The 72089-nt window shown below is 39.2% G+C and overlaps 4 protein-coding genes across 4 annotated transcripts in view; 2 read left to right on the plus strand and 2 right to left on the minus strand.

The window, feature by feature from the left end:
• LOC108664978 (histidine ammonia-lyase) overlaps positions 1-6101 on the plus strand; it is a gene marked incomplete at its 5' end in the record, with an annotated part of 9431 nt that extends 3330 nt beyond the window's left edge. The window contains 5 exons of the mRNA XM_018151689.2: positions 423-509; positions 942-1054; positions 1617-1747; positions 2786-2903; positions 3590-6101. Of these exons, the coding sequence (XP_018007178.2) occupies positions 423-509; positions 942-1054; positions 1617-1747; positions 2786-2903; positions 3590-3724 (584 nt within the window). The remainder of the gene's footprint in view (positions 1-422; positions 510-941; positions 1055-1616; positions 1748-2785; positions 2904-3589) is intronic.
• A 4153-nt stretch (positions 6102-10254) lies between these two features.
• LOC108664979 (gamma-aminobutyric acid receptor alpha-like) lies at positions 10255-26495 on the minus strand. The gene is made up of 11 exons (XM_047883281.1): positions 26408-26495; positions 25687-25754; positions 25107-25327; positions 21332-21388; positions 19588-19596; positions 18703-18863; positions 18076-18228; positions 15923-16056; positions 14899-15150; positions 12967-13362; positions 10255-12744 (listed from the first exon to the last, which is right to left on the minus strand). The coding sequence occupies exons 1-11, from the start codon at positions 26460-26462 to the stop codon at positions 12523-12525; spliced, it is 1728 nt and encodes a 575-aa protein (XP_047739237.1). The 5' UTR covers positions 26463-26495; the 3' UTR covers positions 10255-12522.
• A 15487-nt stretch (positions 26496-41982) lies between these two features.
• LOC108664983 lies at positions 41983-54658 on the minus strand. The gene is made up of 8 exons (XM_018151693.2): positions 54095-54658; positions 50940-51085; positions 47586-47680; positions 47364-47415; positions 46700-47032; positions 45504-45598; positions 43019-43133; positions 41983-42046 (listed from the first exon to the last, which is right to left on the minus strand). The coding sequence occupies exons 1-8, from the start codon at positions 54612-54614 to the stop codon at positions 41984-41986; spliced, it is 1419 nt and encodes a 472-aa protein (XP_018007182.1). The 5' UTR covers positions 54615-54658; the 3' UTR covers position 41983.
• A 5617-nt stretch (positions 54659-60275) lies between these two features.
• LOC108664981 (histidine-rich glycoprotein) lies at positions 60276-70130 on the plus strand. The gene is made up of 8 exons (XM_018151692.2): positions 60276-60554; positions 61223-61344; positions 63931-64049; positions 65131-65182; positions 66135-66881; positions 68961-69085; positions 69286-69403; positions 69661-70130. Exons 1-8 carry the CDS (start codon positions 60485-60487, stop codon positions 69787-69789), a joined length of 1482 nt encoding a protein of 493 aa, XP_018007181.1. The 5' UTR covers positions 60276-60484; the 3' UTR covers positions 69790-70130.
• The last annotated feature ends 1959 nt before the right edge of the window (positions 70131-72089 follow it).

The raw sequence follows: 72089 nt of genomic DNA on the forward strand, positions 1-72089 counted from the left end.
TTTCACACAGGAGTTTACAATTATACCAGTAAAACATTTAAAGGACTTTTTAATCCTTTTATGTTCTTGGACGCGGACTTTGCCGTTTTTCAGGCCATCTGGCAACCCTGAATTATGTACCACTACGTCCTGGAGAAATACATTTCGTGGTACGCATATGCACCACTTCGGAGTCAACGTGTTAATAAGACATAATGAACGGTTTCAACCATGAATGAGTTATAATCTACTCAAACATCTTTATTGGTAGTTAGTCTTTAGAAATATCTGCGATTGAGCGAGATCCGTTTAACGTTGATTATTAACAACTGCAGTGTTGTGTCCATTCATTTACCTTTCAATCTCTATAGCACTTTTATTGCAATTGTGAAGATTATCACTAATCTTGCGAAAAATAAACTTACAATCCACCTTTTTGGCAGCTTTAAGCGAACTGCCGGCCTTCCTGGTGAAGGAGGGCGGCCTCAACTCCGGCTTCATGATAGCGCACTGCACCGCCGCCTCGCTTGGTCAGTGCCATGGCTGTCGTACGCCTTCTTCAGCAACCAAATACTCAATGAATAATGGAATGCATTAACATAATCAAGACTAGACTCAATTTATAAATAACAATCCATTCAAATCATAACTGAATTTGTTTTCGTCCTTCATCTGATGGTAAAACTATACTTTTTTGTTCATATTTTTTGACATATTTGAAGGTTTGTGTCTCCAGAAAAAAATTATCAGTAGGAAATGGAGACTCCTACTTATCTCAATTTTACTCATATAATTTTTATTTACAGTTGGTGTAATAGGCGACTCCAAATTGAAGAAAGATTTTCATTATCCTGAGAGTTCTTATGCTGCATAAGAACCGCATATAAAAAGAATCTCTGCATATTCCACTTCTATTAAAAGCTACCTATATTTATAATTAAGCATCCCCATGAATTTTACAGTTTCGGAAAACAAAGTGCTGTGTCATCCCGCGAGTGTTGACTCTCTCACCACTTCAGCTGGCACAGAAGATCACGTCTCGATGGGAGGCTTCGCTGCCAGGAAGGCCCTCACGGTAATCCATGCAAAGCTTTAGCAGTTAGCTTGGTTGAGGTGATGTGCTTGAAGAATAATATATGTACGTAGTTTGACTAATTAAGCTACAGTGTTATCCTAGTTACTAAAACTACTTTATTGCGTGCTTGCAGGGGCGAGAGGCCCGATAACGAAGACACAAGTTGTAGTTTACAACATTCAACTGCATAAAAGCTGCTCAATTGATCATGTCTTCCTGAGCTGCGATTTATGTCTTATGATATGATCAAAGTTTATAATCAGGTAGCGCTATTAAACTCAGGTAACGCAATGGGACTGGAAACAGAAACAATTCTCTTGGACTGAAAACAGAAACCTGCCGCAGCATCAGTTAATTCTTTCTTGATATATGCAAATAGCTATCAGAATTTGTTAGCTGTTGATAATACTAGCGAACATTGGTCGCAGTCAAGTTCAGGCCAAATTGTTAAGACGTTATTGATATATTCGCCTACGCTGATCGGTGAAAACAATCCTATTGAACTAGTGCACGGGTGAAGTTAGTAGCGATTTTGTTTAACGCTACTCATCTCATTACGCAGGTGGTAGAAAACGTCGAGTATGTGATTGCCATCGAGCTGCTGGCTGCGTGTCAGGCCATTGAGTTCCTGAGGCCTTTGAAGACGTCGGCGCCTCTGGAAGAAGTCATCAAGACCGTGCGAGCGGTCGTAGGGTGGGCCACTAGCTCTCTGTTGTTCATCAGTGCATGACATAATAATAAGCTGCCTCAATCGGAACAACTTCACGAAGTTTCAAATGTCTGATATGCGAGCGACTTGCACGCCGTGATTTCACCACCGTCTCACGCTGTATAAAAACCAGACATACCTGTATTTAATGTGTCCGCAAAAACTAAAGCATACGGTTGTCTCGTTCGAGACTTGATGATCTGCAAACTGAGTTTATTTTTCCACGCCAATAACTTCTGGACGTGAAACTATTGTGCATGGTGAGCGTCCTGGAAACATGGGGATCACCATAATTTGCGGTAACAGGGACCTTATTCTTATTACTGGTTACATTCATTACAAGCTACAGCTAATAGACCGAAGAAAAAAAGTACAAATAGGGCATTGTATTATTACAATGCTGGAAAATAAGAAAATCTGGAATAAATAAAATGTTTATTTATACTTTGTTTTCAGACTGGGATTCGGCTCCTAGAATTCTAATCGTGAGTCACATGACACAAAGGTTCACGTTTTCTGTTTTTTTTAATAATCATCATCAGGACAGTGATTTTAAATGCTCCAGTAGCCAGTCACTATATGCACATCCCATCTACACTCATAACATTCTACCATAACCTCCAAGTTCCATCTACCCTGATAACGACCTAGCATAACTTACAAGTCCCATCTACCTTCGTAACTTCCAATCATAGCCTTCAACTCACATCTACCCTCACATAATGTACTACCATAACTTCCCAGTCCCATCTACTCTGATAACGTTCTACCATAACCTCAAAGTCCCATCTACTCTGATAACATTCTTCAATAACCTCAAAGTCCCATCTACTTTGACAACGTTCTACCATATCCTGCAAATACAAGCGTTCACGTAGCTCGTCACACAAAAATTTTCCAGAAACCTGACATAATGGCAATGCACAAAAAATAACTTCAATTCCACGGTAGCAAATAAGAGCTTGGTGGCGCCGCAGTGATTCTGAACAATTCCCATAAAGCTGCATGGCATATTTGCACAGATCGTGGGACGAGGATCGCTACATGGCGCCTGCTATTGATGCCGTCAGAGAGCTACTAAAAGAGGGGAAAATTTGGCACGCTGTTCGCCACCACATCGACCACTACACCCACAGCCAGGTGAGTCTCCACCCCAACCAGGGGATCCTCTCTATAGAGTTGTGTCTTCACCGCGATCAGCTGAGTTTCTAACCAAGCGAGGTGAATTCCCAACCAAACCAGTGATTTTTCACCACAATCATTTTATTTCACACCCAACCAGTTGATTCCCCACCAAACTGTTCACATTTAAGACCTGCAGTAGTCTTGTTGAGATAACAATTATGTCAGTAAAATCAACAGGGAGACCCCGTTTTTGAGCTGTCTACATTCGTGAACCAAATTTTTAAGATAAAGGCCAACTGTCAGGATGTGACTTAGCGATTGTGAGGACCGCTCATAGAATTATAGGTAGTAGTGTATTCTATCTAGTATTTTTTCGCAGCCGTGAGATGATATTATTTCCTGTAACGCCTCCTTGTATGTATGTATGTTTGTGATGCGTCTTTTATGAAGGAAATGCTCACTCCGCACCCCTGCAATTCACATGAGGGTGCAATTTAATTGCTAATTTTGAGCAACACTGACTTTACACCATTCCGTTACGAATATGAGAGTATTTACAATTTTCTCCATAATTTTCATGATATATGGGTTTCACAATGACAGTCTTTTACTCATCGCAAAATAGTGTTGTTATGTCAGCATTCCAATTACCTGGTCTACACCATGACTGCTATGGACAAAGTTTGTACCTGACATTGCAGAGCATCGAGACCCGAGTGTTCTCACCCACAATGAGCTTCGTGGGTAGCGGTCCCCCCAAGCTGCAGAGGAAGAGGAAGAACTCTCTCAACCAAACGACGCCGGCCAAACAAATTCGCTCCGCAAAGAAAAATTGATACATGACGGCAGTCGCCTTGGCGTTTTTGAAGTGGAATTGATAATAACTTCATTTATTTGTTAGAAGTTTTCTACACCATTGGAACTAAGAATAAAAAGAGAAGTCCGAGTGGTTCTAATGAGTCGCAAATGTTTGGATGTTGTCCTACAAATTTTTCTACAATGTCAATGGTAAAAATTTCGCGCTCTGATATGTTAGAGCATAATTAGCTAGCACTTTCAGTTCTTCCAACACACCTTTTAGCGTAAACATGAGCTCGGTTTTTCTTCAACTTGAATTTTTTGATGCATCCTAAAAACTTAATTTTTTTGCTGTGACTAATGAGAACCGATCCTGCGTTGAAAATTATAACGCATTATCTGGCGTACCACCAGGACACGCGCCCAAATTAGAATCGCACGGACATTTCGTGGACATCACGAAATGCCCGCACCCATTGGCTATAGTTTTTCAGGGAGCAAGTAAGAACTGAATTAAATGTCAATAAACTTCTCCTATTGCGTACAGTTGAAAGTTTTGGAGCCGCACTTGATTTCAGGTTTCAGTTCCAACATAATTCACTAATGATAGTTTTTGTTATTCACTGCTGTTCTTCCAACTTCATCCATGCTACCCGACATTCCATCTCGCATTCGATTCGATTACATCGCTTTCTTTCTGCTCTCGCCACATTCTAATAAATGTTCATTAATCTTCATAAATGAACATCATTCTGTGTTCTCATGTTCAGCCTGTACTACCTTGCCTCCATTGTCATCTGACATGCTTATATCGTTAATTGTTTTCTCCGATTTTTAATGGTTGCATTCACAATATTCACGGCAAATATGTCCTCACTCATTTCACTAGTATTTATTTCCGTCATTTCAAACCCTCTTGTATCTGAGCAATGATGCTGAATCCTCCACCGTTAATTTGCTGCTTCCTTCTAACATTGCCAGTCATCTCATACTTACCACTTCTAAAAGCCGTCCACCATCTCGCAGATGTGCTTCAGTAACAGCCACCACATCCATCTGTTATTCGTTAAACTCTTTTCATAAATCATAAAATTTTTCAGACCTTACCCTCTCGCTTCATTTAACCACTTTAATAAAAAATATTAAGTCAGATTTCATCCCTTCCAAGATTATTTCACTTCCTAAGAGCCACACAACTGGCCTGCACCCACCGTTTCGCCTTTTGTTCGGTCAGTCGGGAGTTACTCTCCCGGTTACGCTATCATCCGCGCTGCACGCCCATCTGGCCTTCTCGCGTCGCTTGATGTCACCAGCCTCTTCACCAACGTCCCAACTGGAGATACATTAGAAATCAATGCGAAGCACGCATATTTTTTATCCACTTTGCCGACTCAACCAATACCCAAGTAATTCTCGTAGATCTTCTTCGATTCTGTACTTCCGAATCATCTTTCCGGACTCCCAACAATAAAATTTAACGCCAAACCAACGGCGTAGCCTTGGGCAGTCCTTTTGGTCTTACTTTTGCTGAGTAATATGTGTGCGAAATTAAAAATCTAATACTTTCAGATGAACAAATCAAGACAGAATCGCACTGAAGTATATCGATGATATCTTCGCTGTCATTCGAGATGAAGAACAAATGAGGAATCTACGAATGGCCTCTGAAATGAATTCTGACTTAAAGATTACTTACGAACTCGGACAAAATTGTACTGTAATCGGAATTTCACATACTTGCATGTTCTTACATGTCTTAGGTGCGAAATATTTTGGTGAATTGACTTAGTGCTGAAACTTATTAGTCGTTCATTATTAATTTGATGTGAAGTTTTTACGGTTTACCTGGAGTTAATTTTGTTTATATTGTTATATTTTATTTTTCTTATGTCAAAATGTATAGAAGATAGCTAAATTTCCCAAATTTCCCATCGCATACCTGCAAAAACTGTGGTTCAACAAGACTCGTCAATAAAACTCATGGAAATTTATGTGTCAAAAAAATTAGCTTAAAGCCTATGGCTTAAAACGTGCTTTGCTTCCTTTAGATACATACGTCCAAGCTAAAAACAATTCGTTCGTCGCAAAAGTATACCAGAAGCCAAAAAGCAGATGAATGGATCTTATAAAGCATGGGTAAATGGGTATAAAGCAGATTAATGGATCCTTCAATCCATCGTTCACAGAATTGTAAGCGTAACTATAATAATAAATTGAATTAATGATCTATTATTAAAAAGGAAATAGACATTCTTGTAATGAACAATAGCCCCTGCAATAAAACGGGAGTTTTCCAAGAGATCAATGTAGTCTATAAATTTTCCTGCAATAGAGAAGACTGTAGACTTCTCCCTAATATGGAATACATCGGGCTCACAACTACGACATTAAAAGTCGACGTCTCACGTGCCACCTTCAGTCTGGTGATGGAGTTTTCAGTCTGGTCTCACGTGCCACCTGATGGAGGCCCACAACGAGACCATCACTCGTATGGTGCTGGAAGAATGCACCAGCGTCGTCATGCGATGCCCCGACGCCAACCGACTCGCGATAGCTGGTACCCTCATCATTAAGTCTGGGACTCCAGCCATCAACCTGCAAACTACTGGATTTGTCAGAACCTGGAGACTGTTTTCGGAGTAATTTTTAGTGCTTTTTTATGACAATCTTCATATTTCTGTGATTTTGCAATTATTTCTAATCAAATTCAGATTTTTGAGTAGTATCCTAGTTACATGATTTCGTATTTACGGCGAACCAAATTACATTACTCAATGCGTCTCGTAACCTTATAATGAATGATTGATGCATTCGAAACGTCGTTAACGAAATAAAAATGTCTTTCGGTACTCTGATTTTCGATTTACCAACGCAAACGAAAAATATTGTTCGATTTATCGAAAAAAACTAATCAGTTATTTGTCAATATAACAAATTCTCAGGTCTTCCATGAAACCTGCTTAAGGGAACAAAGGGCATAACAGATACGATTCGAAATCAAAACTGAAAGTTACTCAGTAAACAATTTCAAAGTCTTGACAAATCCAAGGGTTTGTAAATTGATAGCGGAGGACTCGCCGATGATGATAAGAGCATTTGTTATCGCCAGTCTTGTAGAGTCGAGGCACCGCAAGAAGATACTGGTGCAATTTTCCAGCATCGCGATAGTGATGGTCACTCAATTTTAGATGACATGTGAAGTGGCGGCTCAAGGTCGCACTGGTTAAAGCGGTGGGTGTTGGGCATGGCGGTGCCATGCCCAACTAGTGTGAATGCTTTTATATAAATGCATTAAAGAATATATTGGACTGGACCGTGACTGATATATTCCTAGCACGTGTCCGGCAGTACGTGTGGTGTGAACCCAGCTTTTCGTCCACTGACTGCGTGGAGGCGAGATAAATCAGTACTTGACTGACTAGTTAGGCCCCGTGGCAATTATGCCTTCGCTGAAGCGCCATGACCACGGAGAGGACTATTTGGACTTGTAGTCGCAACACCGCTTGTAAACGGAAGTCTAACATCCGTTTCAGTGGCTGGCTTTACGACGGAAAATTATGTAGTACACTGCACTTGCATTTCACTGCAGGCGGGATGAACTAACTTAAATCGTGAGAGAATTGTTAGCCGCACAAGCTCTAAGGCGACAAAGACCTTGAATCTTTCCGCCAATACTCAGGCTCAGTCTAACCAAATGACTGCGTTCGTCGTCGATAGGCTCTTGTAACCATCTTCACGACTATCCAGTGTCGGCGACTAAGCGTTCCTGGAAATTTTTAAGCTCGGTTCACAACATACTAGACTCCTGCGTCTCGAAATAATTTTCTCGAAATGAACCGGGACAGACGTAACGAGACGAGAAAATTCCGGGAAAAAAATAACGGGACAGAGGGTAAAATTTGTCCCGGAATAAACGTATGAACCGAGACAAGACTTTTGTCCCGGACTTTAAAACTTGTGTCCCGGTTATTTATGAACCGGGACGAGACAGACAGATTTGAAACGAGACATAACGAGACGAGACGAGATTTGTCTTAATTATTAAGGACAAATCAAGTTTTACGATTACGATACGAATTGTTTCGAAAACATGGGTTGAAGAATGACAAGTTAGCTATTTATTGCTAATAGGGCCATAGACTACCAGTTAAATTGAGTTAATTACAGATTTAGCAAAATTTGTCTGACTAACTGACATGGCAGTTAGTTAGTGGTCCGACAAACACCGCAAAAGTGTCGATGTATGGCTGAGTATTGAGTAAAAACTGCTACCATTACGTCTTAACTAAGGCTTCCATGGCACTTTATGGGAACCGTACGAGTCGAGTTAATTGCGTGTTCGGAACGAGTTCAGGCGCCACGGAGCGCATTGGGACGCAGGGTCTAGATTAGTCAGCCAATTAGTGGAGTCCTGGTAAGATATTCCTAATAATACTAAAGCTAGTTTTAGATTATCTCTGACTTAAATAAAATTTTGTGCTACGCCTCCAGGAAATCATCACAATTGCGCAGTTTCCTGAATTGTTATTAAACGCTTGTTTAATGGGGGGGGGGTATCGCCTAAAATTTTTGATTTTGCCTTTTCCGGTTAGAAGTCTCATCTTAAAGCTGACATTCTGACCTATCCAACGGTACCATAACCACCACTGTACATTGATTTATGCGTTCACGACATATCGCTAAAGGGTTAGGGGTGGTGGAGTTCTTTAACATTTAAGATAGGGGGAAATTAGCTGGCAAGCTCTTAAATAGTGTCTGCTTGAGCTGCACTTCAGTTACCCACCTGGCGTCGTATGGGGTGGTGTGCGTGCGGTACTTCCCACCATCCTTGACTGGAATCGAGCTCCAGTAACGTTTAGTCTTGTATCCTTGCTACATTGAGTGACTATTCCGATGCGCGCGGGACTTTGTCGGGCTCTATTGAAAAGTTAACTTATTATCACTGCAAACCTATCTCCTCCTACAGTTTTCAAGCTACAGCATTGAAAGATATACCATTCGATTTGTAAAGACCATACCTATCGAGCAACGAAGCCCCTTTTTTAGATTTGTGCATAGTTTGGATTGAAAATGGGAGGAGGGGGGGAAATCAGAAGAAAATGAGAAGAAAATGGGAAAATGCGTACAAAAAAGTTCCGACAAAAATCAAAAATCGGGCTGTGTTACTCGATTGGTATGGTCTTTACGAATCGAATGGCATTCATTCGATGCTCTAGCTTGAAAACTGTATGAGTAGATAGATTTTTTAAAGTACCCCCTTTTTCCGTTTTCTATGAATTTCACGTTTTCCTTGAATTCATACGAAAAAATCATACCAACAAAATGTGCTTGTATTTCGGTTTTACACACAAGTGTGATTCGTTAGTGAATGTGGAAGTTTTTCCGGAGGGAATACCCCCCCCCTTAACGTTATTTAGAAAGAATACACATGGATATTTCGAGTTCTTTTTTGAAGATTAAACTATTATATTTTTTCCGGAGAATAAATAAGGAGAATGATCAAGGCAAGATCGATGAATCTGATTCTGTGATTGAGCTGGAGGCAAATCAAAGTCCAGTCAACCGATGTCACCAGCTACAGGCTACAGCTAGTATGGCCTCCTCCAGACCATCATAGAACACAATTTTTGGAAAATAAATAACGTGCTTTTCCATTTTATTTGCCTGTCAAGATTAAGTACCATATTAAACCACAACATGTATTCGTAGCAAAAATCATTTCAATTACCGAGCTCCAGTCAGAATAGTAAAAGGATAAGTCTCAAGTTATTATATAAATGTATGACGGTAAGCCAAAGTTTACACCACATCAATAATTGATTCGTCTCCTTATTTCTCGTTATGTCTCGTTAAAATGGCTATAAATTCCGGGAAATTTTAATATACCTATTTTAACCGGGATGTCTCGTCTCGTCTCGGTATCGTCCCGGAATTCCTACGGACGGCTGAAAATTGTCCCGGTTTTTACTGCGAACCGGGACAGAGCCTGTTGTCTCGTCTCGTCTCGGATACAAAAAAATACCAAACGCAGGAGTCTACTGAACATACTGCCAGGTATTAGCCAGTCACGGTCCGTTCACTGCCAGGTGCATTCACATGTTCAGTTCTATAATGTGCCGCCCACACTTCAGGCCTTACGTATCACCCGGCATGTCAGCCGAGCAGGGTGCCAAATGGTACATTTCCATACCAGATTTCAGGAAATTGGTTGAGATGGTATGTGATATACGTATTTTTTTTCTGTCATATATGCAAAAATCTCTCATGCTGAGCAGGCAATATATAATACTCAAAATAAAAAAGAAAGCCGGAAATGCTGTTGTCACGTCCCAGTTAAAATATCTTCTGCCTTCATCATGGCTGGACCGCGCCTAGCATAGCAGGTGCCTCTTACGGCTGATGTAAATTCTTCGATAGAAATGTAGAATATTCGACCATTTATGGTCCAATCTTTTCCTCCCTGTATTGAAATGATTCCTATACTCACATTCATAATAAATTTGCAGGTTCAGATGTTCAGATGTTTGCGACTCGAGTAGTATCTTCGATAGGAGCAGCAACAACAAAGTCATCATATTATATTTATTTTTTACTTATTTAATAAATCTCTTACCACATACACAGAAAAAACATATACAAACTCATATAGTGGATCTCTTACATCCCATATACAAACTTTAATAAAAAACTCATATTATATTTATTCTATTATATACTTATTTAATGGATCTCTTTCATTAGCATCTACAGAAGAAGCGATTCACCATTTCACTCCATTGAGCAGCCAGCTTCCCATAGAAACATTTTATTTAGAAATATAATTGAACCCGAACGTTCTAGGAAGATATGACTAATTTCGCAATTTCGATTGGGTAATTGAAAACTGCAAATAGAACGTGGTTCTGACGAGCATGAGACGATTTATATTAGCGAGCGGCGAGTCAGAGACAGGATTTGAGCGACTCACGTGTGAACAGAAGGAACTGCAAGTAGTAAAACAACTGCATTGCGATTGGTCGCAATTTCTACCATTCATCATTAAACCTATAAGTCATGAAACATTTGATTGATATTTATTTCCTTTCTTCATTTTTGATGCAGCTATAGTTTGATGGAAAAGTTTGTTGTTTGATGGAAAAGTTTCACTCGAGTTAGAAGTTGTAAAGTCGACCTTTCAAGGGCAAGCCACAAGCCGCACTTACCCGCACACAGAGAAACTGCCCACCTGATGATATGACAAAGATGGAATATTGACTACTGTGTTGTTACTCTGCTCTCAATGTTTGACAGAAGTGTTATGTGGAAAACTTATTCCTTCAGTTTAGTGTAACCCAATATTATCCCAGATCACGCAGCCCGAAAATCTTCATACACATTAGCAAAACATATCTATCACCTCATGCCTATTTGGGAAATTATAGATGCTATGATATATTATAAACTACGGATTGTGGTCTTTCAAAATAAGTACTCATATGGTCATTTTAATGTAAAGAAAGATTCGCAATTAATATTGTGTCAAAGGATCTTATTTTTTTTCGATGAAATCACGAATAATTTTGTGTAAATAGACATCCTGCTTTGATGCAAACATCGAATCCGAACAAATGTAATTAAATTCCATATGACGGCAATGACTGCTTTATAGGAGCTCGCTATGTTTAAAAATGAGAATGCTGGCTGAATATTATCTGAATGATGAAATATTCATTATAATAGTAAAAATTTTATGAAGACTGGTCCTTGAATACAAAAATCTATGTACAAATCTACATTCGTTTTCAATGTTTTGCTCCAGGATGGTCTGGGCTAGCATTGCATTGAACCATCTCCTTCCCAAGGTCAGTGTAGGTCTGGAGTCTGCATACTTATCTACCCATCGACCACCGAGCCCTTCATAGATTAACTGCATTTACATCAACCCTCTTCTTACACACACATACAAATTAGAGACAAATTAATCGGATAGATGTGCTCACATACATGCGCTAGAGGTAAGGTTCGAGTATCACAGAATACTTCATGCCGGGCGTTGCGTAACCTAACCTAATTAGAGGCCAGCGTTGCCAATACCGTTATCACTTTCATGTTCTCCCCCATGCATGCTATTGAGTAGATTGGCCATTGAACTCAAGTGCTTGGAACCATAGCCCATAGGCGCCGAAAGCCAGCAGCCACTTCTCCAGCCAGTATATTCTTCACGGAGACAACAATCATGTATGTGTCTTCCTCCAAACTTGACCCGATTCTCTACCCAAACAAACCTTTCATTAACTAACAAAACCTCATTGGGTGTAGCAAGGTGGAGAAGCGGGGCAAATATTAGGGGACTGGAGAAGTTCATTGACTGCAGCGAGGTGGGGAGGCGGAGTAAGTATGGAGATATACGAGTGCTTGGGTGTCGATTCCGTGAAGACTTTACTGGCTGGAGACTAGGCTGCAAGCACACAGCGCCTTAGGCCTCAAGCCGTCGCGAAACTGGTATGGCTTGCGGTGCTTTCTGGCGTGGTCTGCGACTTAGTAGCTCTGAGTCTAGCTAAGCATGTTTGTATGGAGCGTTTACTTCAAAGCTTGTTTAACAGTTAAATTTGTGGCCGACGGCTGCGCACCATCCATTTTGATTGGAAACAGTCAGAATGAGTAATAGAAAATAAATAAAACGAATAAATTCACGATACATTCAGCGAGGCATGCTATTATTTAATTCGAACGATGTTTTCGCGTATTTAATACCGACCGTTCATTTGCTGTACAACAGGTACATAAAATTAAATCCTTATTTTATATGGCCTATACTTTTGAGCTTTGACACGCCACGGCCAAGAGTAATGCAATGTTAGGACGTTGCAGACGCATATCTTGGTGGTGGCAGATGATAAATCAGTCTCTGAGAATGTGTAATGTAGCTGTACCAGTATATCAAGTTCATAATGACGAAACAAATAGGAAAAACAATCCTTGAAACTTGATCGATCTGAGACACTGAGTTCATTTGGCGCATGCATGACCGGCGCTTGCGTCGCTGATCCTCTTTCTTCTTCATGTTCACTGCAGGGACCTGGAACAACACAAGTGATAATATTCGGGACTAGAACATGTAGCATACTAATTAAAAAAAATTATAAGGAGCAAATTGAACACCGAACTGGTCTTATCATTGTATTTATACTCAGAATCAGATGCATCTGACTGATGTAGCTGAACTCAGAAAGAAATGGTGATGAAGTGCTTGAATTGACACATAATAACTAATTTTTTTTACTCGTTATGCAGCACTCACGAGAGACGTGACGAATTGTCTGCGTGGACAACATCTGGGCCGCAGTCTCTTATACCAACGCCCTCTCATGTGACGCTCTGATACGGTAGTTTGTTTCAGTTTGGGCTGTTGCCTGTTGTTGAGCGCCTGATGACTCGGTGTGTTGGTATGCTGATGGTAGTGAATGTATTGCAGCTCATGATTATTTTGATGCCGTTTGCAGTAATGTAGTCCGACTGGCAACCCTTTGCTGCACCCGCTAGCATTGTATGTTGTTATGTCTATGACGTCAGCCGCCCGCGTGCTGCATCGACTGGGCGAGCAGTTGGAGTGAGGGGTGGAGTGCGACGAGCGAACTGAGGCCGGGGAAGACTGGTGGTTGGGCGTGTTCTGGGGGGTGTCCTGGTCGGACGTCACCTGCTCGGATACAAATGCGTACAAGTAGATTTATTGATGAACTGGAGCCAAAGAATGATATTATCCAACCTAATAAGTATGATGCATGGTTTGTGATTACACTTACAGTGGGTGCGAAAACTATCCGACACAAAGAAAAAACTAAATTAAAGCCTTTTCAACAAAACAACATCCATAAACATACACTATTCTAATGTAAATTTACTTTGGAAATATAAATGTCATATCAAAACAACAATATCAATAAATGATGGCTTGATAATATTATTGTAATTTTGTAGATGTTAAGGTTTAAAAAGTATCCAACACATCACATAAAAGAATATAATTCGCCGATACTTTCTCGTCCATTATGTTTGGGGGTATATTCTAGAATCAAGAAACATTGAAATATTCTAGAATGCAAAAGAACATCATAGACATCTCTCTAACTGCAGTCATACATATCCTAACGTCGTCATTTGAAAGTGACCTAAATTTTACGTTCTTGAAAGATGTCTAAAACTGCAGAATTTTCTGGATCAATTAGAAAATCAATTATTTGCAAATGCAAATTGCTCAATTTCGAGAGATGGTTTGGCATATGGAAAAATTTCATTTGCGTTATATATCCCAATTTCGAAAGTTGGTGATAGGTACTGTTCGGATGTGTAAATCATTCCATCTTTCGACTGGTTTGCCTCGTTCAGGGCGTCCTACAAAAATTTATGACCGCACAGCATAGAGTTTAGTTCGAAAAGTACAGAATAATCCTCCACTGACTCGTTCTGAACTGCCAAAAGACTTGCAATCAAGTGAGACAAATGTCTGCAAGAATACAATTAGGACAGTGCTTTTGAGAGAGGATTCCACTCTCGGTCGCCAAGAAGGACCCTCTCTTGAAGGAAATTCGCGCATAGAACCGCTGAAACTTTGCTAATCAACCGGACCTCAATCCCATTGAAAATCTGAGGCGGGTATTGAAAGTGAGGGTACAGGAGAGAGATTCAAAAAATCTTATCCAATTGAAAGAAATATGCAACGAAGAGTGGGCTTCAATTCCTACTGGCATATGTGTTAATCTTGCGAACAAGTATTCCAATCGGTTAGAAGCAGTTTGGCTCCTAAAAGTCACATAATGAAGTATTGAATAAATTTTTTACTCTGTATTGGATACTTGTTGAACCTTGATTTATCCAAAATTGCAATTAATATACATATACATTATTATTTGTATATATACATTAATTTGGAATATACATTAATATTTGTATATTCCATGTAAATTTACATTAAAATATTGATATTTGTTTATATTATTTTATTGAATAGGCTTTAATTAAATAAAGTTTTACCTTCGTGTCGGATATTTTTTGCACCTACTGTAATTATGCAGTCATATAGTTAAACAACGGTAAAGAGTCTGCGGTTCATTATTTCTCACGTCATAAGGGGGGCATAAACACTGTGGAAGCTCATTCGCTTACTTCTCGCAGATTCAACTTGTGTCAAGCTTGAGAAGTCCTCAGCCCGCGAAAAATCGAAAAAGATGCTCACCAGTTGCTCATCGAGGGACACGTCGGACGTTGAGCGGCTTGCTGCTGCTGTGTTGTGCTTACACGCGATCGCTTCTTCCACAGAAGACTGGCGCGGCATCAGAGGCTGCTGCCTTGGCTGCCATTGTTCAGATTGCTGACGGTGGTTCTGTTGTTGGGGTTGCTGGGGCTGGTGATTCTCGCATTTGTCGCTATTGACAGGCCAATATTGTTCTCCGGACCCAAACTTGGTGAAGTAATGTACGAATGCAAACTGCTCAATTTCAAGCGAACATTCAGGTAACCATGGATAGACCGGACAGGTACGGAGGAGTAAGTAAATCACATTCAGACCCCCAGGCCTTAACTTTCTACAGAAAATACTAATAGCCACAATCATCGTCACATAAGTTGAGTCTACGAAATAGAGCTATACACAGTCTTAGGCGCGACAAAATTAGGTATCAGCTTATATTAGGATTGTATCTGTAGAGTAGTAGAACGTGTTTACCCCATCAATAGTCGACTTCAGCAATAACTAAGAGGGTCAATGGTTTAGCGTGGGAGGTTGTCATTTCTTCTTTTTTGTCACTTTCATAGTTAAAAAATCCACAATGATTATAAAATCCATTCGCCGCAAATAAAATTCAGTAAATATCTGCGAATGGAATAATCAACAAAGATAATAAAACTCGAACGCAAAAGTGTAGGTGAAAATTAATATCATGTATATAGTAGTAAATTAATATCATGCATATATATAGTAAAACCATAATAATATTAAGCATGGGGACTATAACAACATAGAATTTATTTTCAATCGATCTTAATATTACTTAAGCATTAGCCGGACCAATTTATTGAGCTGTCCACCTAGAACTGGCAGACGGAATCTCGAGCTGATGGCGTCACCGTTTCCTCATAAGCTGAAGCTCCTCAACCTGACCAGTGGCTGAATGACCACGTTATAGTTACTAATGCAATTAATATTGGTATTATGGTAATTTTTGAGATTGTTTATTAACTTAGTATTGATAAGCTCTTACCTCAACGATAGTGGCAAAGATGAAGCCGAAAGAAATCCAGACGAAAATGTCGAGCGCCGTGGAGTAGCTCACTCTGGGCAAGTCAGCTCGAGCCTCCAGCCCCAGGAATGTCATCGTCAGGACGGTCATGACTCCTGTTACAAGCAACCGGCCACAAGAAATAGTATTGGTCAGGACGGTCATGACATGATGAATGATAAATTTGGTTGGGATAAATGCTGAGTTCCCAGTGGCTATTTTATGTTTATTTCTTTCTTTATGAACGACCAGAACTTTCTTTTTGGATTAGCAGCCTTCCAACCGTAAGGGCATGTTCTAGGAAAGTACGATTCTTCTATCTGCCTTCTGACTCAACCATTTTTTTGTATATAAAACGCACTCCTACCATATACTTGTGCATTCGCTCCTTATCATTTCCATCCCCATGCCCCCTCCAGATACTCCGAAACACGGCGGGCTTGTCCAGGGGGCCCAGCTACCACCAACCAACCACTACGGCTCCAACTCTCATCAGCACGTGCTCATCATCATCATCGATGTCACCTTACCAGTCATTAAGCCCCCTGAACACTCGAGACCCCAAATTTACAAAATTCAACATGAAAAAATCGACCCGGAGACTACCAACCGACCGACTAAAAAATTTTCAAACTATGCCCAGAGTACTCGACATCCCACTCATTAGACTTACCGAAACTTCCATCGATTTCAAGCAATGACAGGCAATGCATCCGCAATAGACAAATTAACTTTCAGAAAAGCGACTAAACTCCCTAACAAAATTATTCTGACGCCAATCATGCGGCGCAACTACCATGCAGAAATTGAAACTTTCGTTGGACCACTTGACGAAGATGTTGGTAGCTACAGCCCTGCCGAAATTCAAAACAAAATCTCTACTCATCAAAATTATTTGTACATTACAGTCATCTTTAAAATAGAATACTACACACTCGCCATAAAAATTGCAACCACAGATACCACGAATGCACAACGAATACTCATCGACTGAATCTACGTGTACTACGACACAAAAATCATACCATCGCAATGGCTGGACCTACACATCTCATACAAATGTTATATGTGTGTAACTCACCAAAGCACTACGACCGCTCTGAGTGAGCCATTATCATTACTATGCTCCAAGTCGACAACCCCACGGGTTGTTAACCTTCTCCCCTCCGGCAACCACGACCGAGACCTTAGCAAACGGGAAACCATGGAGGAACAATATAAGCAGTCTTATATTTCTCGACCCGGACCCGACGTATCAATCCAAATCAAACTATTTAGAAACTCTAACCACCCCACTCAAATCATTCACGCCCCCCACAATATTTGGTACACCAACTGAGAAAGAAAGAATACGGACTGAAGCTTTCGGTGGAAGATACAGACAATTCCAAAATATATATTCGACCACTTAAGACGGGAAAATTTGAAAATACATCAGCCGGCAAAAAAACCTAATCCCTCACGAAACCTTCATAAACATGGACGAACACTTCACAGCGAACACTTTCGTAGACGAACACTCCCCGGAAATTTGGCGATAATTTTTCTACTGATTGGTAACTGCGAGCGTCCGGCGCTCGTCGTCATCGAGCTTGGCGCCGTCTTGGATCAGGACAGATCTTTAAAATCACTCGTATTTTACCTCAAGAATTGGTTACGCACTCAGATAATACCCAGAGACTGAATTTTTATTTCAGCAAAAGCACACTTGCAGAACATGGAGAGGACGATGCTTATCATCTCAAGCATACAATCTCTGGCCGACATCGACCAAAAATCAAAACAATTTAATACCATAGATCTAACCTGTGGTGAGTAAATTATCGACTTTTTTCAGAAATATTCTCTTATAATGAGAAAATAGAGAGAAAGAAATTTTCAATCACTGAGAGATTATTTCGAAAATTAAAATATTAAGAACATCTCAATTTTTCTAACATTCTATTCTATCAATATCTATCGTAATTTAGTTAGAAATGATCGAGGGAAGTAGAAAATCTTAGGTGGCCACAGGTATTACTGACCTGTAATTAGTTTATTAACAAATATAGTCAATTAACCAAGAATATACAGAGAGTGATAAAACAATGAATTAATTTTATCCTTATTTTGAGTAATAATGAAAAGGGACGAACCGAGCGAGATTCTGTCAGCCGTGGCCTCTCTGTTGAGCAGGAAAGACACCCAGGAGAGCACGACGAGCAGCATGCACGGCCCGTACACCTGGATGAGGAAGTTGCCCATGCGGCGCTGCAGGTAGAAGCTCGCCTTCAGCACCGAGAACTGCCCTGCAACAATTCCTCTCTCTACCTCTCAATCAAAGTACGAATCCTAACGGGAAAATGTCATTGAATTATGATCAAACTTATTTCTGTATTAGAACAAAAGTTTATAACTAAATAGTTTAGGTCGTGGTAATCGTGATCGAAATTAGTAATGAAGGCAGGCTTCGCTCGTACCAACCGTCGCTCGTACAAGAAAAGTAAGTCAAGGAGTGAGTGACAGCTAGAGAATTTTGGATCAGTATTGAAGGCATCGGATAGATTTAAAATTTATAAGCATTGTAGTTTGACCAAGTGATAATTTTGTAACAGACAATATGAGACAGAAGTTTTCGCTGTAGGCATTTGAATGTACGATGAATTCCTGGCCATTTGCGTAAAATTTGAAGATAAAACTAATTTTTCTCTCAAATTTACGACTTGAGATGCGGAGCAATGTCAAAAGTTGTAACTCGAACTGATGTTACGTATGGCGCAGACCTGTGGTGCGCGTGATGTTCTGGAAGCTCGATGGCGCAGCTATTAGGTCGAACTGGGACAGCCTCATGTCGGATGCTATAACAATCTGGCGGTTGTCGTTCCAGCGGTAAATGACATCACGTGTCGTGTATGCATCTGGTAAATAACTGTATATTAATAACCTGGTAATAAAATTAGATTATTTCTAGCTAGAAATTGAGGAAACTAATTCATAACATCCAATGAAGCTAACGAGAATAGCTTTTAAGGCGCACTGCCAGGTTTGATACCAACAGAAATTAATATACTAAAATCACTTGTTTGCTTAAATCGCAAGAAACCAGGAATGTAGGAGCAATGATTGATGATTCTGAAGCTTCCAAGCCTGTCTTCAAGAACAGACTAGACGAAGCTATGCAGGAGCACATGTTCAGTCTTGAAATGCTTGGCAACTTACGGACCAGGCAATAAGTCCAGCAGCTATCTCAATCAATCGTCAGCTATGGAAAGATCGGGTTCCAAAGGCCGGATCCCTTGTGAATCAAGTCACGAATAGTACAAGAATCGGCAACAGGCCATGGGCCTATTTCTTCAATGCCAACACTTCTATTCTATTCTATTCTATTCTATTCTATTCTATTCTATTCTATTCTATTCTATTCTATTCTATTCTATTCTATTCTATTCTATTCTATTCTATTCTAAAAAAAAAAGAATTGATTTTATTAATTAAAAACAGGGAATGGTTTCATGTCAATGATCAGGGCCCCGACCTTAACGCCTCTGATGGTGGCCTACACCGACTCCGAGGGTCACTGAGCTGTGACGCGAGCGAATTCTATTCTAAAGAAAATACGTTGAGCATTGAAAAGAAAAAGCAGCGTTGAAATGACTTTGAAATTGCACAAACAATGGCTATATGAAAAGCTGATCGACGTTGTACAAAGTGTTGAAATTCAAGCATATCTCGTTGTAACCGGCTTACTTATTGGTTTTTCTCGCAAAATAAATCCGCTCATTCCCAATTTATTCATAATTACATTGTATCAATATTTTTTTTTATTTTAGGGAATAGCTATCTTGTATCATTTTAGGGTAAAGGAAACCGACTACCTAGGATCCTTAGTAAACATTCGATCTTGTAATGTACGGCGTCACTGGCTAAATATTTTCTGACCATGCTCCTTAATTCGCTTGTTTTATTAAACTGTAATCTGATCACCAATACATCTGCAAGCTTCACTTGTTATTTATTCATGGTCTCTGCGCTAATAATTTACTAAAAATTTAGTTGCCCGAGAGACATAAGTATAGGTAACAAAAGCTTGACCACATTCGCAAATGCTTCGGAAATATCGCACTGCCAATGAATATTCAATTTTTGCTGGCAAAAATTTTATAGTAATTTATCAAACTGAGATTCATGTAGGGTACAGGCTAACCCGTCCGGTATGGCAGCGCTTGTAATGTATTGAAATATGCAATAATAGTTTCATCTGATGTTCTTTTGCCGCCAAGCACAACCTGCACCTCCGAGTGCGCGGGGGACGGGCGCGGCCGTCTGCTGGTGGTTTCGAGTAGTAAAGGCCCGAAAAACTCCAAGTTACTAATGTACTGAATAAACAACGACTCTGGTATATAATCACTAACGAACTACATACGAAGACCGCGTTTGCGATATTTATGCATTGCCAATATATACACTACGGCAACCAAACCGTTAACAAACAAGAAACAACAATTAAGATATAATGGACGCGACGACACCATCGAAAGAACGGACACAGTGCAACAATTATTGTCGTGTTAGGAGTGTGGTCAGAGCAGATAGCAGCAGCGGTCCGGCCTGCATGAGAGCATGAGCAACATTGTACGAGTGGCACTCAACTCAATCATTTCAGCGTATGGCTGTTGTCCACGGTCGGCAACGCCGACCATAAGAAATCTTTAGAAAGGTTGAGACGAGATTACAGCAACGAAAATGACCGAGCTACCAAGAGTGGCTGTAGTGATACGGGATGTTGCCGCTGTGGGGTTGCTATGAACAATGCGGCCGAGGTACCACTCGATGGCCACTTTCACCACTTAGCGACTTACATTAAAATATGAAAGGTAAAATTCTGGGTTAGAGACTTAGTTGAGATTTAGCTGTGAAGCTTTAACTTTATAGTTGAGAATTAATTTCGTAGTTCTCAAGAGATGAGACAAATTCGACACTTATTCACGTCACGGGCGGTGGTCTTTTGGGTCAAAAATTTTATTCGAGTAAGGGTGCGTCGTGATTTACCACCGAATAATTATACACGTATAAGCATTACATTTTGATCATCGTGAACACATATTGCCGTGATAAACTCCTAAGGAACCGTCCTTTGAAGTGCCATAGAACCGTTCCTTGAACATTCTAGGCCAGGCAAACTCCACTTAATTCAATGATGGAGGTCAGTTGATCGGGAGGTCAGTTGATCGGGAGGTCAGTTGATCGGGAGGTCAGTTGATCGGGAGGTCAGTTGATCGGGAGGTCAGTTGATCGGGAGGTCAGTTGATAGGGAGGTCAGTTGATCGGAAGGTCAGTTAATCCAGAGGTCAGTTGATCGGGAGGTCAGTTGATCGGGAGGTCAGTTGATCGGGAGGTCAGTTGATCGGGAACTGGGTGTCCATGGGGAAGTCCCTCAAGTCCATGGGGCATGTAGCATGGATCGTAAGCCTGGAAGAACAGATGAGACGCCATTAAACAAATCTTCGTCCAGATTATATTCGTTACCAAACGAATAGGTGACTCGTAAACTTCCAATAAATAGAATTATAAGCGAACCATCAATCCATAATTGGTTGAACATATTTTCCGGAAACATTTGAAAAGTATTTCGTTGACCGCATTTTACGTACTGAGTCCTTGGAATTTAATCGTGAAAATTTCTGCTCCTAAGTCATGAATTATAATCAAGCTACTAAATGAATTATGATCAAGTCATCATAATTCATTTAGTTATACTCAATAATGATAGGCCTAGATGATCAGATTGAGCCTGAGGATTGACAGCCTTAGATTTGCAGCAGAAACCTGCAGGAGTGAATGACTACCGAGAGATGGCCACCCCCACCACCAGCTCGATCGTCGGTCTCAGGAGCGTATAGAGGCTACATGTCAACGTTTTACTTGTCGGGAGCCTACTGCGCATTCGTCATCGATGCTCTAAATCCACGATTGAATAAGTTTTTGTTGTTGTAGCGCGACATTACTGCATTGAAAAGTTGCCACTCGAAAAAATCAAACGAAACTCTGCTTCATTAAATAAAACCTTATTATATAAAAAATCTCGAACTTGATAATGAGGATGATAGAATAATTCAGAAGTTAATGGAATAATAAATAAATAAAGTAACTTTTTAATTTAGCATTAAGTTACTAAAATAAATTTATTTGTAGCTTGATGAAAGGACCAACGGATGTTTAGTGACATTTTCCCAGGACAATATCATGTTACTAAATTATAATATGAACACAGATGCTGATGAGTGTGCAACCGCTTTCGACTATTTTATGATCATCTATAAAAATAAAAAGAACCATTTAAACAGAAGCTGCTGAGAACAACAAAGAATTAACCAACTACTTCACATGCAGTATTGATTTTCTAAAGGATCTTTTAATTCAACGATTTATTCAATAATTGCTTTCTTTTGTCGCACACTACATATTTTCATCGAAACTCAGCTTAAAAATGTTCACAGGTTGTAATTAAAGCTGGCCTTTCATATGAAACAAAAAAGAATAAAAAGGTCAACAAAGCAAATATAACTCCCAAAAGAAAAAGTCGTAGACACTCGGATGTAAATCACTTCAAAAAAGATTCAGGGAGACGGAACTGGAGCGCGGACGAAAGAAAACGATACTAACTGGAAAAATAGCCCCATTACGTACATCATTGTGACGAAAATGAGCTAAACTGCGACTTGAGACTTTCTAACATCCACGACTGAAAGGAATAAGGAGGAATCTCGCCTAGTTCCGTGAGTGTTCTGACCTCTGAAATAAGATCACTTGAAGCCGAGGAGAGCTCTTAAAATAAAGCTGCGTCTTCCGAACGGTAAGACAAGGATATACCAGGATACGTGCTTATTTGGGTACTTAAAAAATGTTCGGCTAGAGGTGAGATAAGTACGGCTTGAACATAGACCAGTAATACCGAGCATGGAAACATAAACTTGCCCTCTATGTACAAGTCTGCATACCATTTATGCTCATATATCAAATTTCTGCTAATTCGGCGAGTACACAGCCGGTACGGCCAGTGCAAGAGTACGACCAGTGTAATGCGAACTATTCCAGCGGTTAAGGTTACCGAGTTTGTCACAACCATTAAAGGACCATGCCATTGTTGAGGTGACATCTGTTACTTTTTTAATCTTGCAATCTCTTGACTTGCATTTATTACAGTTTAAACGCATATTAATTTAAACGTATATTAGCTCAACATAACCCTAAACAAGATTGAGTATCAAGTTTGCATTTGATTAAATTGTTACTCCTCTGCATTAATGCATAAAGAGTGAATTTATCAAATAATTTTCTTGAAAAACGTGAAGTGCTTAAGTAGGTTTCATATAAATTTCTAATTCGATTTTTCAAGTTGAATACTCTGAAAAAAAATACACATAATGTTGCTTCATCTTGAAAACAGATAGGTAATAGAATGAAGAGACCTCGACTGTCTGAGCAAGAAGCAAGCACAGCCGATTTAGAATCTAGGAAGCTTTCGAGCATTTTGATCTTTCCGGGCAAATTTCTTACACTCGAATCAGATGTGTTAGACCGTGAAAACTGTGTATGGCAATGCAGAGTACGAGTTTTTGTTTAGAAAACTAGAACAACGAAATTTTGTGAATATGCAATGAATTGTGAGTCTATGACCGTCGCAATGATGAACAATCAGAATTCAATATCATTACGCTAAATTTCAAGAAGTACTTATACGATTGGTTGCGTGCTTAAAATGGACGGGATACTATTATATTATTGACAGAATTCGTTCATATCCTCCCAGTCTCCGTATCATATATACTCACTCAATTGTCTCTTCCTTCGACCGTCATTCAACATTTTGCCAGTCATCGCATCCTTCTCATCCATTCTTATAGCTCCTTCTCATCCATTCTTATAGCTCCTCTATCACCGTCTTTATCATGCACCCAGCGGGCAGTCTATCTATTACAAGTTCCGCCAGTTCGCCAGTCCAGCAATTGCTCAATGCAGTCCCTGACAAGGTCCGGCGGCCACCGCCCGCCCTGCGTGGGCTGGTGTCCAGAGGACCTCGGTGTCCTGGAAGACAGCCAACGACCGGCACTGAAGGAAGGGAGGGCGGCCGCGCCACTTCAAGCGCTTCAATAATGTACCGACAGACCATTGCAAGCCTCGATTGTTTAGGGAATCGTTGTCCCATGGCATATATGGCGAATGGTAAAGATCGATAAGAAGAGAATGCCACCTGTGAGTTTAGGTAAGCTATCATTTTCGGGGTTGCAAGTACGATTATAACATAAATATCTTTGTCGCACTGTAATTTTTTTGTGAGCTCGAAAATTTCGGGTCCGATGCGTTTTCGTACCTAGTATACCGCCAGGAGTTCTTCTTGCGAATCAGAATAGCTTTTTGCGATATAAAGAAGATGGCAAAATAGGCTAATCTGCGGACAATAATATAAATTTGAAGGTCATCTTTTGGGGTGCTTCAGAAAGTGAATAAAGGAAATAATTAGTGTAAATCAGTTTTGTATATCCTTTACGACTGACTAATTATTACCACACTTCTCTTTAACTTCACTTGTTGTCTGTATGTCTGTCTGTTTGTCTGCTACAAATCTTATAATCGATTTTTAACACACTTCTTTCTCTCCAATCTATCTGAAATTTTGCAGACTTGCGTAAAGTCGGAGACAATGCATGAATCAATTGACAGAATAAATAATTTTGAAAATTTAATTTCTTTTATGTATTAAAATAATTAAAAAATTAATTCTTTTGACATTCGAAATTCAAATTAGAAATTCATTGTACATGTTTTACATTGGAGATACTGGATTTTTTAGAAGTGTTGTCTTTCAAAAGTAATTTTCAACGTATATTACTATATTAAGATGTATTGTTGTCAGAGTTAGCAAAAAATTGAATTCGTTGCGAACACTGGGATTGCGAAGTGAGATCGGGAAGATCAATTGTTTGTGAACAGTTATTCAACAGTTTTTTTAACGGATGCTTCATATCGATAAATAGATTAGGCGAGCTGTTTCGTGATTATTTTAACTTGTATAAAGTATGTGGCCTGTTTAACGACTGTTTCAAATAAACAAATCAACATTTAGCCTGATTCAAAGATATTTTACGTCGACGAATAAGATATGAAACCATTTCCAAGATTGCTTTACCTCGACGAGTAGAGTATTCGTCCTGAGGGATAGAGTCTGATGAGCTTGTTTGGTGTCGTGATGACGTGCAAGTGACTTCTTCGTCCATTGTGTATGTAAGTGTCAGGCTTCCAGAGGCGTTCCAGCATAGCCACGGAGAGTGTGAAGGCTCGCTCGTGGTCTGAGAACGCGAGTCGCTGGTCCAGCCACGTCTGGCGGAAGTAGCAGTCCATCGAGAACTCCTGACGTCATAAGTAAAATTGAAATTTTTAATCACGAATGAACGACTACGATAAATAATAATACTTGATAGACACTGTTATTATTGTTATTGTTATTATTACTATTCTCGTTGTAATATTTCGAGGGACATTCTCTTTCTGGAATGCAAAATATGCGCTGAGATATCTGCCACCTGCTTGCCCGGGACTAAAAATATGCAATAAAGGATTTATCACCGAAAGATTCACAATTAAGATGTCACTTTATGTAAATACTTACGTTGAATACCACAAAGCTTTAAGTCACTTCCACCAGTGTTCAACTATTTCAACTTTTTACGTTAAATTAATAATAATTAGCAAATAAATATTATACTCACCATGTCCATTTCGGAGATTTGTCCCATGCTCCGAACTTCCACATCGATTTCAACAACAGTCGGTGAGCCTGTTCAAAACATTTCAATTTTATCAATCTTTAGCATTACCTTTGCCAACTATACATCGAATTTATTGTAAAAAATATCCGGAAATTTTTAAGCCCACAGGTTTTAAAAATACGGACACGTACATACAATCACGCTTTAATGACTCAACCAAAAATAAATTGCTCTGCAAAAAGGCCAGTATGCAGGATACGACTGTTGGTCTTTCGAAATTATCACAGTTTGTAACATTCCGGCTTTATTTCAGCTATAATATTCTTTTAAAGTTCGTTTTCCGAGTTCATTGTCGTTTATAAGGTGAGGTGGTGCCTGAGTCTGTTTATGGAGGGTCTGAGTCTGTTGTCGTAGTAACTCAGCAGGCTGTCCAGCAGAAGGTGTTAATAGTGTAATTAGTGCCTCACCTCCCATGGAGGGTATGAGTCTGTTGTCGTAGTCACTCAGCAGGCTGTCCAGCAGAAGGTGTTTATAGGGTAATTAGTGCCTCACCTCCCATGGAGGGTATGAGTCTGTTATCGTAGTCACTCAGCAGGCTGTCCAGCAGAAGGGGTTCTTAGGGTGACTGGTGCCTCACCTCCCATGCAGGACCTGAGTCTGTTGTCATAGTCACTCAGCAGGCTGTCCAGCTGAAGGGGTGTATATGGTGACTGGTCCTCACCTCCCATGGAAGGCCTGAGTCTGTTGTCGTAGCCGCGGAGGAGGCTGTCCAGCATGAAGGAGATGTTGCTCGTCGGCGTCACAGCTCGCACGCCGTCTCTACGTCCACATCACAGAACAATATTAATAAATGATATTGATAATTATTTTGAATATTAGTCGTTAATATGAATATTAATGAATAAATATGTCTTATACATACATATATTGATTTCTCCAAAAATTGGGCTATAGGAATTGATCCAGACGAAAGGAAAAAAGCATAATTTTAATCCCATAAAATCTTCATTGTCTGCACCGGCGAACTCTTGCATAGAAAGTATGAATGAATTATAGATATTTTCTTATCAAAAGCACTAAATGCTACGCAGGCATGAAGGAAATTTATATGTGCTGCGCTCGGCAACACCACTGAAATAACCTCCTTGAACTCTTCCCGTATTTGAACGCTTCACCGGCTCCGTAAGCCGAGACTGATTTCTTTGCTTCCTATCGCCTCATCGTCTCAATTACCTCGGCAAATAAAATATTCGGTTTCTCGTAATGCGCTAATCACTTAATTTGCTGTAATATACTTATGCTTGAAATATTTGTAACATAGTATTTATTTAAAAGTCTATTTGGAGTTCTCTGCCATAACGTTAAAATCTTTGCCGGGATATCGTTGGCCATTGAGTGGCCGGCGGTCGCCCGCCGAACAATCTTTTGTAATGTTCGGCCTGGCCTGACCTTGGCAAGGCATCTTCATTGGACGTTCTTTAATCGGAGATCTCAGAAGGATTCTTTTGGAGCTCGCCGACTTCAGACGAATCAGCCGACAAGTTATTGGATTATCCTGACCTCACTGAACAACATTACTGGATCTCGGCATTATAGTTGACATCCTTTTCAATCATATATAGTTTGGCATCTGAGAATATTAAAAAAATATAAATTTTCGCTGAAGGCAAGGCGTTGATAATAAATAATAAATTATACAATGGCAACAGTGTCAAAAATTTTAATAAAGTAAATTATAGCAAATTATATAATAGTTTTATAATTCAGTTAAAAATAACATAATTATGTAACAAATTATATAAATTAAACTGTGTCGAAAAGGTTAGTGTTTGGTCAGAAGTTAACACATTGTTACTGAATTTGTAAGTAACGAACAATATGAACGCATTCCTGAAAACAAAACTCAAAGCAGACAATATTCCACTTCATACAGCATAAAAATTTGTTCCCTTGGGACAAGGCATTCAATTCGCGACCCAGCACCGTCTGCTATAGTGTTCGATCCGTTCTTCAGGCTTACAAAAACGCATATAAGATACGGTAAAATAGCTTAAAATGTAACGAATAAAGCTGCACATTTTACTCATATGCTGAAATTTTCCCGTATACAAATTCTGTCGTTTGTTCTCCAATATTCCTTCCTTAAATGATTATCGAGTCACTTCATTCAAAGGCCCTGAGATCATTTTAGTCTGCCGATGGTCCCATACAATTTGTGTATCTCACAAATTGTATGGGACCATCGGCAGACATTTAAGTAAAACATTTTTCTTAATAAATGGACTTTTTCACAAAGAATTACGAATTTCCATCTTGTTCATCGTTATTGATAAAATAAATCAATCTTTATCCATTGTTTATCATAAGAAAATAGAAATAAATGCTGGTTCAATTTTTGCTCTCAATTGACGTCTTTTGAAATATCTATGATTTTTTATAATAAGTAAAAATGTCGCACACGAGTTCATCATAATTTAAGTCTCACCTGAATGAGTATTTCTGAATAGTGTTCTTCTTGGCGGCTGCAGGACGCGCCCTGGGCTCTGCGTGGTAGTTGTGGCCGACGGCCGCGCTGGCGGGAACACATCCCCCATAAGGAGCAGGAAACAGTGTTTGTTATTCGCATAGTTGGACATGAGGTGGAATGATGTGCAATAAATCAAATACTGGGCCCGTTTCCCGTAGATTTTCGTTGAACACAGTCGAGAGAATGTGAAAAATGGAAGTTATTGATTCCAATCGCATTAATTAGCTTTTTGATTTAAACAGGGCTATATTGAAAAAAAATCAACTTTGAAGAGAAAGCTGAGGCATATATAGTATATATCAGAAGTATAAATTACAATTATTTGGAAGTGCATTCAACGTACGGATACATAAAAACTATGAGGTCCTACCCTATATGTCTCACAATATTGATTATTTATAAGTCTTTCCAGCCCGCCTAACATAGAGGCTAAGTCACCGCCGCTGAATTAATAAAGTAGGCACGAGTCGCCGCCAGCACAGTTTTGATGCAAGTGCAAGTCACCGCCTCCATAGTCGCATCCAGCATAGTCATAACGTAGACAAAGTCGCCGCTAGCCGCACGCAAACAAACTTTGACAACTTTTACCGCTCGTAAAGTCTCGCAGCTCTCACTTCAATAACACTTTATATGACGCTATACTGTACTTGTTAAAAAATGGCAATTATGCAGACGAGAGTCGCGATCTGTGATATTTTTCCCACGTTTCGAACTAATTTCTAACATACAAACTGAATAAAAAATTTAAAACTGTCAATGACAAAAACCTCCCGATCCGTTATGTGTATTAAGCCCTAAATTAAACAGTATTACAAACAATAAAATGGTTTCCTATTCTAAGAAAATTGTATGCTTATAGATTGTGGATCACGAGTCCACCAGAAGAAACGATCTTGATGTATTGGAAATTTATTTAAATTATTAGTTAGGGAATTTTGCGCCTTCTGGAAATAGTAGTAATAATTTTCATACTTTTCCTCTATACACCTTCTTAACCACCATCAAGTTCGCGGTTATGAATATGGAAATATTCTTTATGTGCTTGGAGCTGATGACGGTGAAGAGCTCAAGCTTCATTTGCACGGCAGTGATCGTTAAAAAACCTCTAAAATTCCCGTAAGCGCGGCCAGCATGAAAAGCTTTACACTTCGCTGCCTGTTGACGATATGAAGCGCGCCGACCTTATCATGACCAGGCGCCATGCCGATGGTCCTAATTTTTTGCCTTTGATTTTTTTTAATTAATGTAAAGTGCCAAATTTGTATTCATTTATGGCCGTGTCACCGTCCAGTAATATTTGTTTATTTGAACTAGCATAAGCCAGCCAATGGTATCAGTTTTAAAGAACCTTCGTATTGGAAACGCGCATTGATGTAAAGAAATTTTCGGTCGATCAGTACTATGTTGACCGTGGAAATGTTATCAATTCAACGCGGAAAAGTTTTCTGCGATGCAAATGAACTCTTTCTAAAATTCTATTAGGGTTTAATAAGTGCGACTGTCATTATAAATTGCGAAACCGTTTATAAAAAGGCTCACTTGCCTTGAACAATCAGCAGCTACTTTTGTTTGGCAACTAAAGCAAAATAAGCATGCACAGGCTAGGTTCCATTCAGAGCATCAGAGCCGCCGTTATTCAATTGAAATATAAAATAGAGCGATGCACATTTTGAATTGGGCCAGAATTATATAGATTACGACCAGATTTGTATTCGTTGAAGTGCCGCTAGAAACATTGACACTGGCTTTTGCAGTGTCAAAGCGCCAATATGGAAAAGATTTGTAATAATTGCTGAGAAGCAAGCGTACATGGACCCATATATTGCGCCGGTTTGGAATCCGAGATTAACTAGAAATGTCCGTGTTACGTCTAATTGGGATACAATCAATCGTGATAGCATCTCCAAAACAAAATTAAAATCATTGGAAAAAACTTCAATAAACAGAATTTTTTGCAAAATTAACAGTAAAAAATGATTCCGTAGTGCACGTCGTATTCGTAAACGAAGGATTTGAAGACGCCACTTTTCGTGAAAGTTTATCAAAATTGGTTTCGGTAAACGAACATACAGTGGTACAAATAATTGTTCATATATTAATATTGCACATGGTGTTAATAAGCTACGTGAAACGATTCGAATATGAATACAGTAGGTAGTCAGAGGATAAATTCTCTGAACATGACTCCTATCTAAAACACGTAGAAGTATTCCCATCATAAAGGCAAGTCCAGCCAGAGCCATGCAGCACCGAACTAAAATCAAACACGCAAATTAAAATGGACTACAACTACATAAATTGCTCATGACACACGCGCACCAACCGTACAATTTATTCGAAAAATGTACTTTTAAGAATTGCAAATTCAACCCATTCATCATAAAATTATTAATATAATAACGATCAAACATACTAATGGTATCATTGAGAGATGAATTGATGTTTTTGAAAAGTAAGATTAGTAATGGCGTGTGTGATTATACAGTGATTAATCCTGACGCATTTTTGTTATCAATTATTTTGGATTGGAACCGAGAAGTAGAACAAGCTTTTCTATTAGTAGATCTGATTCAAATTATCCGAAATTGATATCATTGACAATAATTGTTGAACTTTCACTAAGAATTGAGCCGGCCATCCCCTCCTCTAAAATTTCCATACGTGCCGCGACCGGCATAGGCCTTGGCTGGGCTGTGAAACAATAACGGGCTATAGCTATCTCTAAAAAATCGCGACATCATTATTGATAGAGAATAAAATTCCAACAGCTCGGCAAGTTCAGCAAACGTTACTGTTGTGGCGCTGCCAGAAGGGTAACTCGACCAATTAAGAGTTGCGGCCAAGCACATATTCATGCCGTACATTTAATTTTTTTTTTGAGATGGGAAGGTGGGTAAAAGATGGACGCAGGGGAAGATAGGAAACTCTATCCTTTATAATAATGATAGCTATGTCAGCGTTGCAGATTAGGGCATCAGATCTGTCGTGGATTCTGAACATCGCTGAATTCTCACAGCTTGTTGCATATCTCGAACCCGCAACTCAATTAATGATCCAATTTTTTGCTCTGAACTGTAACCACAGGGACCATCCTTCTCAAAATGCGCATCAAGCTCAAATGGCGTAATTTTGGGTCAATTTATAGGGCCAGTTGCAATTTTGACGCCGCTTCATCATTATAATTTTTTTTTAATTACGTACGTATAAGTTTTATTTCCTATTCCCATTTGAACAATTCAGCAAACAGAAACGTTTAAGCTCACCTGTGGTTGTACGATAAAAGAACAAATCGATCAGTTTGCCACTGAAAAATTTCTGAATGTACGCAAAACTTAGTTAATTTTCCTGTCAACCGATTATATGAGATAAATCTTATGCTTTCGACTAAAAGTTTAATAGCTCAGAAACTCACGCAAAAATTATTAATAACTTATTAAAAACGATCCTATCACAAACTTCATCATAGAGCTGATATTCAAAACGTTTTCATACTGCTGCGTTACTGTGTTGTATAGATGACAGACTTGCCAGAATTTTAAAAGAGGCTCATCCAGTGAATTAAAATAATAATAACTAAATTTAATTATAATTTGAGCTCTATATTGTATGATTACATCAACTGGTGGTATCATATGAAGTCAATTAAGGAATCAATGAAATTTCTTCACATGATTCATAAAGTGAATCATGTGAAGAATTTGATCTATGAAACAAACGAAAATGGCATTTCCCTTGCCTAAAAATTGCTTGTTCAACCCCGAGAAATTGCTGGTAAGGCGCTGTTTGTGTGTTTCCTTTATTTAATGATATTGATCACCAAATTTTCAGCCAGTAATATATTATTTCTTTTGATTGAATATGAACTGTGTTGATATTCATGGAAATGTTATGGCCAAGTCTTTTCCATTTCTTTCTTCTCCATTTCTTTCTAAAATTAAAATAATAAATAATATCTACCCAATACAACTATAAATGTTGTTCATTGATTTGCTAGAAGATGGCAAGTCATTTGTAATGTAGCTAGGTAGTTTATAGCGGCCAATCTAATTGGTCAAGTGGTGGACAATCTCTATGGGTGGTCAAGAAGGTTTTGTATGCGGATTTTGGACGCGGGCTTGCGTAAATCGAAGTTGACGTTTCTTTCAGTGAGAGTTCTAAGCTGTAAGTTGCCTGAAGCTTCATTATCCTTGATAAATTAATCTATTAGATTCGAATGGATTTTACTATTGATAGTACGGTGTGAATGTCGACAAGCAATGACTATATAACCAATAACCTCTCATAGAAAGTATTTACAATTTTAAGGATTTTACAATGGGGAAACGATAAACAATTGTTGGTTCCTATCTCCATAGAAATTTTTTCGATAAAGGTTTCGGTTTGAGATAAAAAAAATTTCCCGCAAGAAATGGATGCTTTAACACGTTTACTACGAAGTGGTACATATGCGTACCACGAAGTGCATTTCTCCAGGACGTAGTGGTATATAATTCAGGGTTTTCAGATGGCCTGAAAAACGGCCAAGTCCGTGATTAAAAATATAACTCAGTACTCACTGCAGTGAGTGACAGAGAGCACATATTCTCGTCGACGAAAATGTGAAGTCACGGACGGACAGACGGACAGACAGACGGACGGACATGCCGAGCACAAAAGGGCATTTTTTCATAAATGAGAAAATGCGCTAAAAAGGCCAAAAAAGGCCTATAACTCAATTTATCCAGGGATATTTGTAGGTTCCGGTATAAAAAATTCATTTATAATTTTTTCAATTTAATTAGGAATTACCCCTATCATAAGTTTTAGCAGGCCAACGTAATTGAAAGAACTAGATTGCGAAATTTGTCCGAAAAAGACCGTCTGGCAACCCTGTTTCATAATACAGTACAAAAAATGGAATAATAGTTCAGGAAGAAGTAATCGGAGCCAACGTGTTGAGATTATAGAGGTGTCATCAATGTACAGTGGGGGGAACTAAATATTCGTACACTTGAAAAATCGTATTTTAATGTATTTAAGTACACAAACTTAACAGGAAAAGTGATTTAAATTATGTATAGAGACGCATAGTATTCAAAAATACTATCAAAAGAAATTAAATTTCAATGCAACAAAAAACAATGCAACATGTTCACTTTTCGGGCGGAAAAAGTATTCGTACAAAACAATAAATCCGCATTATTTTAATTTAATACTTGGTTGAATACCCTTTATTCAGCTCAACAGATACCAGTCTATTTCTATACGTCTCGACCAATGATTTGCAGATGCTGACTGGTATTTTATACCATTCTTCTTGGCACACCACCTTAAGATTCTCAATGTTTGTTGGGGACCTTTTCTTAATTTGAATCTTCAAATACCGCCACAAATTTTCAATCGCATTTAAGTCCGGCGACTGGCTTGGCCATTCCATAACGTGTACATTTCTATCAGCGAACATGTTGCATTGTTTTTTGTTGCATTGAGATTTAATTTCTTTTGATAGTATTTTTGAATACTATGCGTCTCTATACATAATTTAAATTACTTTTTCTGTTAAGTTTGTGTACTTACATACATTAAAATACGATTTTTCAAGTGTACGAATATTTATTTCCCCCCACTGTACCTAATGTACGAAAATTTGCTCGCAATCAATGAGAAAACACATGAAAATATCTGCAAATTTAGGACCAAGATCAAAATCCATTCCAAGGCCATCAATTTGTTCATAAAGTTTATCAATAAATACGGAAAAGGAGTTCAAAACCGATAATTCCAGATGCTTTTTGAAAAAAAAAACAATCGTTCAGACCGATGACCAGTTTATTCACATCCTTGAACAAAAAGTTGATGCAAATTTCAGTGGTCTACATTAGAGTATATTAGTGAATTTTTTTAGTGGATTAGAGGTTATTAGTTACTAGAGGATAGTAGTGACCTTTTCCACCTCAAACGCAACCATAGAACTACTATTAGCACCACGTCAGTGACTTCAGAAATGTACAATAGCTTCTCCACCAAATGCTAGACATGTGGGCTCTCATTTGAGGCGGCTGGCCCTTGATAAAATGATATGTAAAATACTTCTAAACCAAGCCTGGTTAAATTATTTAATTTCAAGTTCTTCATTGATGGAAGACGTCCGGGCACAACCTGAAATGCCATTATTTGATACGCATCTATATTACAAAGTGCGCACAGCTTAATACTGTTTAAGACAGAACCTGCAGAGGACCAATAGCTTGCACCTACCATGAAGGTGGTTATAGCGTTTGTGGAAACATGAACATTGAACAAACTCATGTATATGACCGCGTTGCGTTAATGCGACTGACGGATATGACGTTAATGCGAGAAGCGCATGTAATTATCATCAGTGAGCCATGTTGGCCCTAGGCTGATAATCAGATAACGTAAGAAATCAATATGGGTCTTACTGGGCTGAATTTTTTCAGAAAATTACATGCATGCGATGAGGCAGTTATTTCGACTATGGTTAGTTGGGCCACATAATACCGTTATTGTGGTTAACCACCAACCATCAACATTACAGCAGTTAACATGAAAATTATTAAAGAACATCTAAATAATAGCAAATTAAATTTAAGAAATAACGAGAGAAATTTAATTTACCCTGACTTGAATGCTAAAATCTTTAATTTTTCAAATATAGCTCACCTGATGCTGATGATGAAGATGATGGCGGCGAGGGCGTACTGAAGTAAGCGACGCATGGCGTGGAGTATCGCGCTGGTCTGGCCCTATCAACCTCATGGTCATTCGGCGACTAAACTTCGATTCATTTGAGGAGGTAAGAAGCAAATCTTTCAGCTGAGTCGCCTAAGAAAAGCTATAAGTTGAGGAGCATATTTTCAACTTGAGAAGAAAAAATCGAAACCTCTCAAAGTTACTGAGAGAGAAAATTTGTGTGTCACCATTTCCGTTGAAACAATAATTATATAAGACCGCGCCACTGAAGAAAAAATAGCAAAATAAAATAAAAAGTTGAGATAGAACGTTTTTTGAAGTTCAAGCTTTATTATTGTCATTTAGGCGACACATGACAGTAAACTAGATTCTAGAGAGCTCATATATTGTATGATAAGCTTTCAAAATTCGAGGCATTCCTGGCTGCGCATTCCAACAATGGGAATTCAGATTCCTGGTCCCCAATTCGAATAAAAAAATCCCATTCCCGTAATCATATGAATAATACGAGTATCTAATATAAATACTAATATATTCAGCATGTCTTCCTTACCATTAAAGACCAAAAATCCCCAAGGGAACACGTAACCCAGTTCGTTAAGAGACAACAATCCAAGACCATGCTGCAAACACTACCCTTGACGGCTTCCAAGCTCAACCCACCAGCAATGTTGAGAAATGAAATGAACTTTCCAAGGCTCGAATGCATGTCTAGCTCCTTGCATGGTCTCGTATCGATGCAGCTATCAGCCTATCACTGCACTAGAGTGGTCTTGACCACGCCGAAAATTTTACATGCACAGCGCGTTACGCAAGCATGTCGACCACTGCTCACTTCGATCGCTCTGAATTTCTATATTCTGGCTTCTTGCTCATTTTGCGTCATTAAATTCGACTTGTCGACTCATAAACTTCTACACTTCTTCTTCCAAAAAAAATTGATGCAGCGGTGAAGGTTCAGAGGGTCGATATAGACCAAAAAGTAAGCTTTGCTCGTGTTGGAACTAATTTTACTGATACAAAATAAACTTTAAGAGAGCAACTTATTATCATTATATCGGAAGGTAAAAAGAAAAACCAAATGGGGATTATTACAGCTAACTTTATACAAAAGGAATAGCAACAAACGCACGGACTTCAAGACGATGAACACGATTTCCTCCTAAATGAGGCTTCCTGAATAGTCCCTGCATGGACCGTCCAGAAGATTGATTAGTTTGAGAGTTTCCAGACCCCAAGTGCCTGGTAATTTTAGCCTCGCATCGACCGGACCTTTGTCTCAGCGTGCCAACAATTGCTGAGTCAGCAGATCAAGCGGCCGGTAATCCTAACCTGCACAAACACCTTCACCAGCCTCTGCGTCTCGAGCACGCATTTCAATCCATATCTCGTGTCGTGAAATTATGGCATCGATAGGACCAGGGGCTGATATTGCGTTCAAAGGAGTAATTCATTCAAACCTGAAAATTATGTGTGAACGGCCATTATTTGAAACAGCCGCAAATGGTACAGTTAATTTAAGAATTTTGAGAGTAAGTGTTTTTAATGATGAGATTAGCACAACAGCCACTGATGGGATGTGGTAATTGACCTCATTAGTTCAACCTCCTTGAGCAGATAATTTCTTTGGTTACCTGACGCTTCCTTAATTGGTTCAGCGACTCCCGAAACCAAGACGAAATCACCTGTTGCATGCCTTTCCTTGACGCTGTATATGACATTACGTTGTATAGACCCCAAATATGAAGAATATTTACTTATTAATCGAAAATTATTAGAGTAAAAATAATAGAATTTTTTCATAATTAACTATTTAGATTATTTATCATAGTAAATTATTTCATTCATAATTATAAGGTTCATATTTTTAAGAATGTAGACTCCGTAGTTTTCATGGTGTTATGCACCTATATGGCGTAGGGGCTCGCAACATGTTTGAAAAAAAAAACAGAGAGTATCGAGAGGGCGATAGATAGCACCGAAAGAGAGACGAGAAAGGTAACCAACATTCACGTTGATTTCCACCTATTTACGTTCTCCTGAATATCTGTCATCTGTAAAGGCTTATAGAACGATTATAACGATATGCCGGTGGAATGATAGATCGTGATAATTCGCCGTGCCACGAAACTTAAATGATGACTCCTGCAAAGACGGTGCTAAAGTGTCTTTCGATGTCGTGAATCATTTTTTGCACGAATCCCTCGTGCGGAATTAAAATTGATTTTACCCCAATTAAGACTACACTTCCGGTATAGTAAGAGAAATTGTTGGATATGCCGAGCCGCTTTGCTGGTAATGATTGATCTCCCATCACCCGGAAGAGTTCCGGTTCGTTGTTTCAAATCATTCCGATGTTGAGAGGTGCGGAATAATATTTTAAAATTTAGACGCAATGGGGAAACCGTATATATGTGTGCCCATGAGTTAGTCATTATTTTGTGATTAACGTCAGAGCCACGCGGGAACGCCATATTGACCTCTATGCGTTAAATTGTTCATTTAATGCACTTTTTTGTATTGTTGTATCGTTCTGTGTTCATGGTGATCTTTCCAAAGTCAGCCGGCATTAGGTTTAGCAAGGAAGTGTGGATCTTCAGTGTGATATATTGAATAGACGATTAGCAAATATAATTATTGAGAGTAATTATCCTATCTTTCAATAAAGGTTGATTACTGCTGCCTCACAATACCTTTTTAGTTTCGATCTATTTTTTATGCACTACTTCAACATAACCTGCACCATGACCTTCGGCCATGCATTCAGCCGTGCTGGATATTTGGATTTTCTCGCCAGCGCAATCTACAGTAGACTTTCAATTGTGGCCAGTACATATGGTAGTGGTTACCCACAACAAAGCATTAATCCAAATGGGAGAGAATTTGTTCGTCACTATGCTTTAGAGAAAACCTATATGCAGATGTCGGAGAAGTGCTTGACGAAGTTAGTGAATGTCCATAGCGCAAAATGTACTGCGCGCCGTTAATTAAGGGGAACGTCAGGCGCTTTTTTTTTTCTGGGCTATTTACAGGTGGATCTTTTTGAAACTTGGTACACATATGTAAAACAGAAAAAAATACGGCTTATATTCACGTAAATTTTTTCTGAAAATATGAAAGTAAACGTGAAATTCGCAGAAAACGGCCAAAAAGGGGTACTGTAGAAATCTCCTCCTAGGATTAAACAACCCAAATAATGCTCGATAGAAAAAAAATTGCTCGCACGCGAGTAATTATCTAACCAATACCAATGTCTATCGAATAGCTATGATTTCTGGCTAAACGCCTTGTTTACCTCTCGAAATTAAACATAAACAGCTGGCAGGTCGTATTGTTAATATTCCTATGGAGAGAAAGTCATTTCCCGGTAAATCATACTTACAGATACAACAAATATCAGTCATCAAGCTTATTCGTTTCAGAAGGCAAAGATAATTGCATACATCTGCATTTGGAATAAATTAATAAATTGAACATCTAGTGTCCATAGAGTACTGCACTCGTTTTGGTTCAATTCGAGGCTCTGATCAGATTGGAATTTTGTATTAGAGATAATTTTATCCAAGTATGCGCATAGCACCAAAACCGTCAGCAGGTCTATTATAGGGAGGCTTCAGCTCCCCTGAATAATTGACCGTTTATTTATCAATAATATTATAATTTTTTGACGAAAATTTCAATGAAATATTGCCTGAATTTGAGTTTGTATATTCAATGTCATGTTGTCTGAATTTGAGTTTAAATTATTATTTATTCAACCAGACATTAGTTACATGATTATGATTTTGAATCTTATAGAAGGCACAGTCTTCAGTTATTGAAATCTGGTGACTTACAGCCCCTCTGTCCTTGAAACCTAGTATGACACCTCTGTATAGCATGTAATAATTCTGCGATGTTTTCTCATTGGAAGCGCAGAAGAAGAAGAAGACGGTACCAGCATCATGCATGTTGGAACATCTCATGTTTACCAATCATGATATTCATGAAGCTAAGCGATGCGAGGCGTGTCTCTATCCCTGTTGTTGCTCGCCACAATCGAGGGCTCAGTTCTGATCGCGGGTCTCTAATGACCTTGAAAACCTTATTTTCGAAATTCCGAAATCCAGCAAAATCCTAATTCTCCGGATTGAAGAAATCAATAAGAAAATTGTTGATTTTGGTCTTCAACGAAACGTGTTCTGTCCAACTACACCAATGTAGAGACATATTAATTTCAGAATCACTTACTCTTAAGGGCAAAATAAACTAACTTTGTTAATATATGATTATAACTGGGGGGAAATGTATATTAAATTCAAATTTCGGTGTAACAAAACTGGACAGCTCCAAGTATGAGACAGCACGCTTCACTGCCCATGGTACTAAAATAAAGCATAGAATTAAAAGCAAAGAAAACTCCAAGTAAATTCACCATCTCGATATTGAAAATGTTTCGGAGTTTAGCTCTATCGTCAGTTCGCCAATCTAGAAAATGAAAACAATAATTTTAATTCAAAATCCAAAGTCATACAATAAAATCTAAAATTGACAAATAAAAGACAAATCCGCTTTAAATCGAAAACAAGCCCTTGCGTAACACAGTCATAAGAGACACGAGAATATCAATATCTACGAAAGAAATAGACGCTAGGAAATAAAAATCTAGCGATTCACTACTTCAAGAGGATACGAACTGTAAATAAATTCCAAACAGTAGTAAATTCCTTATTAAGTAGCGTTTTAAACAGACTGATTATATATAAGTAATAGAGCATAGTATTTGGTTTCTCTATATAAATCTAGAAAATTTCTTTCCCATTAGGTTATTTGTTTAATGGTCTTTAGTTATAGGAGTAAATGAATCAGAATGCTATTTTTTAATCCAAATATGGTAACATCGGAAGAGAGACAAATTATTTTTGAATGAAAACGGGCTGAAATTTGTTTCGATCAAATGTATATCAGAATTAAGCATGCATGAAATTTTTATGCTCAGTAGCTGTCTGTCCTCATTTGGCAATTTGAATTCGTGAAATATCCTCTGCACATTCCTCACAAATTTACGGATTTCATTTCAAGTGTGCATAGTGACATCGATTCTTTGTTACTACGTATCATAATAAGAATTGAGGTAAAAAGTCTTGTAACTTTCAAGTTAGCTGATAATCATTCTTATCGCCATAGGGTCACTAGTTAAAACATTGCCCGAGCCTGGGAATGGCGAAAGACGCTGAGGCTCACGTGGCCTGCAGCGGGACGAGCAGCACGAGCTACACCTCACGCCTCGGCCGACCGCGTCTAACTGAAGAAACAGTCGTCTGACGGTCTGACGGTCTGACGGTCCGACACTCTGACCGTCTGAGACTCTCAATCTCACTCGTCTTCGACTCTCGACTCGACGAGATGCGCATGAGACGGTCTCGTATGCGTCCTGCTGATAAGCTTTATGCTGGAGGACGAAGCTATTTGCAGTAAAAACCTATAGCAATTTTTGTAGATAGATTAGAGTATATCGCTGAAGCGGTGGCTCTTGGAAATAGCCTGATATGTATCAACGCAATGCTACTCGGCAAGGAGGGGGGGGTGGTGTTGGTCATCCGGAGTGGGTACAGACAATCTCATCAGCGGTAACACTAGAAAATTGATGCGGGCAAAGTATTTCTAAGATTATCGTTAATTCGATGGCCTATGAAACTAATTGATGGCGTGACGATGAATACACGGTCATGAAAATAGTCTGAGGATTTTTTTACTCCGAATGGCATTCATTGATTCCAGTATTTATTCGCATTCTCGCAGTTTCTGTCATGACAATCCTTAGTTTTATTTCTAAACGGAAAAGATGAACTTTGAATTTACATTCATAAAACCCTTCATGTTGGGCCCGTGTCGGACCAACTCAGAGTCTTTCTGTGATGATCGTAAGCCAACAAGTTTAATGTATCCAGTTAATCGTAAAATTACCCTTTACTTATATTGCAATCCCTTAGTTTGAACAACTGCCAAATATTGGCAGAGTAAAACCGGCCGTTAGCAGCTAAAACGCTGATCTGCAATACAGAGGACTAAAATCATGAAGCGTGAAAGCATTTGTGAAAACTTTGGCACAAGTTGAGATTTCTCTTGCATGAATTAACGCGGAGTGAATATAAAAATTTACGATATCTCGCGACGCACTGCTCATAGAGGAGAGAATGGAAAAAAAGTAATTGGTGGTCATTAGGATTTGGCCTGCGAGATGATCTAACACGACGTGTTGGGATCAAAACAAAAAATTCATTACACGGGGATTCACAAGCAGTTTACTTTCTTCAGCACTTGATCATAATTAAAGATTAGCGCAGTAGTGAAGGTAATGACATAAGATTAGCAAACACTCAAATTGTGACGAAAGCACGGAACCAGACCAAAGTTAAAACTTTTTATAAAGAAATTGTAGCCAATTTGGTATGACCTGCGAAAGAAAGCCGCTAAGCATTGCTATTCTAGCATATAATGGCAGAGCAAAATCCATTTCATGTCGCTCAGTGCCATCTAGCTACCCCACTGATCTCATGTGCTACGGGCAACACAACATTTCTTTTCGTTGCGGGGGATATGAGGTCCTGTTTCACCCCGTGGTCATGACAGCATGTTTATTGACTTGCACATCGCAGTTTATTTGTGCATTTGGCCCTGATTTGCTTCACTGGAAGGCGTCGACGAGGCGTTATTATGTCGACGAGGAGTTATTATGTTGAGGAGGTTATTATGTCGTCGACGAGGAGTTATTATGTCAACCATTGACCACCAACAACACGGCGGACGACTGAATCAGACTCAGCGTGGTGACTAGGTGTTGCTGTGTGGTGACTATAGGTGATGCTGTGTGGTGACTAGGTGATGCTGTGTTGTGACTAGGTGTTGCTGTGTGGTGAATAGGTGATGCTGTGTGGTGACTAGGTTATGCTGTGTGGTGACTAGGTGATGCTGTGTGGTGACTTGGTGTTGGTGTGTGGTGACTAGGTGATGCTGTGTGGTGACTAGGTGATGCTGTGTGGTGACTAGGTGATGTTGTGTGGTGACTAGGAGATGCTGTGTGGTGACTAGGTAAAGCTAGGCGTGACGCTTACCAGCGCCATCACCTTCCTCTGTCACGTCCTCGGCTGCAGTGGACAACTGCACACATTTAACATAAAATAACATAACATAACATAACATAACATAACATAACATAACATAACATAACATAACATAACATAACATAACATAACATAACATAACATAACATCTGTCTCTTATACACATCTAGATGTGTATAAGAGACAGTAACATAACATAACATAACATAACATAACATAACATAACATAACATAACATAAAATAACATAACATAACATAAAATAACATAACATAACATAAAATAACATAACATAACATAACATAACATAAAATAACATAACATAAAATAACATAACATAACATAACATAACATAACATAACATAACATAACATAAAATAACATAGTGATCTCGGCGCTGAAGTGTAGGCCTGATGTGGCCCGTCGCCGATTCTTTCACTTTTCGTGCCTTGTTCACAGAAGATCGAAAATCATGTGATTTGACCGGATCTTATCATGACTGACGATAGTTTGAAATAGCTAATAAACTTCCACCAGGTTCGATATGGTGCTAGGCATTCAAATCTGACATATATTTTTCCATAGCTTTATCTAGTCTATTCTTGAACGCGTTCATACTCGGAGCGCCAACGCATTGCCAACATTTGCCACACAACACAACGCATTGTTTCTCTTTTCGGCAGTAGCAATAACCGCAATGCGTGATTGTTTAATCAGTAAATTTACTGTACGAAATAAATGATGATCTATTATTGATATTTATAATTTTCTGAAATTATTGGCTGACCTGGACAGATGGTTAACAGATAAGTGATAAAAATATCGGAAACTATTGAAGATACTATGAGATGAAGGTAGTACTACTATTTCAACCTAGCCTGCTCCAGGACCATAAACAAATACGGTTACTAATTGAGACCTGAGTTCAAGATCGTTCAGACGAACGATTAAAACGAACAGTTATGATATTACAAGATCAGGATACAACACGGCTTAGCTGTCAGACTGACCACGAAGCTGCGTCCGACGATGCCGTTGTAGCCGTAGAGAACGACGTGCTGGAAGAGCTTGCGCGTAGTGCTCTCGCCAGACACGACTTCCATGTTCCTCAGTTCCACCGTCCCTCTGTAAGACCATACAAAGAAAAATTACACACAAATACAAGAGGAAAATATAGTATAGAGTATAAAAAATATAGTATAGTAAAATAACATTCAACAAGTTGTTGTTTCTCGCGCCGACGGAGAGGCGAGCGTGTGGTCAGGTGCTGGCCGAAGGAAGTAATAGGATGAGGAGGAGATGGGCGAAGGCAAGATGGTTGGTCAACAATTAAACATTGATAGTCATGGGGAAATAAGAGCAGGTAAATAAGTACTGAATTGACTGGAACGGTCTCAGCACTCAGCTTGGAGCACACTCCTATCTTAGATATAGAAGGGGTTAGGGAACTGCAGTGGAAATGAGGAAAGAGATGACTAAAGCTGTATAGTAGAGTAGCATTGATGGATGTGTCTTGGAGGTGGAGCAGAAACGAGGGGAGGGAAAAAATTAAGAGGCTTGCAGACGGTATTAATGAGGTGTGGGTACAGAATGCCCAGGTGGGCAGGGAGGGGATGTCGGTACTTTGGTACGCCTGTCGCTGTATTTGGTCGATTGAAGTCTGTTGGAGGCATCCATTGGCCGGCTTTAAACCGAGAGCAGAAATAGTCGCCTTTCTGCTCTCGGCCTTTCTGGCACATGTCGCCTTTCTGGCGACATGTGCCAGAAAGGAGCTTCGTAGATCAGGATTGGTGAGCGCATAGGTGACAATGATGTACTTTTGTATAATCCTACATAGTTTGTACTCACCAGGGCTTTGGACTTACGCAAGTTACCTACCGCCTTTGCTTCAAAGGCCTTGATGTGAGTGAAAAAAACAAGTAGTGGGTATCCAATGAAGCTTCTGAGATTTCCGGACTTTTATCAAAAGGGATGACCGTTTCGTAAGAATCCAGGCGTGATTAACGAGCGTTAGTGGTGGAAATTGTGACGGACAATTTCTCTGCGGCGTCGAGTCAGAAAAGCCTAAGCTGCACTCTTAAGGGGAGCGTCTGGCCAAAATTTTATCTCGGCTATTTACAGACGGATCACTTTGAAACTTGGTACACATGTGTAAAACCAAAAAATAGACAGCTTTTATTTATGCCAATTTTTCGAATAAATGAAATAAAACGTGAAATTCTTGGAAACCGGTCATAAAAAGGGGTACCTAGGGTACCCCTAGGGTCCTAGGATTCTAGGATTTCTAAGGCCCTAGGAAAATTCTAGGGTCCTAGGATTTTCGAGCTACAACATCAAGACGCATATCATTCGATGAGTAAAGACCATATCTATCGATTGTTCATTCAGTTTTTCGAAATTCTAATTTTTATGGGTGGAGAAGCATTTTTTGTAAATTTTTTCGGAAATTTCTCAATTTTCGCCCCCACTCCCCTCTATTTTCCTACATAGAATTAAAACTTTAACAAAATTTCTAGATCTTTTATTTGCGAATCGAACGATATATTTCTCATCGCTGTAGCTTAAAAACTCTAGGAGGAGATAGGTTTGCAGTGACAATAAGTGTGAATGTTCAGTAGAGCGCGACAAAGTCCCGAGCGCCTCGAAATAGGCATTCAAGGTGGCAAGGATGCAAGACTATACATTACTGGAGCAGTGGAGCTTAAATTCAGTGAAGGATGGTGGGAACGACTGCATGAGCACCCCGTACGACAGCAGCCGGGTATCTAAAGAGCAGCGTGTTCAGCCCGGCTATTTAAGTACTCGGCCGCAAATTTTCCCCATCTTAATTGTGATGAAACTCCACCACCCCTAACCCATTCGCGATCTGTCGTGAACGCATAAATCAACTTACAGAAATGGTTATGGTACCGTTGGATAGGTCAGAATGTAAGCTTTAAGATGAGACTAAAAACCGGAGAAGCCAAATCCAAAATTTTTGGCCAGACGCTCCCCTTAATGGGACAGGTGATTAAATTTCCCTTTGGGGCAAAAAATCTAGGGAAAAAGTATGTCCGTCAAAGTTTATATGTGAATTGTACATGACCGTCGATCACTCATTTATTGGCATCAGAAACACGCAAACATTTTGGCTGGGTAGCAGGACTTCGCTGCGAATAAATTCAATGAATTCAGAGCAATATACGATGTTATTGTGTCTGGAAAATGGTTCTGGTCTTTATTTGAACTTTACTGTTAGCTAATACTTGCCATAGAATTATTGATTAATGTCTTGGATCTGACGTAGGGTTGCATTCACTTAGTACATTACTGTTTATGAAACCGAACAACCGATGAACGGCATTGTCACTGTCAGTGGAATTGAATTGGATTTTTGGACAGTGGACAAGAGAATTGAATTTTTTGCCGGCCAACAATTTTTTTGCCGGATTGTTGTTTGTAACAAACTTACAAATGACATTTACGACCCAGGCTACAATTTTATAAAATTCTTACCTTGAAAGTTGCGAGGGAGAAAATGTTGGCCCAACTCTGCTACAGCTACCTTCAGGGGCAGCGTATCTGTGGAGACTGAGCTGCAGCACATCGGCCTGCAACCCAGATGAAAATTTTAGATGAAATATAATTTGTCTCTAATTTCTGATTATAATTATAATCAGTGACGATCAATGATAATGATAAATGGCAATTATTATTATCATTGTCTGAATTCTGGTGATGGGTGGCAATTAAGACGCAGATCAGAGTTTCCAGATTCGCGCACGATCCACTCGCGGATCGTGAGCGCTGATGCGCAACTCATTCAACCCGACCATCCCGAAGAGGTAAATACGAGATGAGAAGAACCCACAATTAGTAATTTTATGCCAAGAGATACCTGTACACGAGTATAATACTAGCCGTTTATAGTAGCGGCTAATATTATCCGCATCTAGTTTTAGGCTAGTTTTAGCTAACGGTGTATTTTTATTTTATAACACGACAGTGCGTCGTCAAATTAAGCAGTCTAGAGAAGTCTGCGCTCGATGAAAGAATATGGAATGTGACAATGATAGTGAGTTTTAGGAAGCCTTTGATGAAGCAGTTGGTAATATTGTTGTTACTCCAGCTGTGAAAGTGAAAAACATTGTCAATCAATATAGAATATGGGTTCAAGACTAGGTAGGAAAGAGCGATAACTTGTGAGCATCTTCGACTCTATTTCATAAGTGGACTGAGCATCATCATAGCTACGCATACTACGTAAATGCGGATGATTAAGTATTACAAGCCAGTAGCTGCTTATCAGCACATGAAACTCGGATTATTGTGTTCATGCATGCGCCGCTAATCTCTCCGATAGTTGTGGAAGCTAGCACCGCTATACGAGGCAAGTAGCCCAAAATTACTATCGGTTATTATTATCAAATCTTCTAATGGCTAATTCTAGAAATAGAATTCCAAGTTCAATTGCGAGGACGACCACTAAGCAACGGTTGACTATCCAAACATAAATTTGACCTTTTTTTGCGGACGAATTCTTATATAATATGAGAATGGTTCGAGGTACACCAGTTTGATGGAAAATTACCTCACTATTATAATTAACAAGGAAATTTATTCGCTTTGCTATAAGCTGAAAATAATCAAGGTAACAACAAGTACTCACTGATGAATAGCTTTCATCGGGAGACTTGAGTAGCGTTTCTCACCGCACTGTCGTCAAGCCCCGAGATGCGAACATCTATCGTGACGCCTTCACTCAGGTCTGCGGGCTGGGACAGGCTGATGGTCCCGGTCACGCGTGACTCAGCAGAACTTGTGTCATCGGGTTTCAAATGACACGTTGCCGTGACGAACTGGGGACGAGGCCTCTGATGGCGGCGACGTGGTCCTCCTCGTCGTGAGTTGCGGTGACGATGGCCAACAGGCCGAAGACGGGAGAGAGCGAGAGGGCTGTCGTCATAGGGTGGCTGTTGCGAGGCGTCGTGTTCGGTTCCATCGTTGTCTACTGCTGCCTCCGGGTTTTCTGTGTCATCACTCGCCTGGAAAAAATTTTCCAGAGCACAACCTTTTATCAAAAGTGATAACGAAAAAGTACAATAATAAGTAAAAATTAACGCGGTTAAAAATAATTTCCTGCAAGAAACGCAGCTTTCAGGTTTTAGTGGCGGATTTTTTGGATGCTTTTGGTATAAACATGTTGATTGATATTTTGATCAATATTCAACGTTACGTTAAAATCAAAATTTATGTCAAATTTTCAGTAGCAGGACCACACAGTTTGTGGCCATAAGAAATCTCACAATTTTCTACCTAATGTGGTAAAAAATTTCTTCTACCTATTTCTAAAACAAAATATAAAATGAAGCTCACAATTTCTATGGTGTTGCGATATTCGTCGAAGACCACAGCAGCTTCGCGTTGACTGCAACAAACGAACAAAATGAAATCTACAAAAATTAAGTTATCTTTGCAATAAAACAGAAACTTTATGAGCAAACGGTTTGATTGAACGGCCCAATGATGAGGTTTCATTGAACTTATCTCATGGCTACGAGACATCAATGCTAGCAATGAGATAGAGCACTGGCACACCTGTGAGCAAACGCCTGCTGCTCGTTGTAGGGATGGAATGACTCTCGGTGGGGGAAAGGAAGCAGGCGCTCGTCAGGAGTGTCCGGTGAACTTGACTGCAAAGAAAACAATATTCGGGCAACAAATTTTCTAAAATAACATGTCCACAGATATATTATGCCAGGCTTAAAATATTATTCTCATTCTTAATTCAAATGCCTATTGCAAGGCCTGTGATGCATCAGCTCCTCACCCAGCCAGTACCGGAGTAACCTTACTATTCTCTTATGGCTCCGATTGAGAACCGCGAGCCCTCAGGCAGGCTTGGCTGAATCCCCATGAGATTCTATCACTACGTATAGTCATTACAACTCCGCTCGTAAATAAAATATCAATCAAAATTTTTTTAATGCTTATTCAGCAATTTATTTACATTTTCCCTCCAGTTACAAAATGTATGTAAATATTGTATAACATCAGTTATCATAGAGAAAAATGTTGTACATCGATGTTCATCATACATGCGAGTGATGCCACTTACCTAAATTTTTGAGACATAAGGAAGTAGTACTATTAATTCTCTATTGATCGGTATTAAAGTCATATTTGAATCACCCTCCATTTTGTAAAAATTTTATAACAAAATACTTTTTCATCACTACTGAATCGTACTACTTTGTTCTGAGCATGTTACACGTGTCGTACCGTTCATGCGACGCCTTCCTTCACGCTCATAAATCAGCTCGCGTGAAGTGACATAGGCCACGTCTATCCTTAATTAGGGGTAGAGGGACAGCCTCCTTACCCTCCTTACCCCCTTACCCTCCTGGCTGTTGGTGTTAAAGGGCTAGCAAGTTTAAATTGTCGATAGCTGCATGCACTATAGTGTTAAATTGTCAATAGCTGCATGCACTAGAGTGTTAAATTGTTAATAGCTGCATGCACTAGAGTGTTAAATTCTCAATAGCTGAATACACTAGAGTGTTAAATTGTCAATAGCTTCATACACTAGAGTGTTAAATTGTCAATAGCTGAATACACTAGAGTGTTAAATTGTCAATAGCTGCATACACTAGAGTGTTAAATTGTCAATAGCTGCAATCACTAGAGTGTTAAATTGTCAATAGCTGCATACACTAGAGTGTTAAATTGTCAATAGCTGCAAGCACTAGAGTGTTAAATTGTCAATTACTGCATACACTAGAGTGTTTAATTGTCAATAGCTGCATACACTAGAGTGACTAGACTAATCCGTTCTGTGACTATGTTCAGGTGCCAAAAAGTTCGTGAGACACTAAAAAAAATTTACGATGAAGCGAAAAGAAAAAAACTTGATGTGATATATGTGATTTATATGTGAAATTTGATATTAAAATTAATCGAATTTTCGCGTATCTCAGGGCAAAAAATATATACTTGTTTTCGAAGAAAATAAGTTCATCTTTTAGTTAGAAATTTATAGCATCAGTCTGCTTAACCGAAAGTTCAAAACTAATTTGAACGCAAAGAAAACTATACGTAAATTTACCATATCTTCAAGGAATTAATTTAAGATTTGCATATGGTGAATTTATGAATTAAATTCATCGTAGGTGGGGTGAATTTACGTGGCGTTTTCTTTGCCAGTGTAAATCTGCGATATGCTGAATTATGAGTCTTTCTTAAGTGTTATCAGATGGATGACTCGACTTGATTATTGATAACTACGAGCGCGTTCTATTTCTCCTGTCATACTCCATGCAATAAGGGCTTCGCTCGAATCAAACCTTGCCTCAATATTACGGCCATAAGGAACCTGACAGCATTTGTAATATGAGGTTCACGTGCTCAGTATGGGGAAGAAGATTAAGAACAGTTCGCAGTGGCATTTCTGTGGAGCCATTGCTTCCAATTTTTCAAATTAGGATGTTATGATCAAATACCTGCAATTAAATCCTTATTGTTGTAGGCGTAATAATACAGGATCCGCCATATTTATGGCAACGGATGTTTGTTATATAAAATAAATTGGTTTCTACGAGACTTTTCTTTTATAATGAAGCTTAATATCATCTATTAATTCATCTATTTTATTTTGCAGAAGTCTAAGATGTCTAAATTTACTATTACTTATGGCAGTTGATAGAAATGCAATTGTAACCCTTCATGAAAAGGGCGAGAGTAAATCAGTCATTGCAAAAAAGCTCCAAATTCGTCGTGAAACTGAGCGGAAAGTGGTAAAAACATTTAAGGAAACTGGTGAAACATGCAATCGACCTGGTCAAGGAAGGAAACGGAGTGTCCAAACAAAACAATTGGTCAAAAACACAAGGGAGAAGTTGGGGATAAACCCTCGTCGCTCAGCTGCAAAATTGGCTGCAGAAGCAAGAGTCAGTCAGACATCAATGCGTAGAGTCCTCAAAGATGACCTCAAAACCTCCCCTTACAAGATGCAAACAAGGCATGAACTAACAGACCGTCATGAACGATTGAGGCTCGAGAGATGCCAGCACATTCTGGATCTCATTGGGAATGGCACGCTGCCAACTTGGTGTTCAGTGACGAGAAAAAATTTGACATTGAACAAAGCGTTAACCTTCAAAATGACAGAGTTTGGAGTCGGGATGGATCTGTGGCAACCAGAACAGCAACACGACGTCAAAATCCCATGTCCGTGATGGTTTGGGCCGCGGTAACCGCCACTGGGAGGTCCCCATTCGTTTTTGCCCCCTCAGGAGTGAAATTGAACAGTCAGCGATACATTTCGGACATTTTGGAAGCTGTGTTGTTACCTTGGGTCCGTAAACACTTCAACGGCTCACCATGGAGTTTTCAACAAGACTCTGCCCCATCACATGGCTCAAACATGACCCAAAACTGGATTCAGGGTCACATCCCAGCGTTCATTAGCAAAAATAAATGGCCCTCAAAAGCCCTGACTTGAATCTTCTCGACTTATATATGTGGGCTACTTTAAAGAGTAGGGTCTGCAGAAAACTTCACGATTCTTTGGATAATTTGAAGTCTAAATTGACACGAGAATGGGACTTGATCCCTCAAGAAATGCTGTGTGTCTCCTGTGAAGCTTTGCCGCGTAGATTGGAGGCCGTCATTAAAAATAAGGGTGGTCATATTGAATAATATGTCAGAGAATTGTTTAGATAATTCTTGGCTACTAGCTGATCCAATAAAAAAACAATGCACCTGTTTGTTTCATTGAGAAATAACAAAAAAAAACATGCGTTGCCATAAATATGGCGGACCCTGTATTGTAGGGAGTCTTCCATTCACAACAGACGCACCAAAGACAAGCAATTAGAATTTTAAGGCCGTATTTTAAACAGGTTTTAGAACCGTTATGAATATGCGCTAAGTGTAGGGATTCATTGTACGTACCTGGTGGTGCTCGGACGCTGGATGTGTGCCGGGTCGTCCCGATAAGGAACGCTGGATGCTCGTTATCTGTTCTCTGATGTCGCGCAGCTCTGTCCACACGAGCGACAGGTTGGCACGTATGCCGCTCAGAGTTGTGTCGTGCGGATCTATGGAGACGTTATTGCATTCACTACTAGGAATACAACTCAGGTTTAGAATGTTTGCAATGCATCCATCCACAAGTGTATGAGTTTATCAGCGCGTTTGACTATCGGTCATAAATAATCAATAAATGATGGTCAAGCACCTCTAATCCAGTTTTTCGGATTTTGTCATGAATTGTTCTTTGCTTTGTTCTTAGTGTGTCTGTAGCCTTGTAGTCTGACTGGTGACTGCGTCAGAATGCGCTTTCCACCGACGTGTTGAAAGTGAGTGAAACCTGCGCCATCTACATCCATTACGGCTCAATGATGAGCTTAAATGTTCACACTTATTTTACAGCCGTTAAAATAAACCATCATTGGGACGGTATAAGTCTGCATTGTGATTGTTTCAAGCCGTGTGGGAGGCAATAGTTTTGACTTTCGATCATGTACGGTTTTAGAGAGTGTGCATTTATAGCAAACCAGTGTGTTTACATAATATCACTTATAATCAACACAAGTCTGAATAAATGACATAAGTAAGCGGATACTCAGCAACTATAGGTACAGTGAAGATAATCAAAATTAATACATTTAAATCGTGAATAAGTTTCTTGTTATCAAGATTTTCAATTCCGTAGCAGTCATGGCAATATCCGAAAAACTGGATTGGAGGTGCTTGACCATCCTTTATTGATTATTTATGTCCGATAGTCAAACGATGACGAGATTACAAATATCACACTACTTATTTGTGAAGCAAACCACCCGTATTCACTGTATACGCACAATGAATTAAAAGCATATTAAATTATCTGGTCGGCAATAAAATTAACATTAGGGACCCTGATGATCAGGGTATTATCACTATTATGCCACTTACATTCATTTGTCCCAGTGTTCAAAGAAGGGAAACGGCAGGAATGCTACTTGTATTGTTAAGTTTAATCTTTTTTAATTAAGACGGTTATAGCGGTGGTTGGCTCACAGACGGTTCATTTGTGTTTCTTACTCGCTCCTAACCGGCGTGATGTGGTTATGAATTTTCATTGGGATTTTTCTGTTTGTCGAAGATTGTTGCGATGATTAACAGAATTCAGATGACAATTTCTTCAATGTAGATAATTCAAAATATTGAACGGTTCCTACGTAAGCAACGTCCGTCTGAGAAGGCAACGTGTAAAACTTTCTGAATCGAATTAAAGGTGGTCCCGTATTATTTATTTAACTCATGCAAAGATAAAATGGTGTTTTTAAAGATGCCCCATGGAGCCTTGGCTGTCTTGTGGCCCTGATACTCCTAGTGGGTCAAGGCAAGACATTGGCATGCAGACAGCAGCCAACTACCTCGCTGACAACGCACCTAGAATTCGTCTTATCATGCAGACTGCAGTCCTCTTACTCGCAGATGAGAATTTTCTTATGTTGTCATACGGACTCAGTTATCATGCAGACTGCTATGCAGTCCACCTCTCCAAATAAATGAAATTAATTATATCATGAGACTTCCTCATAAAGACGGTAAACCTCGTTTATACAGGGTGTAGGAAACTTCCGCATATGTTTTATCCTTCTTTAAACACTGTCCGGCAGACTGTAAGCAGCCTTATAACTGATAAGGCGATTAATTCAGATGAATTTCTTTTCTGGAAGAACCATTCTCCTGAATTCAATCTCTTATCTCTTTCTGTAGAGTGCAATATCTACTGAGAAAACTGTCCCTCAGTTTCTTCGCGTATCATTAATAGACATCACTCTAACTGGCGGTGCTCAGTCATGTCTCAACTTCATCTTATATGAAGACAAACGTCGAAACTTGGCCGGGATGGCAAGAGCATTCGTGATCAAACCAAGGTGGGTGGGGGGTTCGTGCTCGGCAATTCTGACGACAATAGTAAAACACACGACTAATTGAAGGCTGAATTCTCACGGCATCCGTCTCTGGCGTTCATCGAAAATCTACAATAGCCGGGAACTTAGAGTCAATGTCTGTAAACGACAGAATTAGTTTATGCTTTAAATCCGGATATATATTAGCTGACGTATTTTAATTGCAAATCTTATTTTGTTGCCAAGACACGGAAGATTTGCCTGGGCTAGGTTTCTTAATTTTGTTGTAAATATGTTTTAGTTTATATTAAGTTGTCGTATGTCTACTCAAATTGACTTGGAGAGGTCTAGCTTTTGCATCGTCACGGAAACAATTTAATTTTTTCATAACGAATACAATAATTTTTGCCCTCGTGTTGAATACGATAAATCACACTCGAGCGGTTTTTATTCTATATATGACCTTAATTAAATACTCTTCCGATCCAATGTGTCGAAAACTCTAGCGGACGAATTACAATGAGCCAAAATAAATTGAAGCGAATGAATTGCATTGAGCCACAGCGAATTGCAGCAGTCGAATTTCAGTGAGCCACAAGAAATTTAAGCTTACGGATTGCAGTGAGGCATAAGAAACTGACGATGCCGAATTGCAGTGGGCCATAGGGAATTAAAAAATACAGAAAAAGACAACGACTCAATCATGGCGTTTTTGCGTCGGTAAAACTAAAATTCGCTAAAATTTTCAGCTCATGCTGAACTCAGTCCGAAAATGCGTTATGTTTAACTGCTGTCAGCTTACTATCTGGAAATGGGTCGGAACGAAGCCTCTTTTTTTCTGACAATGCATTGCTGCTTTCATGAGAAAAATTTCCTTTGTCAAATACTTTGCCTGTAACAATCAGATAGTGATGAATTTGTCTGCAACTCAAATAATGGGAGGGTATGGTGTACAGCAGGCCTCCAGCAGACTTCATGAGAAAACTGGATAAATTAATCATATGTTGACGCCTGTATTCACGATATGCAGTCATTCTAGGGATTTTGAATTCTGCTCGATTGAGTAGAATTCATTCTCAATTGGATTTTGAATTCTGCTCAAGTTGACTTACTTTTCAGATTGTCAGGTATGCACTCAAAACAAACCTAGAAACTGAGAGAAAGAAATCTTACCGTAAGAACTGCATATGAAAGAAAGCGTACCGTGAGTGATGGATGATGATGCAGGTAGCACGTAGAGGGTGATGTTCCGGTGTTGGGGCGGTATGGAGGTTACGCTACAGGTGTATTCGCCGGCGTCCGACTCCTGCGCGTTTTTGATGACGAGCCTCCACATATCGCCGTCGTGCGATACGGCCATCCGAGGCCTGGCATCCACCAACATCGTATCCACGGATAATATCATGCCACTTGTTGCCCAAGTGACGCTGTGGGTGCCCAAATGAGGCACTCTACATGGCAGATAAACAGTGTCTCCTTCATGTGCTCGGATTTCCCTAGGAGAGTCTGTGGCAATCCCTGCAGTGATAGCGCCCAGCTCAATGAGCCGTTGTTCTCTCTCACTGCGCTTCAGCGACTCGAATTTATTCGCAGAACGTGGCAGACGCAGTTTACTCTCGTGCAACTTATATTTAGCGGGGAAACTGTTTCGAAGTTGGAACGAGTGAACGTGGAGGAGGACAGCGCAGCAGAATATTATTAAGGGATGCCGAATGTGAAGCATGTTGAAAGGAGCAACGTTAGCAACAGACTGAAGCTGCAGTGAAAGTGTCTCGTCGGTGCCGACAAAACTTCGATATAAATAATGCAGCCAGCACGATCTCGTTGGTACTCCGAACATGTAACAGCATACATGCCAGTGGTAAAAAAAGTTTATTAGGTTTCACAACTTATGTTCGATCATGGCCAAGTGCGACATTAAATTAAAAGAAGCTGGCGGTGTATGTGTGTCGTCAAGCAGAGATACCTTCTAGGCAAACTGACGCAACGTAGGATCCTGAAGGACTTGATCTTGAAGTCTACTCCGAGAGAAAACATTTACCAAAGAAAAATATGTACGTTTAAATCACCACCATGTATTAGAGCTGATCGACTGACCCAATAGTCAAAGGTCAAATATTATATATATATATAAGTAAGCAGGAAAATGGACACGACTTATTATAATGGATGTACGAACGTGTTTTCCACAGATAAACTTTTCTGCACCAGCCGTCGGCGTGGAGTTGTTGATGCTATTCAATTCCACGAATTCTATCCCGCGTGAACTCATGATGGAAGGTAAAAATGACTGAATGACATTATAATAGTACCTACTGCTTTAGAGGGCTGGGTATTTGTGCAACATCTAGAACGTCAAGTGAATATTACGTCTCAATTATAGATGATCTAATCTTATAATATATTATAAGAATATAATGAGACGCCAGATTGACACCCACCACAGCTGAAGATTTGTATTTATACGAATTTCAAGATTTCCACTAATTTGAATTAATACAAATTGAACGAAACCAACAAATTGAAGAAAAGCGATGTTTCACGTGAGAACTAAACAGCTTCCAACCGGGCTTTCGATGACCGTGATTTCACGCTTACTTCACCGCATTGCGTTACGATGAAGGGTTGTACGGACCTATACTCTCTATTTTTGTTTGGTGAAATTCAGTGTGCAGCGATAGAGCAGAAGAAATTTTCACACAAAATATTGTAAATACAGTATGCGCTCATTTATTATTCGCGTCAAAATCTTATCGCTCGAGCTTACTAGCTGTGGTGCAGAACGAGAATATATATGTCGTGTCGAAATCGTGGAATTGTCGATTTTATGGAATCGGCTGCAGCCAGTTTGACGAATCTATAGAATCAGCATTCCTATACTATAGGAATCTGTGTTTAGGTCAGTTAGCCAAGTTCTTTCTTCAATTTGTAAATATAAAAGAACTTGACCGAACTTACCCTAACGCCCGATTTTCTGAATCGGCAACAAAATGCTGATTCTATAGATTCGGTAAACTGGCTACCGATTCCATAGAATCGTCAATTCTGCGATTCCGACACGACATATAAACTTATATTTATACGCTCGAGATTGAGTCGAAGTTGAATGTTCGATAATTAATAAGGCTTGAATTAAAACTGAGCTTCACAAATGAAAAAAAAATTAACTAGAACACCAATGAGAATTTTCCACCTAACATTTTCATCCATTTCAGTTATTTTTCTTTGTGGAAATTATGCAAATCTGCCATTAAACATGTATATATCAAAGTGTTCTCAGAGGAACAGGGTAGTTAATGACCTTAACAGTAATTTCTTATCCCGCGAGCTGACGATATAAGCAAGCAAACGTTAAGCCGCAACGATAGGGAAAGACAAGTTGTTGAATGTATAATTGAGGTTGATTTCATCACTGTTAATTTCAAGTAAACGAAAGGATTTCTAATTACTCAGATTTTTGACACCACGTGTTGGTTATGTGAAGCATGATTCTTATAAGAAGAACCTGAGAACTGCCTTCTCGTTAAAATTACCGAAATATTTGATGCTATCACGATTCTGGTGTGCTTGCAAGCAAGCGAAATTGAAGGGGATTGAGAGTGAATATTGGAATGAGGAAAGACTGAACAATAAAACACCACTAAACTGTCATGGGTTGTAGGACGGTATCAATTGAAGTCTATGTACCGAAGTCTACAGCTGGTATATATAATAGTACATAAACTGATTGGCTTGATAATACATTTTGAATGGTTCTTGAGGAACTTATGACCCACAAGACTGGTCTAGTTGCAGGAAGAGACTGCAAGCAAACGACTTCAAGTTTTGGCAGTTGGTATTCGCTTTTTATCTGTTATATGTAAATTTATGAAAGTTTGTTTTATTGTGTGTTTGCTTGTGTGTTTGAAGCCTTGTACTTACTGTTATTATAAAGAAACTGTTTTAGCGCGTATTCAACAAACCAGTATTGTGACGCGTGATACCGGGATCTAGAATTCTTTTCCAGATTAGGAATAGAATGCATTGCAAACTGGGAACAAGTGGGTTGGAAGAAAAATTGAAATTTGATTAATTATTTGGTTTATTTCAATTCCTTAAAAGAACAAACGTTTGTGCAGTTCAAAACAGACTTCGAATGGAGGTTTTGCACGTTAAATGTGTGATCAAAAGAGTATTGTTTAAATGAGCATTAAAATAGTTTGAAAGTTACCGAAAGGATTCGTATTAGCGCGATCTTCACAGATCTCATTGTACATAGTATTTTGCTGTTAATTTGAATTTTATCCAAAAATTACATGTTCAAATTCCTTAACTTCTTAGATGTACGGATCGAAGTTGGGCGCAGCGGCTGAGTTTTAACGGGTTTTTCTTTAATTAACATTCATCGATTTCATTATAATCAGGGTTGACAAAATGCGGAATGATGGTTTACGGGATCAAGGGATTCAAGTTGGAACGATTCGCGTTAGTAAAATTCAGGTAGGCAGTATTCGGAATATTCGAAATTTTTAAAATGAATGCCGGGAGCAACGATGTTGAACGACGATATTTGAGATGAAAGGATTCGTATAAGTGGATTTGTAGTTCCTGAATTCACGATAACGGCATTTTACCAAGGATTTAACATCCCCGGCAACCCGGTAATAATTCGCTAATAAGATTACATAAGACATATCGTGCTCTGAGGGCCTGTACCGATATCTTACCAGTAGCTAAATCTCGACAATATTGTCGAAGTTTCAATTTTCTTCAAGCTGTTTAGGAGTTATGCATGAATGCAATACACATGAATTCTTTGGGGGTTCGGAATGTCGACATTGCTTTTGGAGGTTCATAATTTGTCGATACCGGTAAGTAAAAATTTTCACACGAGCACTCTTCGCTTAAAATATTTTCCCAGCATATTCGTTATGAATCTGAAATGCAATTATTGATAATGATTATCACTAGTAGAAGCAGATCTATTCGTCACATTCAGTTGTGACGGTTTAGTTGGCGCAGTGTAGACCAGGGCTGAACTTCTCGCAAAAGAGGGCGGTCTGGCTTAGAGTGCGCATGAATTTCGTTATCGGCAGTTCGTCTGACATCGGTGATGAGGGGTGACGTTAGTGCTAACATCACAGAGGGAGGTGTACGATGCCCTTGGTAACAGCCGCCCTCTACTACAGGGCAAGCAACAAGCAGCAATTCAAGCCATCGTGCCCCACTGTCCTCGAGCCTCAGTGCTGCTTGAGCCATCGGCGCAAGTAAGTTCTGCCGTCTAAGCACTCCGGGATAAACGAACCGGGCAGCTCGGAATCTTTCAGAAATCGTGGCCCGTGATTAATTTCAAACAAATCAGCTACTCGTAATTTTCTCGTACAAAGTATAACGATTGGCGCACGAAATCTGTAGCAAATGTTAGCAGAACAGTCATTGCAGTACTCGTTCCTAAACTAAAGTAGTTGTAAGGCTTCATGGGCAAACGTATAATATAAGTTTCAAGCAGCCCTTGCTTGTGTTGAAATTTAATGTTAACAAAATTGAAGGTAAGATAAGATGTCATTATTTACTGTGGTTGAGGCTCCATCAATGCAAACACTGTCTGAGACGGTGGCTTGCTTCAACCCTGGCGCTTTAAATCCTTCAACCGTCGAGGTAGTCTTCTAAAGCTTACAGAAATCTTTCTCTTTTAGGCGTGTTAAGCACATTGTTCACCGTGATATTAGGAGACCAGATCCCCACACTGTCTGCTGATTGTTGTGATGCTGTAAATTGGTTTCTTCAGTACACGACCGTTTTAGGTAAGAAACTGAAACTGACCGGAAACTTGAAACAAATGGCCATCACCCAGTAAAGTGATCGTAATCCTTACAGTTCTGTTAAGTCGAATACTCTTTTAAATTTAGCCTTCTTGTTCGATAAACTTGAGAAAAATATTCAGACATGCAGAAGTCAAATTTTATGTAGAGTAAACCGTGGCTCTCAATGCCTTTCTTAATTTCTAATTGCATACAGTTGTGTTATTCAACAAAAATTGCAACCGTGTTAATTCTTCAAGGTCAAGTTGAGTACCTCGAATTGGCAATGTGAGCAGATGGTTGACTGCTGGTGTGTTCGAGTAAATTGTGCACTTGTCATTCACATACTGAATGTACAATGTGCACACTGTACACTGTACCGTTCAATAGTGTCGTGCTATCTTCCTCAAAAATGGTGATGGAACAACGCTTCGTGAGTTAAAAGCTCAGGCGGACGGGCACGAGTTTGTTTCGACGGCTTTCTGTTGCTTGGCTGGCTATTTACAGGAACGAAAATCATGCTTATGGCTTCCAGCTCAGAGCCTCATTAACTGTTGTTTATTTTTGCACTGTGAACATGAAACAATTGTGAAGTAAAACGCTATCCGTATGAAACTGAATTTACCGCTAAAAAAGTAAAAGCAAAATGTCTGCTATATTGACCAAAGTTTTGTGCGATAACCTCCTCACATCAGGATTTATGCGTTCTCAGTTCAACGGATTTTTAATCTTCAAATTATGATTAACAACAACAACATTAAAAATCAAAACAAATATCAATAAAGATGTCCTCCCACCCTGAATTCTAACTATGGAAGAAGAAACAAGGCAGTTGTTGAAGTGACGATCCTATATAAGCGTCTCATACCGACCTGGTCAAGTAGGCGCCTATATGTACTGTATATTTGAGTACAACGATTCAATTTCTTATGATCGCCATACCATATAATATTTACTTCTTCATTCGAATACGAATTTATCATTGCTACTATGAAGTTTTATTAGCTAATCTCTAATTTTCTTAATTTGTTTTGAAATTATTTTGCTCTTAATTACTCAGCAAATAGTTTTGCCTCGAATGACGTTTCGTTACGTGGCATATTGCATACGACAGTTAGTCAATTAGTGGAAGTCGAAAACAAAAGTCTATAGTGTACACTGTCCTATGTGTAAAGCTTCTGAATTTCCGATCAAGAATCACCCGTGTCTTGTTTCTATCCTCTAAGAGACGCGGACTACCAAAACTTTGCGATTACAAACGGCTTTTGTGTTGTGGTTGCCACGTGCATGTGAACTGCGGCAGTGTGTGGGCCTCGATAAATTCACAGCATGACTTTCTTGCTGACAAAGACGACTTACTTTTAGCGACACAGACGACTTGCCAACTCGACGACTTTCTTTTCGTGAGCTTAATTTAATTCAATCTATAAATTGAGTAACATGGTAAATTGAGTTAGTGGGCGCCATGCAGCATGTGCCCTTAGCACGGATATTTGTCGACTGGCAGAAAACAAATCAGAGTTTGCTTGTAATTAAGATCTTATTAGAAGCATATAATACACGTATTGGTCTTTTAATTCTATCTAATTATTGTAGATTTGTTAAAAGATTCTTGTGTTTATTTTGAGTCCATTTGTAAATATTGATTCATGTAATATCTCAGATCTCATAAATTTCATTATAAACCAATTAATTATTCTAACGCGCGAATTTCCATACAGCGTTTTCATCATCTAATTTAGATAAGCTCTTGTGTATATTGAGAGTGAGAAATTTATAAAGAAGAGCGGCAGAGAAGGGCAAGAAAGACACGATGCTATTGATGTTGTTTGCTGTGATGCTGGTGGGGCTCAGCGCACCAGTATCTGCTACATCAGACGAGGGTGAGCGTGAGATGCTGTCTCCGTCTGTCATCTTATCTTAACAAAATACCTTGTGCTCTGAACTGAAGGTAAAGCAATTAGAACTCGTCTGATGGTGCCTTGTCACTTCTTTCAATATATTTTAGATTTCAAAATAGATTTAGCTTAAGTCTTTTTTCTGATTCAATTAAAGTGTAATAATTTACTTTAATGATTCTGAAGTACAGCTGGAGTGATCATTATTAGAAGTGTAAATGACATTGGATACAAACTTATGACATTACTATTCTATTGATTTTCTTCTTAATTGTGAATACGTTAGAAATTGAAGTAGAATGGAGCTTGTAAACCGCTAAGGAGTGGATGATTCGAATAAAAAAAACGTGGAATGAATTAATTAGCAATCACTGCTTGATTTTATTTTACTGAAACCCTTTCACAAAGGCATTTTAACTGGTCTTTATGTTTCAAACCAAAAATCGTGTACACGGATATAAAAACAAATTACGATGGGGAAAATACGTCTGCGTGCACTCCAAGCAATGAGCGTACAGAAGGAAAAAATATTCATTTTAATATACTCGTAAACGGTTTCATCAGAAACACGATAAATTTCATGTAATTTTCTTCGAAACAAAATACTTTGTACGTGTAAAGCTACGTGACTAACGAGCTCGCGGTCCACGTAGCGCTGTCGGAGCTGGACGAGCTGCACCAGAACGTGTCGGCGCTGTGGGCGGAGGTGGCCGCCCTGCGGGAGGAGGTCGCCAACCACCACCACGGGGGACACCTCGAGCCTGACCACGACAGGGTGAGTCCAATGAGGTTCGCTGCATGGCCAGCGTAGTGACTAGAGCACTAAACTATCCATCGGGACGAGCGGCTACCTTGCCAATCTTGACACCACAATTGCCAAAATCTGCTCAGTGGAAAATCCTCATGGGTAGTTTCTACCCTGCAAATCATAGTTCTGACCAGTATTATATGGTTTATAGTGATAGCTTCCTAACAGAAAGACTTAAAGCTCATAAAGCTATCATTGTTGGATGCTCGAGATTGTACAAGGCTAGGGTTTATGCTCACCTTGGAAGAGTTTATATTAATGATGCTGAACGTTTCTTAGTGGGATTTTTGTTCGATGCGTGAATTTAAGAGTTGGCAGCCTGGCGGAAATAATATTTACGATGGCTCAAAGGCTTCTGGATGATTAAGAGACTGCTTGTTTTAATGCAAAATTATTGGTACAGGAACTTCTCTCTCACTTCTCTCAGGCTTTTATCAAACAATTGATCGGTGATGTTGACTTGAACGCTGAAGCATTGATTATACTCACAAATGAAATTTTTCAAACCCATGGAGAATTAATTGATTATCAGGCCAAATAATATAGCAGACATCAATATTTCATTCCAACGATAGAAATGATAATACTTGCTATATTTTTCAACGACAATCTTTTGCCTAATAACCATATCAGATTGATGATTAAGTTCAATTACCAAACAAAATGATCACAAACTTTAATTGAAGCTAAATAGTGACGTGGTTCCTCCATTCTTTATAATTCACAATGCTTCAGCGTTGACGACGTAGTGCGACGATACATTTTTAAGCCAAAGTGTGCGTCGTAGTCCCATCCTCTATATGCAGGCATCGGTTATCATGGGTTCTGCGCTCTGTTCTGGCTGCAGTTTCTGGCTCAGTTCTGACGAGGTTCGCTTGGGGATCATTGTCATTGAGTGGAATTTCTTACAAATTCGTTTTATTGAGTGGAATTTCTAATAGATTCATTTTATTGAGTGAAATTTCTACAGATTCGCATTCGGCATCATTTTGGCCCATTCAAACACTCTTAACCACAAAACATCGCATTAGACACCATATAGCCCTTTTAAATACTTTTATTGCATTCTATTCGGTACCGTATAGCCCGTCCCCAGTTAAAATTTTGAGCCGAGACCGGCGCCGGGTTTAGCCGGGCTGGTCGCGCTTTAGCAGGATGGAGCCGTGAAACAATAACCGGCCATCTATCCCTAAAACTGCACTGCGCCATGGCTGATATAGAGACAAAATTCTAGCAGCTAGGCAGGTACTCAGAAGCTAATTAGCGCTGATACGCGGCTGGCGATATCGTCTCTAAAGCGGACATTTCTGCTCTATCGCTGCTCTGTCGCGTCTCAACGCCGGCTCTGCAGCCGGCGACGGCCTGCTCTATTCCCTGCCCTAAATTTTAACTGGGTCAGAAAATATGTATGTACCTCAAATTCGACACCATATAGCTCATAAAAAACTTTTATATGCATCAAATTCGGCACCAAATATATTGCCCATTCAAACACTTTTAGTGCATCATAATCAGCACCGTATGGCCCATTTTAACACTTTAATGTGCATTAGATCCGACATCGCCTTCAAATACATTATAACTGGAGTTATCGGGTATAATGAGTACTTGCTCGGCTCCAGCACATTCCCGAAGTATATAGTAGGCTGGCATATGGTTGTGTTGGAGTTGAAGAAAATAGGCCCGTGGCCTGTTGCCGATTTATGAACTTTTTATGGTATGTTAACAGGAGATCTCAAAACTAGCCTTTTGACGAGATCTTCGCAAAATTGACGTACATTCGAATTGCCTACCGGACTTTAACTGGACTTAGGTCCGTAGGGCATATTCAGTCTGAACATAAACCCCTGCATAACATTGTCTAGTATATTCTTGACCGCGTTCGTAGTGGAAGCGTCAACGAATTCGTCAGGGAGGCTGTTCCACATGTCGCTGACGCGGAGCGAGAAGAAGTGTTGTTTCTTCCATTAATAGTTGTGTTTAATAGTTGCGTTTCCATTAATATTCGTCAGGATGCGCATCAATTATATGCCACAAATGAATTCCTGTACTTAAATTGACCTTGAGCATTATGGTGGAGCGTTTTATCACTTAAAAAGTTGAATTTGCTTACATGCAAGAGTTGAACTGCCATGCTCATTGAAAAGGTCCCTGCATTTGTTTTTTTTCAGATTATTTTATTCATGTAAAATACTCTGGTTGAGTCTTTTACTTTTTTTTCGTCTTCAAACCAACCGGTAGAAATTTTGTTCTTTCCTATTACGAAAATAGGAAAAAGCGTATGATCGAGTGTCCAAGTGATATGCGTGTAAAGACGTGCCTAAATCCAGCGCAGTTATTCTTCCATGTTCACTTGTTCAGCTGAAGCGGAACTCGACATTTCAACTCTTGCATGGAGAAAAATTTAGGCTCGAAAACTCTAAGTTATTGCGGTGATTGCAAGTTCTACCATGACCGAGTAGACTGGTAGATTAATTTAATCACGCGACAGTTTTTCCCTTGAAACTATGATGGCTCAATTATATTATCAATTAAAATCTACGTGGTGATCAGATCGTGATGGATGTGGGGGTGATGCAGCACGAGGATCACATCCACCATCAGCACACCGCGGACCAGGTGCAGCGCCACCACCCCTACCACCACCTCCACCACAGCCATGACGCCCTCGCGTTAGTTTCATACTCACTACTCGTTCTGTCTTTATTTAGCCCATGTTCATAACCATTTGATTTAGTCTTAATTTGATCACTTTACTTATTTTAATCTTACCTCAATCAATCTTTATTTAATATTACTTTTTAATCTTACTTTAATGCATCATATACAGGGTGTTTCAGAATTAAGTAACCCTTTTAATTTGTTAATGAATAAAAAACTAAGAACGTTATGAAGTTGAAACTTGTTTTATTTAAAAGAAGAACATTTTTATGGTAATATTGTATCCTAGTTTTTAAATATAATATCTCTTAAAATAAAACAAGTTTCAACTTCATAACGTTCTTAGTTTTTTATTTATTAACAAATTAAAAGGGTTACTTAATTCTGAAACACCCTGTATATGTACATCTTAATAGTGACTTGTGTTCCGTTCGATCACTGCGAAAAAACGCTTTTTTTCCTGCTCTATTGTTTGCATTATTAATAATCGTGGGTTTACAGCTTTAGTCTGCGAAATTATAGAGAACTCACTTAAAAATGGAAGAACTTATGAAATTACTAATGGACATAAATGAAAGAGCTGACATTCATTTCTGCATTATGCTCTCCCTTCTACGCAAATATTTTGGTCGCTGCATGACCTTGCAGAGCAAAGCCAGTCTTACGTTTTGAAAGATTTCCTCGCAACGGTTTTTGCGTTTTTTAGAAGATTTTTCCTTCATTCATGGAAACTCTTGGCAGACACGAATTATCAAATCAAATTTTGCCGTTCTTGGCAGGACGCCACAGGTTACCTCATGGCAGGCTTGGTCATCCTGACTTATCATATTTATCGTTTTTTTTTTTTTTGTATGGTAACGTACCAACCTCACATTCTGCTCACAGTGTTACTTGTATGTGGCGTGTAGCGTTACTTGTATGTGGCGTGTAGCGTTACTTGTATGTGGCGTGTAGCGTTACTTACTCACGTTATTTACGCCTCACGTTATATACGCCTCACGTTATTTACGCCTCACGTTATATACGCCTCACGTTATTTACGCCTCACGTTATATACGTCCCACATCATATGCGCCTCATGTCGCTGTGCAGGCACTTGGACCAGCACCACAACCACACTCCCTCCAGCATCCGCGCGCACCTGGTAAGACCACTAACTAGCTAAGCGTCGTAAGCCCTGAGTACCATAGCTCATGATAATCAATTATCATAAGCAGTTCAATAAAAATTGTTAGTTCTCTTTTTAAAAAAGTTATAATGTGCGTAACAAGACCTTATGTTCTCACTAATAAAAATATTATTTTTTCTATTTCTTTTCAATGTCATCCTGGATGCAATTGGATTTGAAAACGAGACTTTAATTGCTAGTAGCAATATAAGTTATAAGTTAAATGCATGTTTATCCCTCCGTTTACTAACATATGAGAGTTCCTGAAGACACCATGCATGCTCATGCGAGTGTGCATGAGTTTTCTTAAGTTGAAACGTTTCTCTGGGTTATGTGTAAAAACATTTGAACAGTGAAATAACTGGTCCTTCGCTGCAAACCCTGTTTAACTGAGAGAATATTATGAGCCTGGTGCTACAGATCGAACAAAATTTGCAGATTGTAGCTGCATCTCACTAACTCTGTCTAGCACCATCTGGTTGAATAATCTGATTGCTATCTCACGGAACTCATTTTATGACAATTTTAAAGCAACGAGCAATTTGATAAGCGTATCGACATTCCGTTCCTGCTGTTGTTCAGTAAAAAAAGCTTTCTCCCAAAAAACAGATGCATATAGAGCCTGCTTCATATCGTCCAACACTCCAAGAGTCAACAAAATCATTATCTCTCCTGCAGACTTGAAATAATCCGCAAATTGACTAAAACATACATATTTATTTTTAAAATGAACGGAAGTAGTCAACGAACAGAGACGTAAATGCAAGAATGAGTAACCAGTTCGAGTAGCCATGCAATTGGAATATAGGCTCTTTTTATCCATGACTGAAGGTCAAGTTTGAGTTGCCTGCAAGTTAATACAAACATTTGGCGCCTGGCAAAACATTCATTGATTGTCATCGTGTATTTAAGCCTCGCTCGTGCGCAGGACGAGCATGACGAGCACCACTACCATGCGGATACCAGCACCCAGCAGCCACAAGAAAACCATTCCCGTGAACAAGATCATTCCCATGACCACGGAGATCATTCCCATGACCATGGGGATCATTCTCACGACCATGGAGATCATTCCCACAACCATGGGGATCATTCTCACGACCACGGAGATCATTCTCACGACCACGGAGATCATTCTCACGACCACGGAGATCATTCTCACGACCATGGAGATTCCCACGAACAGGGTGACCATTCCCATGACCACGGTGATTCCCACGAACAGGGAGACCATGCCCACAATCACGGTAAACATCCACATAACCATGCAGATCATTCTCACGATCATAAAGATGCTCATGGTCACGATGATCACGCTGGACATCACCACGCTGCAGGAGAGGCGCACGAGCGCTGCGTTCATTGTTCACATCACAGGCACCATAGTCATGCCGACATGCACGTTGAGGTGATCGCTTCTGACCCTAAGCTCTCGTTGGACAATAACGATGGCCACCCCCACCACGATAACCATCACCACAACCACCTGCCCCCCGACCACATTTACCACCCAAGGAACCAAAAGGACGTCATAAAAGCAACCTGCGACCTGCGCCCCAACACAGCGCCAAGTCCGTTCAGTCTTGTCAGGGGCAATATCACCATCACGCAGAAGAAGAACGAAGAGGGGCCTGTCTACTTCGACCTCACCATCCCTGGCTTTCGAATGAACTCCGTAAGTTTTCTGGTAGTTTACGTTTAACAGGATGATTAGTCTAATTTATGTTAATCAGTAACCATAGAAGTTTATGTTAATAAACTTATAATTAATTAATTATAACTAATGTTATATAATATAATGTTATATATAATTATAATTATATAACTAATGTTAATTATAACTAATGTTATAATTTATGTTAATCAGTAACCTGGCTGAGCATAGAAGTAATATAGATAGTAAGTCTATGGGCACAGTTTGCATAAACGGTTTGAATCACAGGATACCGAGCATACACCTATAATCTTACCCTGAGTCTTGGCCATCAAAGTTTCGTTAACGGCCATTTATCAACGAAAAAATCTAACCATTTACCCCGATTGACCGAGCGTTTCCCAATATTTTTTACCACCACCGTCAGTAAAGTTTGTTAACTGTTCAAACTGGTGGTAAAAATATCGGAAACTGTTCATCAACTGTTTGTTTGATATCTGCTGATCAGCAAACTTTTGAAACTTTTCGCTATTAAAAAACGGACTTCACCTAGAGCGAGTGTAACGATGGAAGATTCTTCTTTTGCGATATATAATTGCTTTTAAAATTTTGAAATACTTTCCAGAGCCAGGGTGCTCAAATTTCTTGGTCATCACAGGGCTATGAAGTACTTTATACGTTCCACTACACAGTTCTTGAAACTCAAAGGGCATATATATCGCAAGCAATGTAATCGTGCATTGAGAATATTCTTCGCATTGATGAAAGATAACTCGAATAGAACTAATAAATTTGAATCCGTTCTTAGCAATATCATTAAATGCAAGAGCATCGGATTTGAAATTATTGAAAAAAATTTTATCGACTTAATTTAATATGTGGCCGGCCATCGGTGACTTATTGATGCGCCACCGGCGCCTACGGGTAATTATTGGCGGAAGAAGAGCTTTATGGGTATAGGGTGACCGTTGGCAGGTTATAGGTGTGATATAGGTGGTGCACGCCACCCTAAGTCCACTGTATAAATCATAGTTGCTCCACCTATGGCGCCCCATAGTTGCTCCACCTATGGCCATAAATCATAGTGGCTCCACCGATAGCACCATAAAAACATAGGTACTCCGTTCTAAATTTTTATTTGGGAGCTATTGAAGTTACTATTTAAGAATTTAATTGATTTCAACAGTTTTTTTTTCCTGTATAGCAAGTCAACTCAACAACCTGAACGTAAGTTGTTAGAAAATGCTCTCGCTAAGGGATATAAAAAATTTGAAATCATTTATTTATTTTCCAACGGCCATGGCAATATTGATGAATATCCTGAAAACTTACCTGAAAACGTCAACAAAAATGTGCAACCGAATACTTTGAAAATACTGCTTCTGTACATATCCACGTGACATAGATCCTCAAAAAAAATTTATTCATTTTTGATATTGCTACGGAAAAATTCAAAAGCCTGCTGATAGTTTTCACAACTGTCGAAGACACTATAACTGCTGTTCAATTTACTTATCCCAAAACTATCACATATTACCAAAACAAACTAAAAGAACGAATTCAAATTTATTAGTTCTATTCGAGTTACCTTTCGTCGATATGAAAAATGTTCACAGTGATTACATTGCTTGCTATATGCCCTTTGCAGAGTTTCAAGAACTGTTTAATGGACCTTGTAGCTTTGTGTTCATCAATATGGATGAGCACCTCGGCTCTGGAAAGTATTTCAACAACATGAATCAATTATATATCCCAAAGAAGTATCTTCCATCGTTACACTCGCTCTATAGGTCAAGTCCGGGTTTTTTGGTAGCGAAAAGTTTCAAAACTTTGCTGATAAGTCGTTGATTACTACTACTACTACTACTAGTCCTAGATTCTGGATCAATTGACCGATAAATCCTTGTTTCTAATAGTGCTAATATTGATGGTACTTAATAAATTATTATTAATATTATATACAATGACATTAATCATATATTATCACAATATTATTTATGATTTTGAAAGGCCACTCACTCAATTGTTGCCCCTTCCATCAGATAGGATATGTTGTTAAAGACGTTTGCAAAGTTGCTACTTTATATATTATCACTTCAGGTTAGCGAGGCTGTCTTCGGATTTCACGTTCATGAGCGACCGGTGACGAACGGCGACTGCAGCTCAGCTGGCGGTCACTTCAACCCGCACGACTCGGTGCATGGCGGCCCCACGGACGAAATTCGGTAAAGCCGCTGAGACGCTCGAATTCTAACCAATTCGATTAAACTTCGCTAAAATCCGTTTCTGAGAAAGCCGGGAGCTTGATACATTTCTCTCTAGCAGGATATTCCTTTCCGTTCTAGACTAGACTCATTTTCAAAGAGTTTGTTCAACGAATTTCAGAAGTAAAATGTCAAAACATATTCGACTTTATCGCGGGCAGTCACGTCGGGGACCTAGGCAACGTGGTAATTCCTGAGGGAGGCTTGGACGGTTACCTCATCGTGGATCATAGCGTCGCCTTCTCTGGTGAAGATAGCATCGTCGGCAAGAGCATCGTGGTGAGCCTTAAGATAGAGCTGCCGTCAGGTGCTTTGAACAATGTTATCTATGTAAAATATGAACATGTGCTCACGAATATTGTGACATCGAGCAGTTGCTTAATCTAGATGAGTAAAACATTTCAACGTTTTCGGTGAATTCTGATCATGGTCAATATTCCTAAAATTGCTGGGGATTTGTTAATTGCAGTCGTATCATGAGAAGATTGTGTCATGATCATCTCCCAGATTATACTATTTGCGTTGCTCTCTCGCAGATGCACGCAGATACAGACGACCTGGGCAGAGGTGGAGACAAAGGTAGCCAAGCGACAGGTAACGCTGGAGCACGTATCTCCTGCTGCACCATCCACCTGGTGCCCGAGCCACGCTTCAGATTTGGATGAAAATCTCAACCAGAACTCCTACAGCTCCCCACTGACAGGCAATCCCCACCCTCAAATTATTTAACAGACATCACAATAAAAAACACGATTTTTGTCGGGATCTCTGGATATTAAAAAAATATTAAATACTTGAGAATTTTTCATGAAAAATGGAAGAGGTTTCTAAAAACAAATTTAGTACTGAACTTAATGTGTCGGAGAGTTATGACTTATCAGGAAGAACGAGCACCTGACATCCATGTCACAGGGATCGCTCCTTCAGTTTCGTGTCGTCACTGAAACCGGAGCGAAATTTTACGAAAAAAACGTGTCACGGGAAAAATGTTGAAGCAGGTCTCTTAAATAAAGTTTCTTGATGTCAACTTGATGTTTAAAAATCTAAATCTGGCCTTCAAAAAAGCTGTATCGAATAAGATGTGTGTGAATTAATAAATTAATGTGTATGAATGATAATAAAACCATTTGAACAAAAACAAAACAAAAATTATCATCCAATCCTTGTGCACAACACCCTGGAGTTTTTTCCATAGGATCCAAACAATATTGTGTGCGAAATACAAAGATGTTCTGTGTTAACTCTTTTGTAAAAGCTTGTTTGTCATGGGTCTACAGAGTGATCAGTATTTATTGTACTTGACGATTTTATTGACAATTTTTAGCTAAGCAAAATATTTGTGGAAAACGGTGAAGTGTAATTTTAAAATCAATAGAATATTACTATGACTTGAAATCAATGGGAAGCTGTAGACGCTTGGGAAAGCACCTGTCAGGGGCCGTACTTTCAAAACATCGCTAAGCGTTCGACCTTCAAAACATTTTGCGCAAAGTTACGTATAATTTGCACGTAACCATGTGACAATTCAGAGGTGGCGTAAGTCGAGTTACGCATAACTTTTGAGTGAGTGAACTCAGTGAAGTAATTGGGAATCATTTAGTTAAGTATCTAGACTCTAGTATCTTACTTGTCTAGACTCAAGTATCATTGTATGGTAAATCATCTAATTTTTACTTTGAGAAATATCATTTTTTATATCTAAAGAATTATATTAGTCATCCATCTAATAATTTTTTTAGTGCACGTCCACAGAAAACGAGTCTAATTGGTGAAGCTGAACAATGAGTTCACAAAAATTTTACTCACGTTGTTCATTATATCCTATTAATCATTTAATACTTGTTTTGCTATCTTGAAACGGCTTTGGTCATTGATTTTTTAGAGTAGATGCGTCTAGGATTCTTAGAAAAATAAAAAATATCTAAGTTATTGAGCACAGAATATGACTCAACGTAAATAAAGAATGGAAGAGTTTGCAGTACTTCGTTTGGGTTCTCCATATCAGCTTAGGCACATCCATATGAGATTGATCACGCTCTCCCAGATAATACTTTATTACAGTAGCAGCAATCAGTATGTGCAAATAAGATATCGATAATGAGGAGACTTCCGACGATGAGAGCGTAACGTCAACAACCCTTAATACCAAAAATAACTCGTCCCTATAGTAAGTTCCGGTTCGCAATACAGTTCCTACCGTAATGTCGGGAGACCCCTTATTTTGTCATAACAAATTCCTCACAGAGTTTTTTATCGGCTGATACGCACCGTGGCGTGATTATTTTGTGCTAGTGCGCGGTTAGCGTACGAAAGTCGTGCGTACGAAAGTTTTGAAGGTGCCAAAAGTCGGTGTGCGTACGCCAGACATATTTTCTTGTGATCAAGTTCAAGAAGTTACGTCCACATAGAAATGCTGTGAAAGTACCTGCCCTGGGTCACAAATCACATGCCGATGCATTCAAATTGTGAGTTCTTCCGCTAGATTTTCTGGCATCAAGTAGCTCAGCAGTTGCTATTCTCTCATCACATATTTCAAGGATGATTATATTTTCAATTATAGGAGCATACAGATTCATCATAAAGTTTCAGAGATGCTGTTACATTGGACAAGTTGAAAAATATAAAATTTACGCGATTTGAAACGATGAATTATTGAAACCAACGAGCACGTTCGAGCAAGAATAAATGATGAGAAAACCAAGCATCGACCACTCAATTAAATGAATTCATTTTACAATCAATCATTACTTGCTTTAAAAAATTCATTGTCGTGCGATGGTTTTTTTCATATGAGCCAGAATGACACAACACATATCGACGATTGCATATACGAAGCTGGATGTGGTACGTCACGTCATCTTGATGAAGTTCAGAATCACTATGTACTAAATTCTCTCTCAATGATTCAAAAAGGTTTAATTCACTATTAACAGCCTATGATTATAATAAATACTTATCCAAGAAG

This window comes from Hyalella azteca, unplaced genomic scaffold (assembly GCF_000764305.2).
Source record: "Hyalella azteca isolate HAZT.00-mixed unplaced genomic scaffold, Hazt_2.0.2 contig12465, whole genome shotgun sequence".
NCBI lineage: Eukaryota > Metazoa > Arthropoda > Malacostraca > Amphipoda > Hyalellidae > Hyalella > Hyalella azteca.

Excerpts from the sequence above, each read along its gene's own strand:
- LOC108664979 (XM_047883281.1), bottom strand. The coding sequence starts at position 26,462 with ATGCTGGACAGCCTCCTCCGCGGCTACGACAACAGACTCAGGCCTTCC. Across the intron at positions 18,229-18,702 it reads GAACATCACGCGCACCACAG|GGCAGTTCTCGGTGCTGAAG; the intron begins GTCTGCGCCATA and ends GAATTGTTGCAG. Across the intron at positions 13,363-14,898 it reads TGTCCCTCGATGAGCAACTG|GTGACGTCCGACCAGGACAC; the intron begins GTGAGCATCTTT and ends GTATCCGAGCAG.
- LOC108664983 (XM_018151693.2), bottom strand. The coding sequence starts at position 54,614 with ATGCTTCACATTCGGCATCCCTTAATAATATTCTGCTGCGCTGTCCTC. Across the intron at positions 47,033-47,363 it reads ATCGCAACACCATAGAAATT|GCGAGTGATGACACAGAAAA; the intron begins GTGAGCTTCATT and ends AATTTTTTCCAG. Across the intron at positions 42,047-43,018 it reads TCGTCGGACGCAGCTTCGTG|TTGTCCACTGCAGCCGAGGA; the intron begins GTCAGTCTGACA and ends AAATGTGTGCAG.
- LOC108664981 (XM_018151692.2), top strand. The coding sequence starts at position 60,485 with ATGCTATTGATGTTGTTTGCTGTGATGCTGGTGGGGCTCAGCGCACCA. Across the intron at positions 69,086-69,285 it reads GGCCCCACGGACGAAATTCG|TCACGTCGGGGACCTAGGCA; the intron begins GTAAAGCCGCTG and ends TATCGCGGGCAG. Across the intron at positions 69,404-69,660 it reads TCGTCGGCAAGAGCATCGTG|ATGCACGCAGATACAGACGA; the intron begins GTGAGCCTTAAG and ends GCTCTCTCGCAG.